Source organism: Saccostrea cucullata, unplaced genomic scaffold, assembly GCF_032062105.1.
Source record: "Saccostrea cucullata isolate Sc308-1 unplaced genomic scaffold, CSIRO_AGI_Scuc_v1 ctg466, whole genome shotgun sequence".
In the NCBI taxonomy this organism is placed as follows: domain Eukaryota; kingdom Metazoa; phylum Mollusca; class Bivalvia; order Ostreida; family Ostreidae; genus Saccostrea; species Saccostrea cuccullata.
Genome location: NW_026921194.1, coordinates 2780 through 63727, shown reverse-complemented (window position 1 = coordinate 63727; position 60948 = coordinate 2780). Strand labels below are relative to the sequence as shown.

Genomic DNA, 60948 nt, shown 5'->3' with positions numbered 1-60948 from the left:
GAGATACTCCAAATACAAACACAACAAAGAGTAACTTGTTACTGTTCACATTTGTCTCCAAATCAAATTCCTCAAAAGAAATTCGGGATGTGATATAGTTCGTATTAGATGTAACGTCATATGACATGCTCAAGCCAGTCATGTTCTTAAAACACCTTGTTGCTGTCATTATGTCTAAGCTATCTATTAACAGAAAAAAGAGTATGAATATTTTCTCCAATTATACACTTTAAGTTTAAAAGATAAAGTAAAATACATGTACCAGTGAAGTAAACAATTAAAGATCAAACTTTAAAGCATGTAAACAACGATATCTTTTTTTCAGAAAATGAATGAACGGAAATAAAAATAATATAGGGAATTAAGAAAATATTTCCGGGATTTTCGAAACAAGAGAGGAAGGCAAAGCTTTGAAAAACAAAATGGTCTTTCCATTCGGGGAAACATTTATATTTTTGTTTAAAGTACAGGAAAAGTATAATAGGTCATGTATCATCCACTCAAAGATAGTTGTTAGTACATGTATTTTATGGCAAAAAATTGTACAATGATTCAATTTTCAATCTAAATGTAATGTTATAAATTTTGTAAATAATACATGATAAATCCTTCACAAGAAAATGAAATTAAAAAAATGATCCAAGTATACGCTTACATGTAGTATTAAAATCAGTGCTAGAAAGAAAATTTACACAACTTACGGAAGCACTGATGAAAATGGATAATCCTTATATCATTAGAATAACCAACATCTTTAACGCAGTATAGAAAGGACAAAGTAAACGCATGAGCATGACTCGGAAATTTTGTGTAATGATCATTTATGTGTACCGACGATCGCGAGTTCAATGGCGATAGCTTTTTATTTCCTCGTACATGTGGTGAACATGCATCTAAGTCCGTGTTTGCAATCACAAATTTGCGAGTTGTATAGAAAATATGCATTGTGCATAGATACATGTAATAAATGTTGGTACATCTCCCTGAAAATCGTATTTAAAAATACTATCCTTTCAGGCTTTTTCAACATGTCATCTTGTTAAATCAGACTGATAATATTTTGTCATCGTAGTAAAACAGAATATTTAAACAAATCATACCACTAAGTACTCCCTGTTTATATTTAAAACACAATATGCTTTGTGATGGCCTTCATATCCGTGTATAGATTATTTTGTTCCAGAACAGCAAAGAAAATGTTAGCATAGTTTGAAATGAAAAAAATGCCTCATTTTTTAAATAGGTTCCGTGTTTTTACAAGTAATAATTTTTTTTTTTCCGATGGGTTACTTAACCTATTCTTATTGATATTGTAGGGTCAACAAAGATATAGAATAAAAACTGAGTTTGATAGGGAAATTATTTTAATTACAGGAAATTTAAACAGAAATATATTTCACACTCTGCATTGTATATCTAATAACTTGCAGCTGATTATATTCATAACGTGATCATGTTTGCTATACGTATATAACATATATTTTTTTGTTGTTTATTGTTCCAGGTAAATGCCTATTATGGCAATGAATCAAAGTATCTTTAATGTAGATTTATTGTATTTCCTCCCTCTCTCTCTCTCTAAAATTAAATATTGAGTACTGTCAATCACTTTTTATCCGCAAGAACTTTATTTTTGCGTAATTACGCGAGACAATGTCCTCGCGAAAATTAAGTTCTTCCGTACAATAGTATTCCATAAGAATATATAGAGCAATTACCACAATTCGCGAATATTTTGTCTCGCTTATCAAGTGTCAATGACTATCTCACGAAAATAAGGTGTCGCGAAAATTTTGTGATCTACAGTAAGCAGAAAATTTAGCATCGTGTTGTATAAATTTTTTGACACCAAAACATCTTCAAATACTTAAAATATTTATTTCATTTTTATTAAATACATAAAACAAAATGATTGATTCCGTTATAACATGACTGCACATGTAACTGTATCACTTTATTACTGTACATATTTTCACGTTACATTTATTGTAAAAGCAAGGACTGTACATGTAATATAGAGAACTTTATACCCTTGAAAACAACACGAGCTATCTTTCTTTCTGTTTCGATATTTTTGGTAGCATATGTCTATAGTGGAACACAAATTAAATGTCAAAAGACAAAGAGACAGCAATATCTAATCTTTATGCATCCTTTCATCTGGCTTTTTCAAAATAAATTAAGTGTAATATCAATTTGTTTGTTTTTGTTTATTTTTTGTGCATTGGCAATTGATAAACAAGGTTCAAATAAAAAAAATGTACCCCCCCCCACGCATGAAAAGCGGGAGGGTAAATAGAAATCGTTAATTCCGTCCGTCCGTCCGTCCGTCTGTTACGCTATAGGGTACCCATCTGTTATTTGCAACTCCTCTTAATCCGCTTTCAAAGAATCTTTATTACATATTGCCATTGTGCACCTCCTATTTTATTTTCTGATCCGACACATATTTTGGGTTTCCCGGCCACAGCAAAACATGGACTTTGTCATCAGTTATAACACTATGGGAGGCGGAAGGGGAGGGGGGTATCATTTAGTGAGCTCATTGCTCACAGTACCTCTAGTTTTAAATAGTGTTCACCCAAGAACGGCAATTCAGAAATGCTTGCCTTTTAGCACATTTCAAGAGTTTATATCTCTTTGCTAGATTTATTAGTCTCAAAACATGTATGAAGGCACCGTGAAATTCATGAAATTGCTATTGACAAATTAAGTCATAATATAATATACATGTAGCAGAATTTATTATTATTATGCAGTAGATAATTGCTGTACAAAAGAAAATCTTATGAAACTAATTTTATACCAAGTTGAACAAAAATCAATACAAAATTGAAAAAAAAAATGATGATACTGGCGTTCCTCCTGAGTGGAAACAGATAAGCTTAAAAGTTCAATGCTTGTATTTATTTTTTTTTCTTGAAAGGAGGGGGGTACGAAAGACATCACGCTGCTCTCTTGCATTAATGCACTTCAATAAATACGGAAATTGTCCTAGAAAAACTTTTTATAGCACTGCAATCACATTTTCAAGGGTATACAGTTTTTGCCGTATCCATCCTTCTGTATATTTGTTTGTTTGTCTGTATGTCCGCAAAAACTTTAACCTTAAGATGGCCCATTACTTTTGACTTATTGGAGCTATGATAATTATATTTTTACATTTTTATTCCTTGTGACAATATCTTTCTCTGGGTACAACAAAATTTGACCTTTATGTTGTCCTTGTCCTTGGAGTATTACCCACGTTTAAAGAAAAATTAAAAACTTGTACTTTGGCCATAACTTTTTGAGCGTTAGATATTAGAGCTCTCATTTTTCAAACATGTATTTTTTTGTGACAAGACCTTTCATTGAATTCCAACATTTTTGTTGCCTTTTGACCTAGACCTTGTATATTCATGTACCTTAAGAAACTTAAACCTTTGTCATAACTCTTGTTGAATATTTATTTAAGGGGTATTAGATGACAGCTAGTTATTTCAACTAGTTATTATAATTCAAGCATTAGACCAAATATAAGTGTATTTATGTATATAAAGGAATTTATGTGATCTAAATACGTAATAAATTGCATATTTTTATTAATTACCAATTTGTTTGAATTCATGGGTCCCGAAGGATTTTCCGGGTTTTATACTTAAGCGTCCTCTAGTAACGGCTATTAGCCTTATCCTTATCAGAATAACATTTCGGCTCCAAAATGTGGTTTACAAATTTTACCCACCACCACCCCTTCAATCCTCCATAATTATTGTTATTGTAGAAAATACATGTACTAGTTTCTTTTATATAAGGTGCCTATTGTTATTGCATGACTTTTGTTATTGTAGAAAATAGATGTACTAGTTTCTTTTGTTTAAGGTACTTATTGTTAATTTTGTAGAAAATATATGTACTAGTTTTCTTTTGTGTAAGGTGTGGGATGTTTTTGGGCCCCACCTTCTGCTGCATTCTGATATTGTAAAATCTGTAATCTCATTTGGCATTTGTAATAAATGCTCTATACACACACACACCCTCTTTATTATTTAACATGCTGCAGAACAGAGCTGCAAATGTGCTTCAGGGTCACATGAACCGAATTGTTCATCAGTTTCAGTATTTAAGAGCACATAAGTATCAAATTATGATCTATTGTTTAATATTATCTTGTTGTGTATATTCGTCGTGGGCAGGATGGGTCTGTGAACCTCCTCTCCTTTCACTCCAAACCTTTATAATATGTTGCCTATAAAACCACTTGCAAATATAAGTACATCATTGAATAGTATAATTTTTTGTAAAGATAAAAAAAGTTTAAAAGGATATACATTTAAAAGAGACCAATGCTAAGATGGGAGATTAAGAAACAATTTCTTTCTTCTTGTACATGCAATGTATCATTTCATTCTAATGAAAAAAAGTATATCTGAAAAATTGTGTTTTGCTTACGTACCTTAGGTCAAAAATGTATTAATTCGCATTACATTGTATATTTTTCATTGACATTTCTACATTAATTTGGTGGCATTATTGAAAGGAAAAATCTCATAAACTTTTTACGATGGAAAACAAAACAAAAAAAAAAAAATACATATCAACTATAAACCGGTTTGCATGTTTTACACGCAAAGTGTAAGTTGAGAAGATTCTTAATTGATTCCTTGCATAAAATTGATCTTGGATTATTGTATCTTAAAATTAATACAATCAACTTACGTACACATATCTAAAAAAACTTACCTTTTGTATATGATAATTGTTACCATGGTGATCAAAACAAGGAAGATAGATATTCCTATCACTGACGGCAGTATCACATTTGTTGGGTTATTTTTGAAAGTCTTTGCAGTCATTTCATCTTAATAAATGTAAATAAAAACACTTCTTTTTGAATGTTCAAACAATTACAGAAGTTTTCTTTTTCCGACAGTTATCAGTTTGTATATGGTATAATATATATTTTCCAAAACTCTGAATTTGTAAATGATAGTTTTACATTTTAAAATAAAGAGCTAAGTTCACGAAGTGCAAAAATCCGCCTAGTCATCAAAATAAGTGAAACCTGCTGAAATTATACTCGAAGATTTGTATGTTGTAAAACATTTTAATCTTTAAGAATATCTTTTCTGGTTTTCTTTTCACAGCCGTTTCAATTTAGCATTGTTTTCTTAATCAATGCTTTCACGTCATTACGTTGACGTTATATGCTTCAACACCGTGACGTTGACGTTTTGTATAAAAATAACACATAAATGTTTACGGAATAAAATTCAACAATATAGGCCATTCTTCAAAATTTTAAAATTTCAGGACAATGTTTCTATGAATTTTTTAAGAAGTTCTGAAAAATGGATTGTTTTTTTTTATTTATCTGTTATTCAAAGAAATGAGAACTATTTGTTATATATTTATAAATATTAAATAATGATTGAGTGGAAAAAACTTGGATACATGCAACACCTTTTAAATGAAAATAAGGGGCAGAATAAGTTGAACACCAACACAAGTGTTAATCTATCATATCTGAGTAAAACTGAATTTTTTGTACTAAAATATATACTATGGTAGTCATGGAGGAAACGGATTTTAATATCCTTAAATAAGTTATTATATGGTCCTACGGCATACAAACTGAAAAAAACAGAGATTTTGACAAAGAATAGACAAGTGTTCTTTAATAACGAAAACATCAAGCTTAAAAAAATGCTTAATTAAAAATGAATATTTTTGTAGTTAAATCATAATTTATTATATATTGTCATTTGATTGTCACTTCCTTAATTTATGACATTTCCTGAATATTTGATATGTACACAGTTTTTACATGTAATACACGAAAAATAGTGACAATATTGAAGGCTACATATGTATCTTACGCACACAGAGCATAATATATATTTAGGAAATAAACCACAATAGTAGACTTTTAAACAAAATTGATGCAAAGCAGGCGCACGTAGCATCGTCTTTGAAAGAGGGGGAGGGGGGGGGGTGGGGCAGAGATTTTTTTTCACTTACCTGTAAATTAAAGTTGACACGCAAAAAAGAAAAGAAAGAAAAAAAAATTACTCAAACTCGAAAATCTTATTTCGAGGGGGAGGGGTGGGGCAACTTTTTTCAATGTCAATTTCCTTTCACTACCAATTGTTTTGCAAACAATACTACATTTCCCTGATATCATTTTACTATGGTAAGAAGTGTGTGTGGGGGGGGGGCACCAACCTTTCAATAAACATTTTCAATAGTAAAGGTAATGTTGGGAAAAAAAGTGCCCCCTCCCTTTGCTACGTGTCTGCAAAGCATCAAATCGGCTGCAAAAATTAGATTTATCGTTAAAAAAAAGAACAAAACGAAAACACAAGATTTCTAAAGTATTAAAATTATGAAAGTTAAAAAGCAAGATAACCACCATATTCGCTAGCTAAGGGCTTGAGAAGATGGCTAAACGGAAATAGCACGTAATCCAATTATTTAATGTAAATTACTTGATTGAAATAAATCCACCAATGAACGATAAAAATGTTATATAATCAAAGTGAAAATTTTTATCAAACTTCTCTCAGTACCACTTTTTATTTTAAAAATCTACACTTCCCCTTCTTTGAATACACTGCAACATGTGCGTGTTGAAATGGGGGGGGGGGGGCTTTAAAAAAAATAATATTCACAGATTATATAACTAATCAATATTCTCATAACTCAATAAAATCAAAATGTATATTTATTGAAAAACTAGAGGATTACGGATAACTGCGACTTAGCATGACTAGCTTTCGACAGAGGGATTAGCTAAAAAAAAAAAAACGCACGAGGATTAGCATGACTAGCTAGTAGCTATCAACGAACATATTAGCTCAAAAACTAATGCACGAGGATTAGCTGATCCACAACGATTTCTATGGAATTGTTCAGATCTAATCACTTAATTTTATATAGGGAAAATTCAGTAGAGGAATAATAAACGAAACTAACTTCACGTGCTAATATCATGAATCTTTGTCATGTGACAACGCCGATGTTCTTTCAAAATATATGCGGGGTGAAAAAAGATCGTTGTGTCTTTTGAAACTAATTTATCTAGGACTTCTTTTCAGAAAACCTATTACAACATATGAGACATTTCGGCACTGTAATTCATATCCTGACAACATGTCAAGCAACATATTACCTTACCATACCACCCCCACCCCCCTCCGGATACCATGTTGAATGAATCAGAGACAAACGCCCTATCTATGATGTTATATTCTATACGTTATTTCAAGAAAACAAAAATGACAGACAGGTAAAATTACCAGTTCAATCCGTTAATTTATGATACATGTAATACAATTGGGACATACCGGTATAATGAATTAATCCATGACCACAAAGTTGCTAAAGTTGCTAAATCTGCATTGTTATTTGTCACACATCAGTAATGATTTGTCATACGTCATTTAATTAAACAATGAAATGCTTTCTTTCTTTGTTATTACTGGAATGAACGGAAGCAGCTGTTGCAGAAAATATACATAACCCGCGTAAGCAGGTTATGTAAATTTTTTCTGCAATAGCTGCGACCGTTCATTCCAGTAATAACAAAGAAAGAAAGACATTTTATTGTTTATATTTATATCTGTTTAAATAATCATTTAAAGTAGGATTAAAAATATTTATAATTGTATTAATGATGCGAACGTCTTTATACGTTTCATTGATGGAACAGCCACTGATCAAGAAACCTGTACTGGCGGCATCCCTACTGTAGTTCATGCAGTGATTAACGCAATGGGTTTTCTTAAGAAATAAAGGAGAAAATATTCAGTGGATGTAAATATTACAGTGATATTGTGGGGATCCGAACACCCCCCCCCCCCCATTACCTTCAGGCTAATTTTTTCGTTAGAAGACCTCACTCTCTCTTAGCTTCTAATGTTATGTCCAGGCTCTATCTCCTATAAGAATGTACTCTACTATAAACTGTCTTAATTGCTAATCTCGGCTGCCCTCTTTCCCTTAGACCTGACGTTGAACAGGTTACATTTGAGAGGAGTAACTCAAAATAAAAAGAGATAAACAAGTAGCCTCCCTTTGACTTTTTTTTCATGTGGCATGAAGGCGAGACTGGAATTACCTGCAACCATAAAGAGCTGTCACTATCTCGGTATCATGTAGTAAGTTATTCGTTTTTACAATGTACATTGTATTAGTCTTATAAAGGCCCATCACAAAAATTACACGCGATCTCGCCAATTGTTTATTTCAATAGATTTTCTAGGTTCAATACTTCGCTAGGCCCACATATGTTATAAACTCTCGGATCAGAAAATATTTTTGATAATAAACTTTTTAAAATTAAGCGGTCTTCTTGAAATGCAAAAAGCAGTTTCTGAAATGCATGTTGGTTTCGGATAGGGCCTGTTGCTTTGTGCGCTTTTATCTTGACTCAGCCAAACGTGAATCATTTTTATCATTTATGAAGCCAGTCGATGCAGACTTCACGACATACACAATTTGTGTTTTGTAAAGGAGTAAAGCAAAAATTTTCAGTTTATATATACTTCCTGGTAGTTGCTACCGATGTAATTGTTTATGTTAAAAATATATTCTAGGACTATAATTCCGAGTTGGTGACAATAAAGTTTCTCGGGTGATCTCCCTTTGATTACATAGTGACCATGGAGACGAGATCGGGAGATAAAACATCAATACATTGTTTGTAAAATAAATAAGATTTGGGGGAAAGAGTATCCATTTTTTAAAAATATTTCAGCATAATCAATGATAATGTAAACCTAGATCAGCTGCGCTTGACTAAAAAGTCTTGGGTTAGGAATGAGTCACCATTATTGCATCTTCATGCAGTCATGCTTTTAGAGACTCCGAGAGACTTTCGTACTTTATTTTGCACCACACCACAAAATAATTTATAATAAATGGTATATTAATATTTGCATTTAAAAACTAATTAGAATTTACAAAAGCAACATATAATCTTGTTTCTCTTTCATTAATTCAGGTAAACTCCCATTATTTCCACTTTGGTGGTCGGTGCGAAGAGATTTGAATCGAATGAAAATTAAATATTTCGATGTGGCCACACCCCTCGAACAAAATAAAATAACACTCTATTTGTTCATTTTTTAATTTTCTTTTTAATGGTGTGAATTTTATTTTGTTCAAAGGGTGTTGCCACAGCAAAAATTTGAATCAAAGACGAAAAAAATGCTAAATTTTGATAAAAAGTAGCAAAGTTCACGTGTTTAGGCGTTTTCTGCACAAATATGACGTCATCAAATGAAAATTTTGACGTTAACTATTCAAGTTTGATACCTAAGGATAATATTTACGTAAATAATTTTCTTCTTCCCCTCACTTTATTTTTCCTAAAATCATTAGGCCGATTTAGCACATTCGTGGATTTAGCTCTCTAATCTAACATTTAATTGGATATACCTGTTTGACATTTCATTCTAACCCACACAAGCTTGCATCCAAGACAAGTTCCTTTGACAATATCACATCGGTTTTCTTGACAATTCTCAGAGCAATTAAAGTGACATCGTTCACCATAGGTTCATTGGTATTTACATCCTTAAATGTAAAATACTATGCATCTAAATACTTGATAAATATGTATATATTGATCATAAAGTTACATAAGAATTTGACGTACACATGTCCGCTAAAATTGAGAATACCCATAAATTTTATTAAAACGAATATGGTTATTTGACAGTTAAAGCAATCTAACCTTGAATAGTTACTTCACACAGTTGAGCGAAGGATGTTGGCTGATACTCATCTGGGTACCTGACACTGTCCAATCTTTCGTTGTAATAGATGATGTATCGGCCATGTTTAATGCATGTTGTTGTAAAGTTAAGTGGCGGTAACTGTGGACCATCTTTATAGCAAAGATAACCGTTTTCTTTATATGATGAGTTTGAAAGATATAGAGAGAAACCTGCAAATCTACCTCTTTGTCTTTGAACTACAGAAAGATTAAATAATAAATTATATTAGAAAAAAATGTTAAACAATAGCTTTTTATACATATAGTCAGTCATCTTCTTTATCCTAATATTATTCATAATATTTTTAGTAATGTGACAATTTTTTTTTCTATGTAAAATAACTAAAATATTTTTATGTAAAAAATCGTTTGTAAAAAGGAAGGAAAAATTTTCAAAAATCTATTGTCAAATTTCTTTATTACCGTAAATATATTTTAACAGAAAATGAAGTCTTTTTTCTTATGAAATATATTCATTTAACATTCCTCTGCTAGGAAATACTTGTAAAGAATAACTACTGTTATCAGCCTATTGTAAATGACAAATATGGTCTGATGCATTTTTTTTTGTTTTGTTAGACTGTATTTGGAGGGATTTTGACCTATTTGAAAAGTTATCTGATCAAATACGTATATGTTTGTAAAGATTGTCTAGAAATAGATTTCAATTTCATTACAGTTACGGCTTTATTTGTCATCAAATCATTGATAAGAATTTCAACAACACAAAGAAAACAAATCTTATCTCACGTAAATTCCATATAAATTTTAAAAGATCTAAAGCACATCTGATTAGTAACAGAAATATTTCCCATAAATTTTAATCGTTATCAAACTTTATTCATCGCTAGCCAGAAAAAATCTGAGCTTCTGATATCATTTTTATTGGCAAAGTGTACAGTGTTTATCCGACTTAAATTAAAAACCAATGTTTCCAAAAATGTTTTCATGTCTTTAACTTTTCTAAAAATGGAGCATCATAATTCATCTGCATTACTGAATATGCCATTATATAATAATATGTGTCATCATGGATGCATATTTGATAATAAATTGCGACAAAGTACATAGATTAAATACATGTACAAAACAAATGCCATAAAATCATTGTCTTTGGGGGAAAAACTTTGTTAAAAGTCTTAGTATTACCACGGTATTAACATGAGAGGAATAAAACCTCCGCTAGAATAATGAAGCTTAATATTTCATATACTCTTTTAAAATTCCTAACACTAATTAATTTTTTCCGTAATTTTTGTAAATAGTCTTTCCATAAAAAAATAATTCAATGTTTGAAACAATACTATGTTGAATATAAGTAATTGCTTTGGTTGCAAAATAAGATGTATTTGTAAATCACTATGCGCCCGGCGGCAACAAAATTTTAAAAACGCTATTTTAGCATATTGGTCACAGTCAATGTCAAAAAGTCATTGTCCTTGATGTTATTGAAAGGACTCGATAAGTTGAGTATGCATACCAGTAATGAAGTCTCTTATGATTCAAAAGTTATAGCGAAATTACGAAAAAAAAAAAAACCCAACTTTTTAGCATATCTCACTGCCAAGGACACAAGGTCATTGACCTTTGTGTGATTTGAAAGAACACAATTAGTGGAATATGCATACCAAATATGAATAATCTATCTCTCATGGTTCAAAAGTTATGAAGGTACATGTAAGCTTTTTTTGCATATAGGTCACAGTCAAGGTCACAAGGTCAATAACCTTGGTATCATTTGAAAGAATTTAATTGATGGATTATGTATAGCAAATATTAAGTTTCTATCATTCGTGGTTCAAAAGTTCAAAAGGTTTGCAGACAAACTGACAAACAAACAGATAAACAGACAAACACACAGACAGACAGGACAAAAAATAATATATGCCTTGGATCTATCGATCCGAGCGCATAAAAAGTATGAGCTAGTTAATTTTATACACATGAAATAAAGAAAGAACAAGCCTTAGTATTGATCATAAAGGTCAAGATGTATGAAGAAAATGCAGCATGGCAAAAAGATACTGATAAATTTATTTGATTTCCCTGATTATATTCCCTAATCAAGCGATTTGGACAATTTATATTATTTGAGAATGATTTTTGCTAGATATTATACATTTATTACATGATAGTAAGGGAAATATGAAGACTTATTCAGACAAGAAAATCATATTCGCTTCGCCCTCGGGGAATATGATACTTCTTGGCTGAATAAGTCTTCACGTTTCCCGAACATTCATGCAATGAATTGTTTATTAAACCGAAACAAGCGAAACCTTTGAAATAAACATAAACTTTCAAATTCGGCACCGCTCTCAAATTCATTTTCATTTTTAACTTAAAATTGCTAAACCCTTTGGTCAACATTTTATCATCAAATTTGTGACGTAAAGCAGGCTTTTGTGACGTCTACTACTCTCGAGAGTTTTCTTTTAATGAACGATAATTATTGCGGGAAAATGCACTAAGTATCCGAAGAGGTGGAATATGATGAAAAGCGTGCCGACGACCGGGAAATGTGAAGTTTTACGGCCCGATCACGTGATGATCTAGAATCAATCAGAAAACGCGTTGTGTAGAATATTTATAATGAGGTATAATAATAAGAAATTGTCAGATGTAACATTCTTTGCTAGAAGATCTGTTTTAACTAGATTTTTCCACTTTGGAGGGAAAAAAATTGAAACATTACCGTAACTAGGACCGTAGTCTTTAAACTGTATGGATATGCTGTAAACACTGTAGATTTCACCAAGATCCACGTACCACATCACTTCCTTATTCGGAGAAGAAAGACCTATCAGCTCTGACCTTGTGCACGTACTCATATTTCTATCTAAAGCGTTAGCAGCTACGTAAAGTCCACACTGGTCAACTTCTTTGATTGAACAGGTCCGAGTCAGTGTTTGAGATGCATTTTTTAAGTAGGACAGGTCATCTGAAGTAAATGAATTTCAAAGAAAAATTACACATCTTGTTAAATTTTTATACAATGTGCTTTATAATTATAAATCTGTTTATGAAAGGAATTTGTGTACCGTCTTCAAATAATATGGACAATAAGAAATTAAGTTATAACAAATTGAAACATAAATGGGTGTAATATAATTTACTCTAAATATTATAACTTACCATCTCCAAAGGAGAATGTTGTTCCTAAAAGCAATAAAAGATTCTTGACAATAACGTTGAGAAAGTGATTCATACTTTGCTGTTTTTGATTGCCGCGTAAAAGTATATTCAAAGAACAAGCCTCCCCGCATTTATCACCTTCTATAAACGCTTTTCTTCTCAATTTTAACTCTTTGATAAAACAAAAATGTATGGTAGAGAGTTCTTTAGTTCTTTAGATATCAAACAAGTATCGGAACAAAATATGCATGTGAGGCACTGAAGCTCCGTATGGCGTAGGTTAAAATGCTAAACGATAACTCCAGGGTCTAAAGATAACAAATGTCTCGAACTCAAAAGAACTTGTCTAAATGAATATGCATGTACCTTTGTAACATGATAGTCAACCAACCATTTTTACTTTATGGACAAGTTATTTTAAATGAAAGGGGTTCAAATTTTAAGATTTTGGTTAAAAGGTCAAAATCAAAAGTACCCAAAGGAGGTTGTCATCACACGAAATAGTGACTATTTAATAATAAAAAAAAAAACAACCTAATCACAAGCTATTCAAATACATTGAACAACATAAAAGTTGTTTTGCTTTTTCATACAGGTTAAATTCCAAGGTCATAAGTTATAATTCATGGTACCCGAAGGAAGGTTTTGTCAAAAAGAATGCTCATATAGTAAACAGATAACGAAATTTCTTCCATAATAGAAATGCAGATGTTACCATTTAAATTCTGGTCCATACTCTCGCTTGGTTATCTTTTCCCAGAGGGTGGTTGAATCTTAAAAACATTATCGATTCGTGTATATCACCAGTGACGTAATATTGATTTTGAAAGTGGGGGGAGGGCAGCCAGATAGTTTATTTTACCTACCTGAAGACGTCCGTGGGTCCTAAGTTTTCAACAATGGAGAATATTTTTGTTATATCAAAGTAATCAAAGTTCTACTGTTCTCAAAACTTTTGTTTACCATTCTCTTTTTTGTTCCTCAGTTATTCTTGGAGAAAAGGGACTCTTCTAGTCTAATAAACTGTTAAAATTACAGATTAAAAATATATATTTTACCGATTATGGGTAAAATATACAGATGAAAGTTAAAAATGAGATAAAAGGTCAAGCTCTTTTAATTGATTGATTGATTGTTTATTGTTTAACCTCCCTCTCGAGAATTTTTCTTTCATATGTAGACGTCACCGTATGCCGATGAAGAGCTTCATATTTTGACCTTTACTCGGCACTCAGGGCCATTGAGCAGTGAGGGATCTTTATCGTGCCAACGCCTGCCGCTGACACGGGGCCTCGATTTTTAAGGTCTCATCCGAAGGACCCGCAACTTTCACTTCCGAGTGCCGAGCGTATGGAGAAGGAACAGTTGCTACCCATTTTAACGACTAGGTCGGTCGCGGCCGAGATACGAACTCACGACCTTCAGATTACGGAGCGAGCGCTCTACCGACTGAGCTCTTTTAATTGAAAAAACCTACAGAAATATAAAATTTAAGGAATAAATGAATTTCCTTAATGATGATTTTTTACTAGAACTTGGTCAAATAAGGTATTTACGGGCATAATTTGTAGATAAAAAATCATATGTAAACTGTCATCTCCAAAAAAAAAAAAATAAATAAAAAAAATATAGAAAAACCGGTCATGAATATCGAACTTTATTTCATATCATACGAAAATGTATCCAGTCTTTCAAAAAAGGTATTTGTATGTTCTTGGACTCTACTTTAAAATAATGTCAATTTTGATATAGGTATCGGGGCTACTTTTCATTTGATTTTAAATTCTATTCCGTGAAAATAATTTATTTTTCTACATAATTCTACTAGATTTGTAAAATAAAGGAAAAAATTGAAAGTGATTATGAAGTCAAAATGCTGCCATCACCACGAAAGTAAGTGAAAAGATATCTACTATATAGATCTTTACCTTAAAGTGTAACAAAATGCATAACAAATTGTTAAAGTACATGTAACACCCATGCACTCCCATCCGTAGTTAAACTTAAGTTATTAATTTTTTTTTCTTACAAATTCACTTGATATAAAAAGATAAATATTTAGAAAGTCAGATTTGCAGCTTGTTAAAACAAACATGTACTTTGATACAATCGTAAAATAACTTGGATAAAAGATGCAACTGTGGCCCTTATACACCCTAGAAACTCTAAGATCTGTTTTGGTTTTCCGACACATTTTAAAATACATAGTATACGGCAGATAAAGTTTTTATCAACCAATGAGCGCGTTTATGACAGACGATCTTGTCTGCTCCAATTTTGCATTGTATTATTGATGTCTGTCTTAAATACTGTTGGTAATCTCCATATGCTTCATTTTTACACGAATAGTATCCAGATATTTAATTGAGTTGATAAAATTCAATGCACCATGTCTTTTTCAATGTATATCCCGATTAGACGCATAGAACTGACACATAGTTTGATTATTATTTAAAAGTAGAAAAATGACATTTTTATCTTGGTTTTGACACCCCCCCCCCAACTTTTCTGTAACATTTCACAGGTGATACAAATTCTACAGATCATTATAATAGATTGGATTGTATTCATTAGCCATAGTTCACGTGTTCTCTGCGATCACTGCTATTTAAGCAAAAAAGTAAATAAGTAGATAAAAAAAAAAATACTTCATCAAGTTTTTATAAGGCAACCCAAAAATTTGTGATATTATATTGCTAATAAATAGTTTCTAATAAAATACTACCACACATCAAGAAAATTTTAGCGTTCAATATCTTGACGTCTTATTAAACGCTGAGTTTGTATTACGTATACGAGCCTTCAAAATCGAATGCCTCGTTGTAAACAAGAAAAAGTCGCTTGATCAAATTCTTTGAGCTAAATTGAAGGAAAGAAGTGGCATCTAGGTAAGATGTGTTTATTTTTTTAACACAAAAATGAAATTATTTATTAAAAATATAGTACCTATTAGACCCATTAAAATCTAAATAAGCAAATCCTGTGGCTCGTTAGGGTCATAGCTAGAATGAAGCAATATCTACATGTAACGCTTACAGGACAGATGTTAGAATTGGAAAAATTATTACAAATTATTAGTAAACGTAGAAATCTTTAAGCTATATGATAAAGGAGTTACTGAACTTATATTGGTTAATATTGGCATTCGTTGGATGTACCACAAGCTCGTGCATTTGTACTGCCAACTTGTGCGAATTTTCACCCAAATAAGTTAATAACCCTACATTATATATTGTTTGTTCATTAAAATTCATTAATCTATATATAACAAAAGAGGAAGTTTCAATCCAGCCTATCATCTCGAAGTTCTCCTTTCACTCTCATACTTCCTCATAAAGCAATTATGATAAATATATGAATAAAACAATAATGTAGAAACTTAAGTTCTAGTAATAGACAACAATGAATTGTTATATTTCTTTCCAAAAAAACTAATAATATGTTACATAGGTTTTAGTGACAGGGTACGGGATGATACCTGGTTAGTAAATCTCATACCTGGCGAAGCGGAGCCGAACCAGGTATGAAATTTATGCTCTATTCACACGGCGAGTTTAATTCGCAGTAAATAAATGCGAGGTTAATTAATACGAATAAATCTAATGCAAATTAAATTGCATTCTCACGACAGCTAAATCGAAGTAAACTAATGCGAAATAAAATTTTACTTCGACAGTAAGGCGTCAGTTAGATTTAATGACGTGAATTGCAAATCACGTCACCTTATGCAGAAGCAGATGCATTTGAGATAATGTTACCGTGTCCGTATAAACTACACATCAATGGTTCACATATTTTTTCTTAGTTTTTCACTCACTCAAAAATAGCACAAGTCCTTAGACTGATCACCAACATGTGGTATTTGACTAAATTTTGCAATTATACATGCCCCAAAATTTAATTCGAATTAGCTTTACTTAGCGTTCGCACTGATGTAATGCAAATTAATTTAATGTACAGTAAATTAATTCGAATTGGCATTAAAGTCCCCGTGTGAACGTGGTTCAAATTTTATACATTCGCAGTAACTTACGAGGGCTGTTCAATAAATAATGTCCTCGGATCGGTGCTCGGAAAGAAGCAAAAGACGCATTTCAATGAATTAGTCTTCATGATTTAACTTATTAATCTCTTATAATTAAAATGCATGTCCGTAACATTTTTCATCCAATTTCTGATTTTTTTAGAACTCATTTTTGGGTATGACCCTTAGTACACTGGAAAACGGCAGATCCAATGATTTCCTGGACTTGTTTCATCCTTCTGAAAAGGCGTTGTTTCAAGTTTGGAAATAGAAACAAGTCAAAAGGTCAAATATCTGGCGATTATTGTTAATGTTAAAAACATTAACTTTCCCAAAAACCCCATTGCTCTTCAGGGCGTGCGGTTTTGGACGCTATCCTGAAGAAATTTAATGGACGCTATCCTGAAGAAATAATGTAGCAGATTCCTGATTCTTGGTCCTTCCTCGAATAAACCTTGCGATGTTTTTGCAAAAATATACTTTCTAGACTTCTCCAGAAGTTAAACAATCTCCCCGAATACTAATTTGAACATGAATACCACTAATATTTAAGAAAATTGCATATAAATCTGTCTTTGTGCTATTGCAATTCTTTGCTCTTTTCAGACCTTCGCTGTTTTTTTTCAAGTTCATCTTATCGTGAATTTTGTTTTGAGGGTTTTAAGTAATAAATTTAAGTTCCATCATCTGCTTGAATATCAAACAAACGTCGATTACTACAATTACTGATATTTTAAGATAATTGTTTAGACATTCGTACACTCTGTCGTTTTCACTCATTTTGTAAAATATAGGATGACCTTTGAGTACTAAGCTTTTTTACCGTCAAACAGTATAAAATACTCCCGAAATTATTACCAAACTTTCAATGTGTCTTAAAGTCAATCATAGATCATCAAATATTATTTGTTGAAATTTGGCAAACAGTACGTAAGTTGATATGATTTTTGTTGGCAAGGACGGTACCCTTTTTTGATACCCATTATATAATTTTTATCATTGAAATTCACCTGCTAATTTTTCTATAAAACAGGCATTGCATTGTTGCTGTTAATGTCATATATTTCAGTGAATATTTCTTTTGGATTTTTAACAAGTTTTACAGCAGCTTAAATGAAGCTGTTATTTTCACTCTAGTTTACTGATTCTTTACCATTCATTTTATACAGTGTCTTGAATAGCCCTTGTTTTCCAGCTTCTCACAATGAAACTATATGATGAAAAGTGGGCACATAAACTACATGTATTAAAAATTCATTAAATATTTTATAACTAGAGAAATTCACGCTTAATGTCATATGATATCTGTATTGTATGTAATACAGTTCAAGAAATTATTTATTGAAGAGCCCTCGTACCTTTAATTTAATTTGACTCTCCGTGTGAACAGAACATTACTAACCAGGTATTATCCAGTACCCTGTCACTAAAACACTATGTAAGGGATATACCCCATCGATGAAACATTCACATCCTCTCTGATGTTTATAAATGTTTTCTTTACTACATGCTTCATCACGCTTATACTATGCTTATTATGATGTCATGTTATGTTAGCTACATATTATGTGGGCCGTATATTAATTAGGGAATAACTATCTTCTAATTTGGTATTTGCGACCGATAATGTTGATTTAACGGTCGCAAACTGAGTTTTACCGGCGACGCATAAGCGGAGCCGGTAAAACGGATGTTTGCAACCGTTAAATCAGCATTAACGGTCGCAAATAACAAATTAGAAGATTAGTTATTCCCATTCTAATGCAATCCATGCATTTTGTTTGTTATTTACGTCTTATTATGATGAATTTTGTTACATGAAATGCGTCACGGAGCATTGTGTTTTTGCCTCGCTCTATTATGACGTCACAATGAAAAAGCTTTCACGCTCGTTAATGCTCGTTTAACTGCTTCAAACATCAGTGCATTAGCCAGTCAAGAAGTGTTTTACAAAACTATTGCATTGCAATTTACAATTGACTGGATTTAAGTAATCCACCTCCTTCATGACAGTCTTGAACCAATCGTAAGCAAGGATTTCGTCGAAAAATCGAAATCAGTGGGGTTTATTGATCTACCCTCATAAAGAACCAGACGAAGGCAGGCAGAAATCCCTTAGCAAAACTCTTTATCTTTTGCACATAGCAATGTGTAGTGAAATCTTATATGACTTATTTTCCCCCCATTAATTCCATTTTATGTAAAAGATTACTAAAATTGAGAGAGGCTTTCTTCATGTTCTTTGAAAAAATAATGCACCATATTACATGTACATGTATATGTTACAGTAAATATGTTAAATTAGGGAATAACTATCTTCTGATTTGGTATTTGCGACCGTTAATGCTGATTTAACGGTCGCAAACTGAGTTTTACCGGCGACGAGTAAAAGGAGCCGGTAAAACGGATGTTTGCGACCGTTAAATATGAAATACATGGTTACTGTCTTGAAATATAAGCGATATTTGGGCGAGGGTAAGAAAACGTGATAGAGGGCGAGGCTTGCCGAGCCCTCTTACGTTTTCGACCCGAGCCCAAATATCGATTATATTTCAAGACAGTTATCATGTATTTTGTTTATCCTGCAACAAAATTTTACATTTGAGCGTCCAAAACAAGCTTATTCCGACAAATTTAGGCACTTCTCTGCAGTTGAAACTATGACCCCACGGCGTAAACATTGCAGTATACGTGACGTCACAATGCTTTTGGAACGTCGGAATACATGCACGAGGCTTTATTAGGGCAGTGACCGGATAAAGCTTTGGTTTATTAGGTTACCTTTATTAGGTCAATGCAAGGGGTCGTTGCAGGATAAATTAGCATTAACGGTCGCAAATACCAGATTAGAAGATAAGTTATTTCCATTCTAATGCAATCCATGCATTTGTTTGTTGTTTACGTCTTATTTTGTTGAATTTTAATACATGAAATACGTCACGGAGCATTTTATTTTTGCGTCGCTCTAGTATGACGTCACAATGAAAAAGCTTTCACGCTCGTTAATGCTCGTTTTATTGCTTCAAACATCAGTGCATTAGCCAATCAAAGAGTGTTTTATAAAACAATTGCATTAGAATCAGGAATTTCATGTATTTCCTAAACCATTCAGTAAATACATTTATTTACTGGCAGATTTAGGAAATATATGTAACTACTGAATAGCTAGGAAATGGGTATTTACGGAATATTTTAGCTACTTTTACACGGTTTTACTGGGCTAAGCATGCTCTAAAACATACCTTACGTAAACAAATACTGAGTATATATGCTTTTGAAGTCGAAAATAATAAAGAATCGTTTTTAGAAAGCCGATGATATACATTAATCTCCAATTCTGGGCAGATTTCTGTGCATTGTATTTTTAACATATTATTTTAGGCATTTATATAAAAGAAAACAGGCTCAGGGAAAATATCGCTGATCTTAACAATGAAAGCCAAATGACTTTACTTTGCCGAAAGTTCCTTTACAAAATGAAATTTAATAAAATACCCCCGAAAGTGAAGTGGATAAAAAAAAATGCAGAAAATTCACATATTGTAACTTTCTTGTTTCTTGTAACCCTAGGAATCATTTTTGAGAAGTGCTCATAAATTAACAGTATCCAAGCACATTCGCTGATTAAGAAGAATTCAAAGAATAATGGTAATGACATTGTAACGAAATTTGGTCATCTTCAGACCTAGTACTTGTACAAGATTGCGTACCATTTTGGTTTAGATGATAAATAATAAAATCATCTGTGACTTTAAAGTTTTAAATTCCTGTAGAATTATGCGTTAACTGCCTTCTGTACATGAGTTGACTTAACTGCTATCTCCTATATCTTCATTGTTACAAAGAACTCTGCTTCAATGGTCCACTGTCACAAATTTCTTTGAACAGCTGATTCCACCGCTGCCAACAATGTAGCGAAACCAAGGGTATAGAGTAAAAACTAACTTTTGGGTCGCTGTTAGTAATCTGGTCACTGTCAAGGTTTGATGGTAAAGTTAATTATGTAATGATGAATAACTAATTTTTGAGCAAATTAAAGGTTGACGAAATTATTTATTTTGGGTTCACTTTAAATATTTGTATAAGAGGTTTTAGGAAAAAATCTTTGTTTAAAGTTTATAGTATTTATTAAGACGAAAAAATGGTTCATTTATAAACACTTAAAAATGTTTAAACACTTTAGTCTGTAATTTGGTTGGTACAACGTTATTTGGGCAATAAAAAGATGAAAAACCAATGATCAATCTAACACGTTTCTACTAACTTGGCTCTAAACGACTGTGCCAATAACGATCACGTATACATAGACTTGATACTGTTTGTACATACGAGGGGCATTTCAAAAGTCCTGAGAACTGTTCAATAAAAAATTAACCGTTTTACGGAAATTATTGAGTTTGGTATCATTGGAAAGAGCAGAAAAAATGCACATGTATTGTGACGTCATTTTATAATTTTTATGACGTAATAACTCCGATAATGACGTCAAACTTCCGCATACTTACAATACTGACCATAAAAATGACGTAACAAAAGACACAATTTCATCAATGTAAAATTTTAAAAACAATTTTTGCTCATTACTCGGGTGCAAGCTATCGGACGTAAATGACAGTTGGTAGAATCTTTACATAGACTAATATCTATCGTATGGTGGTCTATTTCAGAGATCTTCTTGTTCTGAAATGGTTTAAGCGATTGTCAAACATAGCAAGTTTTTATCGAATCTTGCTCAGAATATTGCGTAAAACAGACCCAACTGTGAGAATAAGGCAAAGTTGAAAATCAAAGAAAAATAGACGATCGTGTCACACAATTTCATGGCATCAATTCGTCAGGTGTTTTAACCATATTTGTGGGATCGGTGAAGGCTCAAGAGAAGTAAAGTTTAGTGTGCCCCATATTTTCTCGTAAAATCCAAAATGGCGCGGGCGCAGTTGTAACCCCACCGTACCTCCACATATTCGCAAAAATTAATTCATGGAAATCAAATAAGATTCGACATGTCTGTGTAACTTAAAAACCTTTTTTTGGAGTCAAAAGTCAAAAGCAGTACTGAGTTTTGTGGGCGCCGAAGTTGAATTAATGAGAAAAAAATACGTACAGAAACAAGTCAGGGCAAGACTTTTGTACATATTATTTGTAAACGGTAAGAGTACTGTTACTCAAATATATATTTGTTGAAAATTGCATTAATATACTTTAGTTTTATGCAGAAAATGTTTTATTTTATACAATGGAGAAATATATTAAAGACCGAAAATCCAGTTGTATCATGTAACTTAAAATCTTGGATGAATGTCGATGATAGCATAACCGGGCATAAACCGCGCTAGTAAACGAACAAAACGATGAAATATAGTATTGTTGATAAACAGTACCATAGTCCTACTCAACTTCTTTGCAAATGAAAATTTTCTTTGAAATATATTTTCAAATAAGCCTTTGGCAGCACTTTTAAAATTGTGCCATGTGGATAAAAACGCAAGTTTTCAGTATGCTAAACATTCTATATTCTGACGTCATTTTCGGAGATATATCGTCATAAAAATTATAAAGTGACGTCATAATATTTGTATATTTTTCTTATCTTTCCAATGATACCAAACTCAATAATTTCCGAGAAACGCTTAATTTTTTATCAAACAGTTCTCAGGACTTTTGAAATGCCCCTCGTACCACTGTCTTAAATTACTTAATTTATAAAAAAAAGGTGTGCCCATCTAAATCAATAAAGAATACAACACTTTGTCGTTGTTAGAACTATTCACGTTCAAGGGATTAAGTTCAATTAAGTCAATTATTGTTCATTTCTTTCCTTAATTGTTTATTGACAAATATTTAAGAAATTTATATACATAAGGTTCCGGCTCCGAAAATGCCGAACATGTCAACAACAGTTATTTCAAATTTCAAAAGAAAACTTCGTTAAACGCAACAATATTATCTCAAATCCTGAATTGATGTCTTCACCGAAAAGTTGTCTATCCTGCTTCAAATAATTATTCATCAAACCTATTGAGTAAATTTACAAGAATACTTATTGACCAATTAAGCTATGCACATTCTCTACATCGACAAAACTATGATTGATTTTTAACGTGTTAAATATGATAATAAGGAGGCACCCATTCTATATCCACCTTGAATAAACGACTCTCCCGAAACATAGAATTTGGGGTTTGATGGTCGCCATGCTCAATTTGGGAAATGATATAATTAACCAGTCATTCTGTTGCCTAGATTTTCAAGATCTTACGAAAATTTTTTTCTTCTCATAAGAATTAACTTGTATGGAAGGAAAAATAAAACTTAGAAAAAAAAATGTTCAACGTTTGAAAGAGAACGCTTCGGAGCAGGTACATGACCACATATATCATTATTCCTTAGCAAGAAAATAAACAACCCGGGGCTTATTATATATTTCTTAACAAGTAATATTTATTACACTATAAATATATCATGTATACCAATAAAATCGAGAAGAAAAAAAAACAAGATAATCGATTCACATAAAACATCCAACATCCTCCTGTATGGTATAGTAGGGGAAGTTTGTGCAGAAACGTTTTTTTTTTCGTTTTTTCTACATTTCCTATAGTTAACATATACTAAATAAGAGTAAAATATAATTTGTAAAGAAATACATAACTTGCCAAGGGGATGATTTTTTTTTGAGGGGGGGGGGGTCGGTCCTGTCCCTGAGAATTCCAAATCATCTTATATTTTTAATTGTCTTATTTTATATCGGAGTCTGTCTATCTATGGAATATTTTGGCATGTACTAAACATGAAATACTCGCAGCAGAAGAAAAAAATCTGACCTGTCTTAAAGTTATTTTCATCTTTAATGATGCTATAAAGCAGGTTACTCATGTATACCACGGAACACTCATTTTTTTATTTAGATAAAATATGTTCTTAACTTCCTTGATCAATGACTACATCCAATTATTTTTAAACACAAGCGTATTCCTGGTTCATTGAATGCTTCAAGAAGGATATGGAAATAACGAACAGTATTCAATCTCAACGTCCATTAAACAAATATACAAAATAAGAGCAGAGCAAACACGGACCTCCGAAACATCAGAGGTGGGATCAGGTGCCATGGAGGAGTGAGCATCCCCTGCCGACCGGTCACACCCGCCGTGTGCTCGTTGTCATAATCAGGAAATAACGGAAAAAATCCGTGGTCAATTCAGTGTATAAATAATGGACTAACAATTGGTATGAAAAACGTCAGTCAGCATTTCATTCAATGATAAATTGTTTTTGCTGACAAGGTCATTGTATCGACCATAGAATTTACGAAATGATGACTTTAAACGAGACTGTTGATATTCTTGTTTCATCAACTTGCTTGTCAATAATTTACCTCGTTTAAGAAATTGTTCATACGTAGAGCATGCTCTTGCGTATCGAATCAACTGAGATATAAATACTCCGTATGCAGGTGATGAAGGTATATTGCTGCATAAGTAAGGGAAGTTGACGATAGAAAAGTTAAAGTCATCACGTTTATCATATAGCTTGGTTGTTAGATTACCATTAGTGTCTTTTTCAAGTAAAATATCCAAGTATGAAGCAGAAGTGTCGGACTCTGTGGTATCTTTTAATTTATCTCAAGCTCACCAGGATATATCATGTCGACGTAGGAATGGAAATTATCATTATTAATTGACAATACGTCGTCGATATATCTAAATGTCGAATTGAAGGCCACTGCAAGTGTTTTCTTTTTTTCACGCAAAAGATTTTGCATAAATTCTGCTTCATATGAATATAAAAATAAGTCTGCTAATAACGGAGCGCAAATTGTACCCATGGAAATTCCAATAGATTGTTGGAATACCTGGTCTCCAAAAACCACATAGATATTGTCAATCAGAAACTCAAGCATCTTCTTGATGTCAACTTCAGAGTACTTATGTGTGCAATCAGAATCTGTTTTAACAAAATAATTTTTCAAATGACCAATGACGAGGTAAGTAAACTTACGAGTTCCATTTTTGTTGAAGAAGCAGCTGTCAATGATTTTAAAAAGCCTGGATTTTAATTTGTCCTGGGGAATTGTTGTGTATAAAGTTGAAAAGTCGTAAGTTTTTATGCTGTTGATTTTTGTAAAGTCTTGTGATTTCAAATTGTCCAAAAGTTCTTAAGAATTTTTAAGTATCCACATCTGATTTACACCACTTCTTGAATATATAGTTGTACAGTACTCCTGAAGTTTTTCCTTCACTACTGTCAAAATTTTAGTGAGAAGTAACGAAAGAGGCTTGGTTGAACATTTACTGGAACCTGCAATGTATCTTTGTTTGTAAGGATTCTTATGAAGTTTCGGTATCCAATATATATAAGGTAGTTCAAATTCATTTTGGCTCTGTGGAATATTAAAAGTATTCAAAACTGACAGGTGATTTTGAAGAATTTCTTCCTTAGAAAGAGAAGTATATGTATAAGTAGGATTACCACTTGTAGAATTAAATCCAAGATCTTCTAGAATGCAATTTATATAATGAGCCTTACAAACGAAGACAATGTTGTTACCTGCTTTGTCGGCAGGAACCAGTACGTACTGATCGTGTAATCTATCTAATTCTTTTTTTCACTTCTGGTTTATTGAACACAGAAGGATAGATGGTTTTCATTTTGCCCCTCAATCTTTTAATACGTGACTTTAACATGGATCTGATACATTTAATCCATTCTGACAAGGTGTCAATGTCTTCTTTTTCATATCTAGCCCATCGTCTGGCGTAATTTTCAACAGAATCCATAATATTTATGAAATTCCGACGCCAGTTGAAGGACCGGGGTTCCCTATATTTAGGACCTTTTAAGGTTGTATGAGTGTGAGCATTTTACATAACACAAATTGGAATGAAAGTCGCATTCAAAGTAATGTCAGTAAAAGTGTATATTAACTTTACATAATTAAATAATTCATAATATTGTAAAATCAACTTTATTACTTATTTTTTTCTGTTTAAAAATGGATATTAAAATATCTGCATTGTCATCGAGTACGTCTCGTATTTTTACGACAACAGACCCGTTTCCGATCTCCATAGTAACGACAGCGCTGGATTTCCCGAAATGAGGAACAACGGAAAATGGGACGTGCAAAGGGCAGCTTTGCCGCCCGCAAACGGATTTTTAAGATACAGAAACCAATCAGAAGAAGAAGTTGATGTAGTGTCTATTCAAAAATCGGTAAGGAAAAAAAGAATCGGATATATGTAACACGCCAAACACGGTTACGGGGGCTCAAAATTTCACCTGTTACTGTGTGCCCATATTTCGACAGTCTAATCAATAAGTGCAAGTTTTATATATCCCTGAGGCTAGACAATGTGTTTAATAAACGTTATTGGAATTAGGCTGCACATAATTTAGGTCTAATATCAACGAGAAATCAAATGTATTATGAACGATTCAGTGATTCAAGTTGCTTTGTTGATAACATTTTTTCTTCGAGATTATCTTAGAGTTATTCCCCGTTGTGAAATAGAAAGTACATAACCCGGCATTTTACATGTAAACAAAGTGCTCGAAGATTGCAAGGAAACTAATTTGTAATGTAAGTTGAAGAAAAAGTTTGAAGAAGTTTAGATTCATGTATGAATAGGAGAAATTTTCTGTTGGAAAATATGTCTTTGAAATTGAATGAAAATGATTCATAAAACGAACTCAAATTGTGTTGAAATCTTCAAATAAAAATGTGTGAATGCAGCATCTATATTTACACATTGTGATAATTCAGATAAGGCCATAAGAGATACAAATCTGCATATAAAAAAATAATGCTAGGGTTGTGGTGAAGAAAAATATGTTGGTCTGCATAAATTTAACACATATTTTATGTTATGGGGTTTTATTTCAAGATAAATACATTGCACAATTTCTTGTCATTTATTTACATTTATTTATAAGTACATGTAACCTGGAAAGTCAAGAAAATTCAAAGTCAATTCTTATTGAGTAGTGAGTGTCAAAATCACATTCGAGGTCATATCCATGGGTGTAGGAAGCAAATTGAAACGGGGGAGGCTAAACCAGCTAAACCAACAAAAAAGGTATAAAACCCCAATTTTCAATGCATAGAAATTATCTATATTCGCAAAGAAAGTTGGGAGGGGGGCAAAGCCCCACCCCCTCCCCCCCTATGATATCATTAATATTGGATCAAATTTCTAGAAACCTATAGTCACTGTGTTAAAATTTAATATACTATATTCATAACTGATAATTGTTCACACAGGTATGATTTTTTTCCAGTTAGGGGTATGATATCAGTTACAAGGGAGGGCATACTGCTTTGCAGCTGTCTGTTGGTCAGTCGGTCAGTCTGCATGTCGGTTCACCACTAGTTTTTGTTTATTTTCTTTGCAGAGGTTGCACATATTGAAATGAAATTTGGTATACAGATTTATCATAAGACTATATAAGAGCTCATGCTTTGTTTTGTAAGATCAGAGCATTGTTTTCAGATTTATATCCCCTCAACTTAGAGAAATTCCAATTACTGGTATCTTGGGGAATGGGGAGGGAGCAATAAGTGTTTTACAAACATATCTTGTTCAAGGACTTGTTAATCTTCAAATACATGTATCCTTGTTATTTCACAGGCAGCAGAATACGTCTACAAATGAAGTTAATAGGGAAGGAACTTTGCAGGCTTCAGGATGTGCTGCAGAGGAGTTCTCATGATAAAGACAAAATACCAGCAACGAGAGGTTTTTATGGGTAAATTTTTTTACCTTCATCATGGAATTTGACTAACTTTTGAAAAACTTTAACCCAGGGCATACTAACTGAACTGGGTGTGAAATTTGACCTACTTTTGAAAAAGTCAAGTCTAGTGGATAATTTTTAAATGGTAATGATACATCACTTAAATGTATTCTTTTGTATTGTGTTGTATTTGGTAGAGGAGTATCACATTTATTATACCATATCTTTTCTAGTTAAGTTTACCTTAATAAATGAATATATAATAATTTATTTTATTGTATTTTAGCTAGAGCGTATGCTACACATATACTACAAATTTCGGCCATCAATGGAGAAAACCACTTCAACCAGTACATATTTACATGTACATGTACAACCAAAGACTCCAATTTGTCCAAAAGTAAGAGAAATAACTGTAACTAGGACTGAGAGGAAGGAAATGTACCACAATGACAGAGGTGAAAGCAGTAAACATAAGGACAGGTCCTACAAGCTTTTTGGATTATTTGTCTACCAATGACAATGTGGTGGTACTTGGTCATAATATAAAAAATTAATATGTTTCTGTACTTTTTCAAGTATTATACTGTTTTGTGAAATTATGGAAAGAATTGTCACACAGGTTCATGGTTTTCCAGACACTCTTCCATTATTTAAACTAGTAAAGTCATGTCTGAACTCATAATACATGAAATTATTGTTTTATATACTTGAAATGAAAGTTCAGATATAATATTATTTCATAAAATTCGTACAATATTCATTTTAATACATACGAGGGCCGTTCAAAAATTACGCGGACTCGGCAATTATTTACTCTTACAGGCGTCATATAGTTATGAAATTTCACAGATATATGTATCTTAAAGATTCCAATAAATTTTTGGCAAAAATTCTGTATTTTAAAAAAATTCTACTAAAGTTATCGGTATGTTGATATCGCTGATGGAGAGGTACGGCGCACGACAAAAAATCTGAAGCAAAAGCATGCGGAATCCAAAATTTAACTCAATAATTTTCTATAATTCGCGATATTTTTCGACAATTTTCTCAAATTTATCTTTGAATTGATTTATTATTATGTATTTAGATTTCTGACATGATATTTAAAGTACTAACAGAAATATAGTGGGTTTTCTCCGATGCGATTCCCGTGTAAACGACTGTGAAAATGACGTCTCGTTAATTGACGGCGCACCACACTTTTGTTAAATTATGTGTTATACTCGAGATATCGCCAACATAGATCCAAAATATGCATAATAAAACATGTCGTAAACTAGGGTATTCGTGACATTCGTCCACAAATAGCAAATTGAAATTTTAGACCGTTGGACCTCTGTATAAAGTCTATACGAGAGGACGGGAAGAAGATTATCGACGAAAACTTTGTCCGGACTGTAAAGAACATGATTAGGAGTCACCGATATCACACTATATATCTCACAAATACCTGCAGTTTTTGGTTTTAAAACAAAAAAAGAATATTCTTTTCCTGTTTAATAGATTTTAAGCTTGACAAGAAATGGTGTTTGGATGTTGAGTAGATAAGGTAGCTCAAACTGTACATAAACTCTTGGGAAAATGTTGAAAAAATGAATCTCAAACACATATTTTTTTTGAAATGCCTGTGACGTCGAAGATTTTGCTGCGCCGTGACTGAATGATATGTCCTGATAAATCAGTCAAAATTGATACCAATTTACAACATTTTGATGTGAAATTTTGAAGACCATATAAGTAAAGATTCTTTTATATTATGTGTGACATTTTGCCCGATTATGTCGTCAAATATTTTTTCTCTGCAACAAGTCCGCGTAATTTTTGAACGGCCCTCGTATTGTATAATTTGGAAATGTTATTGGAATAATGTTGTCATAAACATGAAAAATTTGCAGAGAAAAGATGTTCAGAGGAAATTTGGGCTGAATATTTTCAAAATGGCTCCACTCTTTTTTCTGAATATTGGACTCATTGATTGATTGTTGTCATATTTCATGTAAAATCTATGCATTTTTTGTTTCCATTACTCTGCATGTAGTAACATATGTGACAAGGATTCATATTTCTCATATCTCATTGTTATAGCCAATGGACAATATCTAGGTGGCATAGTAAGGATGTACATTGTGAAACATTAACTTTTTTTTATTTTTATTTTACAAATGAAAGTTGTTCAGGTAATATATAGATCATAAAAATTGTGACATGTTCATTTTTATTTAGATTGTTTTTTATTGAAATGTAAATGAGGATCAATTAATACTTTTAGAGAAGTCGTAAACATGAAAATATTGCAAAAAAAAAGCTGATCAGAGGAATTTCGGGCTAAATATTTTCAAAATGGCTCCACTCTTTTTTCTGAAACTTGCACACAATAATTGATTGTTGTTTTAGTTCATGTAAAACCTATGCATTTTTTATTTCCATTACTCTGCATATTGTAAAATTTGTGATAAAAATTCATATTCCTCAAATTTCATTGTGTCGATTAATTGGACAATATAGATGGCTATGGAGGACATTTAATGAAAAATTGACTTTTTTTATTTAACAAATGAATATTGTTCAGGTAATATATAGTTTATAAAATATTGTACCATGTTCATTTTCCATTTAAGTTGTTTTTTTATTGTATCATAAATGAAGACAAATTTAGAGCAGTTGAATTATGAGAATTTTGCAGAGAAAAGCTGATCAGAGGAAATTCGGGTTAAATATTTTCAAAATGGCTCCACTCTTTTTTTCTGAAATTTGGACAAATTGATTGATTGTTATTATATTTTTAGAAAATAAATTGTTTTTTATGATTCCATTACTCTGTCTATGTTTTATAATTTGATGAAGATCCACAACTTTAGTATTTTGGTGAAAAAAATTACGCGTCATAGGTGGCGCCGCAAGCACAGTTTATAATTTGTTAATTTTTTTTATTGTTTTAAGTTTTAGAACAGATGTTCCATGTTTAATAAAAATTAACATTTCAAAATTTTACATAATATTTGACATATTTTTTGAAGTTGGTGTGAGGACTATATTTTTAAGGAAAATATCACACAGAGTTACCTGCCTTAGTTTGGCAACCACTAGGGGGCAAACGGCTACACTCTTTTTCTTTATATTATAATCATGTATTGCTTATACATATGTGTATCCATTAATACCAAAATCATTTGTTTTCCATTACTTTGATTTCACACTCGTACTACCTTAAGATAAGTGATCTAAGGTCCTCATTACGAACTATTTTTACGTCACCTGTAATAACGTGTCCAGCAGGACTATAGTTATAGGGCGAAGAAGAACATGAACACGAAGGGGGATTATTTTTCAGATAGTCGATATCCAGGCCATGTAAAGTGTTTTTGTAATTGAAATGTTTGGAAGCAATGGTCGATGTTTATTTGTAGGAAATACAAGGCGTAGTCTTTAACTTGAAATATGGTGGAATACAAGACTGGACCCTTTTGTGATTAAGAATATTACTTATATTAACCGCGTCAATTCCTTTATTGGCATATTGAAGTTTAAGGAAAAGACGGACTGTTTTAGCTGCATTTTCTTCCGTGAAACGTGCGGGTTAAAAAAGCCTATGATGTGCAATATCCATAATCACAGAACCGAGCCTATATTCAGGTGTCGAGGAATCTTAATTTGGATGTTTCTTGGTCTTTTCAAGAAGACTATTTAAAAGTTTCAAAGGGACAGAGTAAAGTTTGGTTCGAATATGATGTAGACCGAACTGTTGATTTACATAAGGTAGTAATGAATCAAAAGAGACGTCGTGTATTGCAGGTTTATTGTACGAACGATGTCCATGACTACGCTTACGTCTCTGAGTATTGTTAAAAAGTCCCATCACATTTACATTATTACACTGCGGGCTTGTAAGATTTCCAACACTATCGACATTGTCATTACATCCATAGGGAAAGGCTGTCCCTAGTTTCCTAATCCAAAATTCTTCACGTTGTCTACGGAAAGGTGTACTCAACGACGGACTATTTGTGTGGTGATAAATCTTTTCCAGAATTCTAACTTTCATTGATAAAATAGAATGATCAGGTGAATTAAAATGTTTATATAAAAGCTGCTGACCACCATGATTTATTTGAAATCGATGACCTGATATTCTTTTGTTAAGCGATCCCTTGGTTTCACCGACATAAATAAGTCCACACAGATTACATTCTATTCCATAGACAACATTAGAAGATTTGCAGTTCAGATTTTCCCAAGTTTTTGTACAGAAGCTCTGTCCAGTAAGATTACTCTCTCCTGTCAGTTATGTCAGTTATATTTTAAAACAAGAGGCTCATGGGCCCAACTCTCACCTTAAAGATATGGCTAGGAAAAAAGCAGAAATAAGTTGAGTATGTAAATTTTAGATCCATAAATGGTCCAAACATACCCTTAAAGGGGAAAGGTATGACTTGAGCAAATTATGACTATATGTGCTTTTTTATTATTTATGGTTGGACAACTATAGATACCCCACCTTAACCCACATCCCTCTCACTTCCACAGGGGTTCATGAATTGTACAAATAGAAATCAACACTTCCAGATACACGTAAATATGTCCAATCATGGCACTCCTGTTTTTGAGATAAAAGTATCAAAAATCTTATTCATATATTCCTATGCACCACTTTGCTCGTCCCATGTGGCCACGTCAAACTCTGAGGGTCGTAAGGTGAACAAATTTTAATCTACATTATCTGAGGTTGCTTCCCTATAAGTATAACCACTCATGGCTTCTGTTCTTGAGAAGTTTTTTTTTATTATTTTTTTTTAATCTTCTCAATTTCAATATAAAACTTTGATTGTCCTTGATTGTTCCGCCCTACCGCCAGGGGTCATAATTTGAACAAACTTGAATTAACACTACCTTTGAATATTTCCAAATTAGTTTCCCACTTCATGACATAGAAGTTCTTGAGAAAAACATTTTTGAAACATGCCTCCAAATTTTTATTAATTCTAATTTATTTCCCCTTGAGCTAGGCGTAGCCCTTCATTTGAACGACCTTGAATCCCCTTTAACCAAGAATGCATCTGGCAAGTTTTTTTTTTTTTAAATGGCTCAACTGTTCTTGATAATTATCAAAATTGTATTTAAAAAATTACAGACAGACGGACTGCAAATAAAAAAAACTCACTTGGGCTTTTGCTCAGATGAGATAAAAGGCTGCAACATGATACTTGGAGGAACTTTATGTTCACAAAGTTTGTTTACATTCAATCAAGAACATTAAATAACAAATAGGAATAAAATTAATTGATGAATAAAATATAGAGATACAGCACAGTAGTCAAGCACAAAATCTATTGAACAAAAGATCAGGAACAGAGTAAGCACGGACTTCCAAAAACATCAGAGGTGAGATCAGGTGCCATTGATGACTGATGAAATTGAATATTTTATAATTAATATCATATCTATATAAAAGTTAATTATTCTTACATGAAAAAATGTTTTTTTTTTCTTTATTGAAACGAAGGAAAAATCAATCCCTCATTTCATTTTCATTAATATGAGCGATTTCAGCAGGTGATGAATAATGTGGATCGGTCTCGTCTATATTTGTATTATCATTCACAATGTACTTGTTAGCTATGGTGACTGCTATATATGCGACGAAAATTGCAACCAGGGTTATGCCAAAAATCAGCATGTATACATGAATGTCATTTAAATTCTCTCCCTCTACAATAGAAACAATGTCAAAAACATACTACACCTTAAGATTTACATAATATGACAAATGAAATTAGATATTCATGTGCTCCGTTCTATACTGGCTAAACGTTTTAGTCGAAAATAAAACGGAAACAAATGACTTACCCCCGGCATCGCATCCTGTAGCAAAATCACAAAGACTCCTGTCACATCGACATACTTCCTTACAACCTTTACCAAAGTTTGGGTACTTACAAGTCTGACTGCACTTTATACCAATGTATCCAAAAGGGCATTCTGTCAGTTAAGATATACATAACAATACATGTTAAATATAAAATACATGGTTATTGTCTTGAAATATAAGCGATATTTGGGCGAGGGTAAGAAAACGTGATAGAGGGCGAGGCTTGCCGATCCCTCTTACGTTTTCGACCCGAGCCTAAATATCGTTTATATTTCAAGACAATAATTATCATGTATTTTGTTTATCCTGCAACAAAATTTTACATTAGAGCGTCCAAAACAAGCTAATTCCGACAGATTTAGGCACATCTCTGCAGTTGAAACTATGACGCCATGGCGTAAACATTGCAGTATACGTGACGTCACAATGCTTTTGGAACGTCGGAATACATGCACGAGGCTTTATTAGGGCAGTGACCGGATAAAGCTTTGCTTTATTAGGTTACCTCTATTAGGTCAATGCAAGGGGTAGTTGCAGAATAAAATTAAATCGAGAGGCAAACATGAAGAAAAACTACTTAAATGCACTTTGATTTTTTTCTTATTTACCATTGTCAAGGCAGCCATCTATATTGTCGCATGATTGATTACCACAGTTACATTTATCTTTGCAGTATTTCCCATAAAAGGGATAATGACAAGACTCATTACAAAATTCACCAAAAAATCCCGAAGGACAATCTATAAATAAAACGTCCCAGATTATAAACAGAACATGTTAGTTTAATTAAGGAGAACATGCATGACATAATTTAATTAAATCTTTAAGGATGAAATGTATAACAAGATTCTCAAAATTATTACTGAATATAGTTATCTACTCTCACAAAAAATATGATTTCATGTTAATTATAAAATTATAATTACTCAATTGAAAAAAAGAAAAAGAAAAATTTGTACATCTATGAAATGAATTTTGAATCATCCATACATTTAATATGCATAACATCTTAACTTAAAAAATAATTAATACGTGTCTTTGGTATAAATATTTTAAAAATTCATTTCATTTAGAACAATATATTAATCTGACTTGGAATACTTTATTGTCTTTTGTAGGTGTAGGCGAATAGAATGATAAGATGAATATTATACATACCAACACATTGTCCTTTAGACTGATCCCATATGGTATCAGGACAACATCCTTTGAATGTCCTTTATAACACAAGTCGTAAGCAAAGTTAGTACATACATGTATATTATAATAAGTACAGATTGCTGAATGCATAATAGATACGTTGTAAAATGAATGAAAAAAAGATCTTAATCAAAATGAATAGAAAGACGAATAAACCTTCTCCTTGCCATTAAAAAAATGTCTTTTCAAACACATATGTTTTTCATAAAGAGATGTACCATGTTTTATTTTTTTCACGGATATTCTGTTTTTCTGCAGATTTTTTTCCAAAAAAAAAAATTAAAAATTAATCCCTTTACTTTGCTTTCAGGCGTTCCTTATATACGTAGTTTTAATAAATATTAACCCTTAAAAACCACGTCTTATTCTTCTTTTATTTATTTATTAAAAAAATTAATTTATTAGGACTTTTAAATAGTCCTGATTCAATACCTTTTTTGACCAAAGTCACAATAGACGTTGACACGATAAAATCCCATACTGCTAAATGACCCTAGAAGCCGGGAAAATCTAAATTTGAAGCTTTTCCTTGGTATGTATTCAATATTTGTGAGTAAATCTCAAGAATAAATCAATAATATCTTCTCAAAAACTTTAAATAAATAAAATTTCTAAAATGTCACTTTTAATGTTCTGAAAAAAGAATAAATAATTCCCCAATTATATGTTAGACTTCTTGCAGCATACATTCATGTATCTCTTAAATGTGTTTCTGTGTGTATCTGTGTTTCTATCTAAATATGGTTGAACTATCAATATAGAATATATCATTCAATTGTTTTAACACATGCAATCTACCGGTTGTCTTACATACTGTTGAAAAAAAGTTTTTTTTAACGAAAATAATATCATAAATTTATACATGTAATATTCATAAATCAATTTTTGAACTTATTCTAAATGCTCGATTTTAATTTCATTTCTTTCTTTTTACATTGTTTTTGAAAGAATATAGATAAAAACTGTATTTTTGTACCTTTGGAAAAACACAGAGGTAAAAATGAAGCATAATTTGACATACCTGTTGTGTACAACATGTACCTTAGTTTAAAGATATTACAACCAGAAAAAGGACTTTATTTTTTGCTCCAATATCAAACATTTCAAGGAGATATATGAAATTATTTTCCAAGTCAGCACATTATACTATGCATATTTTGAACATTTACTATTTTGATCAGCTGCTTAGCAAAAGGTTAAAAATGACTTCAAAGGCAACCTTAACAAACATCATAATGATTTTGAGAGAAAAAAAGTATACGTCTATAACTGGAAAATATTGATTGGAAGTCAACTGAAACACGCTATTGAGAGCAAATCATTTAAAATGCAATTCAAAATTAAACAAATGTGCATTTTCTCTGCTTTTCGGCGAACCCCCCCCCCCTCTTGATCTTTTCCCATTTTTGAACGCATGAGTAATGCGCAGGCGCGGATCCAGAAATTTTTTCAAAGGGGGGGTTGAAGTATTTTTCAAAACGAAGGCGAAAACAGTTAAAACGTACGTTGCACACATACATATAGTTAAATAACTCAAGAGAATATCGATACAGGGTGGAGTATGGTTTTTGAAAGTGGGACTTTGATCAATCTGGGAAAAAGTACTTGTATACATTACCAGAAAATTTTTGAAAAAGAAAGGAAAATAAATCTCCGAACCTGAAAATCCTATTTTGTAAAGGGTGCGGTTTTATTTTGTTTTTACAACCGAATTTCTTTATATATTACAACATTAGCCTTTCACCTTACATTTTCTATAGTAGAAACACGACAAAAAGTTGGAACTTTCTTATTTCTCTTTCTTTTCTGCAAATCCAAAGGGGGGGGGGGGTTGCAACCCCCGCAACCCCCCCTCTGGATCCGCCACTGATGCGTTTTGTAAATTAAGAATGATTTTATAAAATACACATTAGAATGTACATTTCACGAAATAATAAAATTTTGACTTGCAATAGGGCATATTTCTTAACCCTTTAACGTTCTTTGAGTTAATTGTTTCTTTAAATGCTGCAGAGGATACATCATAGTCATGTATATACGTGTAAACAATAATCACTTTATTGGCGCGTTGGGAATCGTTATGTTGACATGATATTATTTGCAGAGCTTCGAATATTATAGGGATCGGGATAAACATGCAACAAGGTACGAAAACGTCATTATACTTACCCAATGCAATCACCTTCCTCGCAGTATTGGAATTTAATTTGTGTCATTAACACTAATGCAAAAAAGAAATACTTCATGGAAACACTTTTACTTCGAAATTATTTTGCAGTCTGCAAACATTCTTCCTTATTATTGAGTTCTTATAAATATAATACTAGTGTCAAATCATTTCCGCAGCACTTTTATATATATCCGCCTCGATTATACATGTAACGTCCAAAATACATAGAATTTAAGGCATGGCAGCAATGAGCCAACTTATTTCATTATTGCATGTTTGTAGGTAGTTGCGTAGATGTAATTAATGAATATGAAATTTTATTTTCTATGGAAAAATATATTTATTAATTCCACTTATTAAATTCTTTAAAACATGTTGTATATGTACCATAATCCTAAAAATGTACAGCATCGAGGCGTCCTGTCATCCATTTCTATTTTTATTCACTCGCCCGAATGAATGAAATGAATTAATTCGAACAAATTACTTATTTGTACGCACCGATATTAATTTGTCTGAGCTCACTACAAATTTCTACTTTTTCCCAACAATATTTTTTTCTGAAGTAACGTATCAATGGAGTCAGTAAAGAAAAAAAAATTATCTTCATAAATTTCATCTCCAGCGTGCGTTTGATCCATTTACATGTACCATCTTTGATTTTCTATAGGTTTTCTCTTTTATCAGAGAAATAAAGATTAATTGATTGATTGTTAATTGCTTAAAACTGATTTGTCAATATTTCGAAAGAGAGAAATGAGGAACTTTTTTACCCCTATGAAAAACAAAGATCAAATCTTTTCGAACAAATGCATAAATTATTCAAAGGAAGAACAATTATTATACACAGCATATTTTCCCCTTTTACCTGTTTTAAATTTTGTATCACTTTGAATGGGGTCATTTTTCAATGGGGATAGATATTTTATAGGACTAACATATAAAATAATGACCCCTAGGACTCTTTTTCTACAAAAAATGATTTTTTTTTCTACGGGTAGGGTGTCATTTTTGGACGTTGAAAAATGACCCCCGGTCATTATTCGATGGGGGTAATTATTCGTCTTTACACCGGCCGAGAAATGTATCGACTTGATGCGTATTCCTCAACCTGTCGCATCTGGGGTTTGAATGGAGCGTAGCGAAGTTAGGCAAGGATTGTCGTTATTTTCAGTGTAATTTCCCCGTCAAGGAGTACACATCAAGGAGTACATGTAATATTGAAATCAGGCACGCGATTCTGTTTGAAGTTCGTCGTAATGTAAATAACAATGGCAGCTAAGAAACAGTTTGGGTAAGTAAATTTCTTGTCACCTGTTATGATATTATAATTTTTATCTCTATTGTGACTGGATAAAAACTTGATATATTCATAATAGGCTCATATATTCTTTGATATAGTTTAAAAAGTCCTCAGCTTGGTAAATTAGTACCACAGTCATTTAGGAACCTAATACGGAGTCGTACAGACCTCGCCCAGTATGGATTACCATATCACACCCTGTATGACTCCGTATTAGGTCCCTAACTGACTGTGTCACTAATTATGCCCCCTGACCCATCCCCCATGTCTGCACCAAAATGAAAATTATGTTCATGTTTTGTTTGTTTGTTTTTTTTAAGTATTAAAAACAATATTTATTCAGTACATAGTCATTGTATAAACTGAATAGATTTGGCAACAGGCTTAAAGCCTATAAATACAATATGTTCATTTTTTTGTGCAGTGTATTTGTAAAATATTTTATTACATGTACAAATTTAAATTAGACTACTACGTAATTCTAAAGCATTTTTTTACAACAAGAATAAAATTTATCCGTTTACCCATTCGAAAGCTAGTTAGCAATATTCTAAACTGATAACTGAGCATCATCAATAAAACCCTTTTAGCCGGAGATGATACCTATACATGTACGTGTAACTGTAGTGTACGTGTAACTGTAGAGATTTACACTGTGTAGATATTATGAATGACAAATATCACACTGACTACCGCCAAAAAAAAAAACAAACAAACAAACAAAAACAGATGCACATACTTAAATTTTTAACCTTCATTCAAACAAATTAAACATTAAATTTTAGTTTGTATAAATCTAATAAATAAAAAAGACTAAACAAACAAACAAACAAGAAATAATTGCTGAAATTAATGAACAGTGTGTAATAAACATTTTTTTTCTTCAATTCAAGCTATTTCCTTTTCTTCCTGTCCACCTATTTGACAAATTAATATAGATAAATTAAAAAAGAAAAAAATAAACATCGAGAAGGTTAGTTCAACTTTATTTTTTTTTAAAAGGCTCGCTCCAGAAAAGTACAAAAAATATTTATCTAAAAACCCTGATAAAAAAAAAAAAAGTTCTTTATTTGTTTCTAAAAATATATTTTTTTAATATAATCCGTGAGCTAACCCATGCGATTTGAAAAAAAAAAATTAACTTTTGCAGCGAAAATTCCCTCTCTTGTACCTCTTTTGTGTCTGGAGTTATCTTTCTTGCTTTTATTTATAGATAGTTTTATTTTTATGTTTATCTTTCTAGATTAATGAAGACTTTAAAAGAACTATATTTTTTTCTTTTCTGTAAAATGAAACTAGCAGAGCTTCAATTTTTGACCAAATGCATCGCATAAAAACATGAAAACAATTTACAACGTAAGTATATATATATGCAATATGCATCGAAGATTCAATGAATGGTGGAGCGGATCAAAATGCTTCGTGATATTATAATAACACTAATGTCCATGGCTGCCATGTATCCTCTAACAAGTCCAAATACACGTATATCAAAATTGCATTCATTCTTTACAAGCCAGTAGATCATCTTGTCTGAAAGCTTCAAGCTTCTGAAATAAAGATCCGATACTGTTCATGTACGTATGTTTGTCCGAAATATCACTTGCGTTTTCCAGGCTCTCTTCAGGATACGTACAATATCAAAATGGTTATAAAAAAACCCTGGAAAACCTAAGATATTCCTGACTTTACCTACGTATACAATAGCGACGTCTGTACTATAGCATTTAGAATAGCCTCAATCGGATCACTTCTTCCTTTTCTGTCGTACGCTGGAAATGGTCATTGTTGTGCAACCATTCGGCTCACCTCGGCTGACTACAGTACCCCGTTTGATGTAATCAGCCGAGGTGTGCCGAATGTTGTGCAACAGGAAGAGAGGTGGATAAACAATGCAGATTTCAAAATCTTGAAGCCAAGAAAAAAACCTGTGTGAGTAAGTTAATTGTCGATTATCATTAATTATATGGTTCAAAATATATTATTAAGGTCTTCCGTTTCCAACGGAAGACCTTCTACTGATTCTGATGATTAAGATTATTCTTATTATTCTTTTTTTTTTTTTCTTCCTAGACGCCAACTTTGAGGCCTCATATCTCACTCATTTTTCAATGGATTTTGCTCAAATTTTCAGACATTATAGACGATAATAAACTCTATCAGCATGCTGTCTAAAATTTCAAAAAGTCACTTCCGGTTTTGAGTTATTTCCCTTTAAACGAAAATTTATAGGCTTTCATTTCCAGACAAAGGCTCAGAGACCACAAAAGCTGGAGCAGAAATTTTACTGGTTTTAGATAACAGAAGGATTGAAGTTGTGCACATCGGTTTTTGTTTTTCGATTTCTGTATTCAAAATGGCGCTATACAGGGGTCAAAAATTAGAACGCATAAAAGAGCGAAAATTAACACATATTTTCCTTTTTATCTTGAAAACTAAAAATATTTTGTTAAGACATGTAGAATAAAAGTTGTGCATAATTGCACGAGCTTTCATTTAATATCATTTAAAAGGGGCTGGCCCCTAAAATTAGGGATCTAGGGCCCTTGAAAATTTTTGCTTTATAACTCAAAAAAGGTAAATATTTCGGAATGATTGTCGATTATGAAGGTTTACTTTAACATCTTATTATCTCATGAAATTGTTTTGTTCGAGTCTTGTTTTAAATGAGCTAGATACATGACCCATATATGTACAGGTAATTCTTTTCACTCAGCACGTAAACGCGAGCTCCTCAAGCGTGTAAACCAAAACAAACTTACTATAAATGATAAACATGGCTACATTGGATGCTAATATTTTTTAGAATAAGGTTCTTGAAGTGTTTTGTGTTTTTCCCCCAAATTATCATGATTATTCACTGACAATTTTCCCTTTTATTTCATTTTTTTTTAAATCGTATAAATTAAGTCTACTAAAAATGGAAGAAAAGATAATCTTTTCTTCTTATCATATAAAAACAAACAATATAGTTAGAAAATAAAACATAACTGTAAAGCATATACTATTCACAGCCATTAAGTGCACGCCTTTTACATTCACCTTGTTTGTTTACGATTATATAACGCGCCTCCCTCGATAACGCGGGGCAAAGTCGGTCACCGGGAATCAATCGGCGTGTTATCCAGCGACCCCAGTCATATACACAAAAGAAACCACAGAATGGATAAGTTTGATTAATATATTGAATCTTAAAGATTATTTCATAGTATCTTTGACTGATTATGTCGCTAGTGCATTTCATTCAATAATTTATTTGCTGAATTAAATGAAAGTTGCATATAATTATTTTTTTTATAGCAAATGTTTTTCTCGATATCGAGGTCATGATCTGTTTCATTTCAAATACCATCGAAAATATGCTCCTTTGATTAATTTCTACTAGTGATAGATTTTTTGTATCTTAAGTTAAATGTACATGTATGTAAGTCAATATACGTTTTTTTGTCGGCGTCCTTAAAATGTACAACTGTATACGTCCCAAATATACAAATATCGAGCGTTTTATCAGAATACATCAATACAAAATCCCACATTCACACGCGCGTCCAAAGTATGTAGATTGAGACACACATGCGTAACTTATTCCATTGGACAACTAATTAACCTTGAACAAATAATTATTTTCTATTTAACTTGTAATTTTTTGCGAGCAGGTTTCCGTTTATTTTTTCTTATCAGCTCTCGTAATGCTTCATTAAGGTTTTACGGAGACATATAATGTACATGCATGCAAGTACAGAACATGCACGTTTTATAATTAAAGTATAATGCATATGTAAGAGTGCCCAAATATACGCATGTAGAGCCTAATCTGCGTTTGAAATACAGACATTAGAGTGAACTAATTATAGGTCCGCAGAGTTGATTATGAGTTGTTTTTATAACGGGTAGCCCATCCTGTCCAGTCATCGTCACGGTTTGTAACCTCGTAATTACACAGGTAAATACTAAGGTATCAATCTATATATTTTCACCTGTATTTTCCCCCTAAAAAAATAAATTACCGAGAGATGTATCATTTTCTCCTATCATATATTAATTGACAGTATTTATGAACAGCTGTTAAAACACAGGCCTGTGTAAACGGTAAATCAAAAGAAAGGAAATCTGGGGTATGAAAAACAGAAAATATATATAATGCCTCATTCTCTGAAGATTACGTTGTCTTCAGATAACTAAAATACATGTACCAGTAAATTAATGTCTGTCGAATTTTATTTTAATGATAACATTTACTGGTGTGTACCTGTACACGCAGTGTGTCACTTTTTCTAAGCCTTCGCCCAAACGAACAATTTAGCAAATCTTGAATGAATTAATTTACACTATCCCTTCTACATATCCACACACATTCGCCTATACCTAAAATCTAATAAAAATCAGATTTGTGACCATTTCTTTATTTTATCAAGATCGGTTGTAATTAAGAGATCATGTAGGAGTATTAATATTAGTGTCCACTATTGCAAACAGTGATGTATCGTCCACGAATCGAATTTCATTATGTATGCCCTGTTACGACGCACTTTGAAAAATTACACACTTTGAAAAATATTTTCAAAGTGCGTTAAATTTGGGACCAAATCGACGCACTTTAAAAAAATAAAATTTCTTTTCAAAGTGCGTTAATATCGACCATATAAATGCACTTTGAAAAATGTGTATGGCTTGGTCAATATTCTTGCAAATCTTAGATATGATAGAAATAATTGAACCTGTTTGATAACTCTTCGGTATGGTCACTTTACGATATGAAAGTGAGCGATTTTGATTTTTCCATATATGTACTTTGAAAATTCTTTCTCCCTTAATTATTTTACTGAACTAATTTTTTTTTCTTACAGTTTTCATGCATTTTATGTAAACTAAAATTTATTGAAAAATTTTAACGTCATACCAGTTATATTGTTGTGAAGCATAAGCATCTGTAGGGGGGGGGGTTCACACAAATGTTTTGCAAATACATTATATAGGCATTAAAAATTGGGACTTACCTTGGGGGTGTATCCTATTTCAATTTAAATTATTAAAATCTATAAGTCTAGAATTTGTTTTATGCATTTTGTGCGATGCCACAATGCCCTCAGTTATGTCAGTACAGTTTACATCCACCTCTGTTGCCTTGTGTCAAAAGTTCAAAACGTTTTGCACCCTAGTCCTCGTTCACACGTGCGTGGCCGCAGAGAGCCGCGGGCATGTCGGTGTTAAAAATACATCGTGTACTCCTATAGTTATAAATGGAAATAATTGTAAGTGTACCAGTAAGTGACGTTTCCAACTCAAGGGAAAAACCCGAAAAGAATATTTCAATTGCAGAATTTTACGGGAATATGCTTGTACATGCAAGTTTAATTATATACATGTATTCATTTTTACATGTACAAAAGTGGCCAAAATATATGCACACTTTTGAGAGATATATCCAAACCTTGGTCTAGAACAGATGATCTAACCCCTGTGCCACACGGGCGGTGCTCAGATTTGAAGAATTAATTCATGACATTTTTATCAAACTTTAGTATGCTGATACACTTTAACCTTGCACTTTCCTGTGACCTTTACCTCACTTGTCTTTAATTTGCTTTTTTCTTAGTATTAAAGAAACCATTTGAGATATTTTTATGTAAGCTTATGCATTATTTGAAGGGGATTTTATAATCTATATCACTTTTTTAAGATTTCAATTTTTAAGAAACTATTCAAGATATTCTCAACAAACGTCATACATTAATACAGATTTTAATGTTGCATTATGTACTAATATACACTTGGCGATGCAGTCATGTCCTATAGACATATTTCTAGTTAAATCCTTAGCTAAATCATAGTGTTGAACCTAATAAATTCTTCCGATTTGATACTGTATAGAAAAAATAAGGCTGAACATATCCATTCATTCAGACAAGTCAAGGTTACTGACAGAGAAACTGTAAATTCGCAACAGTATTTGTACCTGTGAAACATTGTTGATACATGTATAATGCAGGGTGGGACATGATCTTGACTCAAGTTCAAGGTCACTAAATATAAGATGTTTTGGCTGGATTCATGGACTAAAAGAATATATAAAAAACATGTGTGTACTTTTCCAGTCGGTAATACACATACCGTATGATCCCTATTAACCACCCATGCCCCCATAAGCGCCCCATAGGTCTTTTTTCAATTATTAGAAAACAAGGGCCCCCTCTACAATGAATAAAATCATCTAGAATCGTATCAAAAGTCTGACAAAATTTGAACAAAGTGAAAATGTAACTTGTCTATTATCCAATTTCTCAGTGGAAAATGAATCATATCGCAAAAATTGGGTGGATTATCCTCACTTAAAGTAAAGTTCGACATTATTTTAGCTGTTCTTTAAAATTTTTGAAGTATAAGAATGACATTAAATATTAATATGAAGAGAATACCAAAATAACCGCCTCCTTTTCGAAATTTTCTAAGCGCCCGGGGCGGTTAATAGGGATTATACGGTATTAGATTTTTATAACAGAGTTTGTCATTGCATGACGCAAGGTCATTTAGAAAGTTCAAGTTCACATACATTCCTTTACAGCATTTTTCATGGCGAAACATTGCTTGACGCAAGGTCATTTAGAAAGTTCAAGGTCACATACATTCCTTTACAGTGTTTTTCATGATGAAACATTGTAAGTTTCTTCCTTTACAAGCCTTTAGGTTGCTTACTTGAATAACTTTATAATGTGGCTTGACCTAGACTCAAGGTTACGTCTTCCTATCCGTAGCTCCAACGGAAGACCTATTCGTTGCTTTGCAACGAGCTCGGCTCTAGTTCGATTTCATTTTTATTATATTTTAGCATAAAGAGGTTAAATGTTGTATAATTATACATAAACAGCAATTTAAGTTGCATTTTAAATGGGTTAACAGTAGTGAATTATACAGTTCAAAGCTTGATTTCTCTCAAATGATATGTCCTCGTTCAAACTGTTCATTACACGTGCACTTAATCAAGAGTTCCTTTCATTAGTTTAAAAGGAACAAGTACATGTGTTAACATGAAGTTTACTGTGAATCAACTTGTCAATGTGTGGATCTATAGAGGAGGGGGTTATCAGAATTGATGAATTTCTATTTGACCTTGGACACCCCTTAAAATAGTAAGTTAAAAAAAACATGACTTATACATGTATCTGAAGAAATGGACTTGACAACTATTTCCCTCAAACATTCAGACAAACACCCATGAAGTAATTTTATCAGATTCTAGCAAGTTACTGTTAACTTTGTACAGGTTTGAACAAATTATTTCTTAACCCGCCTTTTTTCGTTTCGATTATAGCAATGATTTTTTGTGTAACCCAACCCACAACCCCTAGCCCACAATAGCGTGCCATGACTTTGTTTCTTTGTTTTCTTATATTTATAACATGTAAAGGGTGTTAAGAAAGTTCGTTCCACATTTTTCTTTTATTTTCGAAGAGAAATCCGATGAGAAGATATTTACAATTTGTGATATTTCATGTTTACAGAGTCCATTCTTGCTACTGATAAGGTTTTAACTGTCTTTTGTTGAATCAATGAGGGGAGGGCAGGTATATTAAAACTCTGTTCTGAAGAAATAGGGATGACGCATATTTTTGACATATATTAAGCAGACAGGTCAAAACTTCCTTTCAAATATTATGCAAAAATTATGAAATCTTTGGAGACGCAGCACAGTTAAGGTTACAGTAAGGAGGCGGGGCCTAATTTGTACGGCAAATGTTTACTATGACGTCACAAATAATATAAGGTCTTCAAAATACCACAAAATGAAATTATTTGCTATTTCAAACAGCTGAATATCTCTGTTCTACATACAAACATACTATTACATGCAGATCTGTCGTTTGTTAAATCCCACACAACAGTATATAAACGATGCATCGATCGCAATGCACTTGTGAATGTGACGTCATCTCGCAAAAATGACGCAGTTTGTACACAGTGAGAGGCTGATCAAGTGACATTTTGTACAATGAAAAATGTCCTTTGTTCTCAAATAAAATATTATTTGCTGTAAAATAAAAAGCCGTTAACTTGGATGCGATGTCTATTTTAGTATTTTATTTATAAACTGTACGTGCATTTTCCAGATAAGCGATACTGTCGTGTGTTTGTATGCAGATTCATTGAAAAAGTAATGGAAGGGCCCTAATAAATCGATTTATTGCAAGGGCATACCCTCAAAGTATCTTGTCAAAATTTTACACATAATCTAAAGAAGCATTAAGATATTTGAAAAGTGCTGCGAACCTCTTGAAATCTTGCAAATAAACTAATTATAGCTATATTTAATGTAGTTGACCAGCAAAATATTCAACCTGCCGCCCAACATATTAAATTTTACCAATTAAAAAAGGAAATCTATACAGGTTCGCAGCACTTTTCACAAGCTACATATAGTGTTGAAAAGAATTATAAAATAAACTATTATTTTTAACTTGGTTATGCCCTTGCAATATTGACATTTATAGATGACCTCTAAACTGCAAGCATTATTGTCAAAGTCATGTGACGTCGACATCAAATGACAAGTCTAAATAAAAAATCTAAATTTCCCCAACATGTAGATTTAAACCACATTACATTTTTTTATATTAGTGAATTCCTAAAAAGAATCGCCCATCCTATAATAAAATATGTATTTTTTATCTTAAAAAATCGCAGATATTTCCATTTGTTACCTTAACTGTGCTGCGGAATTACAAAATGACAAACCTATTCTATTGAAAAGTGATCTATCGTTCTTATACCTATATTCGTCAGATTTTCTGATGCAAGATAAGCTATGAAGAAACAACAGGAAATTATCCTTTATTTTCGCTCAAAATTACCAGCATTTCTATAATTCAGGTGCTCTACAGATGTTATATATATTTTGATATGGAAGAAAAATCCTATAAGTTCCTGCCAGAAATGACTTGCTATTAATCTAAAGCGCACTCTAGTGATTTTTTCAAACTTGAAAATTCATCTCTTTAGTTAAGCACTACTTTGAAATTTTTGAAAATATTTCATCCTGGAACGAACTTTTTTAACACCCCTTATATTGATAAAATTAAGTTTCCATTCCTAGTGTATATAGGTTATAATCTTTCAAATATTACTCCACAGGGTAAAGGGTCCTCTGAAGACATTTCAACAATATCCTCCGTGAAGCCAGAGAATTTTCCAAGTTATGGCGACTGTATTTAAAAATACAAGTACCATTTTCAACCAGATAATTATCTTCTTAGTGGTAATTGCCATGTTAGTGGAAACAAAATCCCTCCGTCTTAAACGTTGGATAAAAGTATATATGCTCAACTTTTCACACGTTTATAAAGTCACGTATTTAGCTGATATATTTTAAAGGGGCATGCATGGACAAAATTTCAACTGATTTTTATTTTATCAATTTTAAATTTTTACTAAGTCTAGCTATGGCAATTCTAATGGTCAGCAAAAATTTTCAACATATTTTTTTTTTATTTACAAAGGAGATACAGGACTGAGAATTCTTCATGATGTAAACAAGGCTCGAGCTCGTTCCTTTGTTTTTGTTTACATTTAGAAAATATCATGTTTATAACAAAACGAGATTCAGCAAATCATTCAAAATTGTCTAATTGTATTAAAATTAACTTCTTTATTGAAAAAATCTGCTTTGACTATATAGCTTTTTATCTTTATAGAAAACAAAGGAAATGACTTTTTCTAAATTTAGTTAGTCTGAACTTACCAAAAATCCGACATTCATGACGTTAAAATGTGTTTTATTTCGTTTGTCAGTTATTCATCCCTGAATTATACACAGTATATTCTGTGGTGTTAATATGCTATTAAATATAATTAAATGCGCTCAGCAGAATAAAATCTAAGTAGAGACCAATACGAACCCCCAACCACCCCCCGCCCGGGGTGAACAAAAATTTCCGCGGCCCTAGACGGGGAGCCATACAATTTTGTTGCACTGGGTGTCTTTTCAATGATAACATCTATGTTTAGGTATTGGGATAGAAAAAGAAAGATAACCTTGAAATGTAGATGTAAATATTTATTACATTTAGAAAACAAAGAAGTTGCGTCTTGCGACCATTAAGATTCATTCCCTGCTAGTTATATGATTTTGCTTACCTCATCCCAAGTACTTAACGCCACGAAATGACTTGTGGGCGTCAAATCGCGAAAAAAATCGCTAGTGGACATTTGATTAAGAGATTTTGCATTGATTTTAGCACCATAAGAATAAAAGCGTGATTTATTGATTGATTGATTACTGTTTAACATCCCTCTCCAGATTATTTCACTGATATGGAGACGTCACAATTGCCGGTGAAGGGCTGCAAATTTAGGCCTATGCCCGGCACTCAGGGCCATTGAGCAGGGAGGGATCTTTATCGTGCCACACCTGCTGTGACACGGGGCCTCGGTTTTTATGGTCGCGTTCGAATGACCGCCCCATTTAGTCGCGTTTTACGACAAGCAAGGGGGTACTGAGGACCTATTCTAACCCGAATCCCCACGGGGAAATAAAAGCGTGTAATTGCGTGGACCCTGAGGTCCACGCAGTAAATATATAAGCGAGGTTAAACCGGATGCCCTGGGCAAACGTAAGGATACGCATGCACGAGAATGCTGGAGAGTTTCCTCCTAAGACAACTTGCTCGTAGAATAATTCGCTTTAGTCGAATTAGAATATGCAATTTCATTGGCAAATCATGCTTTTACATTTGCATTATTCATCGTATATATTTATTGATGGATCTTATTATACAAATCAAACATATTGATTCTATGGCACAAGCATTTTAAAATGTAGGAAGAACTTGCAGTATAGAGTATACATGTATACTATATTAGATAACTCAATAACTTGATTTTAAAACTTCATTCAACAAATTCTAGCTTTAAAAAAAATCGGCATTAGTTTTGTGCATCAAGGCTCGCAAAATAATTTGATACACAGCAATCCAAATACAGCTTAATAGATGCCTGTAGAAACGGGGTTCCATTGTGGGGGGGGGGTAGAAAATTTAAAAATCTGCGTACTATAGAGCTATGCTAAATTGTACCATCAGATCTATTTTCTAATGATAGATTTCTTCCGTATAAGTCCAGAACAGAAATTATGTCCCAATCAATATGGTTTACATGTATCAAAATAGCCCGACCTTTTTTAAATTAGAAAACTATAGGCTAATCGGATATAAAATTTAATAATTTAGATATGAATGTACTAATCAGTCAAAGTAAGCAGGTCATTGTGGAAATGTAAATGAACCTATGTAAATTTACTAAACCTAAAAAAATTCTCTAGTTGAATTTCGGTTCGAAACACATGCATATGGTCCACGTATTGCAGTCCTTTTTTTAAAGGACAGCAACTTGTTTCATTTTGCGAGTAGTGCTTCTCGCAAATATATGCGATAATTAATTACTCGCGTATATTTAAGAATCTTAAGTAATTTTTCTGCTGTCTGTTCTTGACATTGCAAACTTTCCACGTTTTCTTTCGCTTCTCATTAGTCAATGGACCATTTTCAGCCAAATATGACACAACATTAGCCCTGTATAATGGGGATTCAAGTTTGTTCAAATCCTATCTTCTAAGGGAATATTATCCAGAAATAAAGAAAAAATGGGTGAGGTATTACCGTAATTTAAAAATCGTCAAAACTAGACAGATTCAAGAAATCGAAGGAAAAAAAACTCTCCAAATTCTCATTTCTTCATAAAATATGGAAATATTTAGGAAAAATGCAATACACAAAAAATAATAAGACATGAATGCACTATTTCAGATCTATTATTTTTATTCGCAATTGAGGTTTTAAACGAAAACATACATAGTTCAACATATTTGTGTGGTGATACAGTGCTGCTATCCTATAAGTTGACAATTCTATCCTATCCTATTGTGAATCCTGCATCCACAATCCTATCCTATGATTTCAGTTTAATCCTATCCTATCCTATCCTGCAACTCTCAGTTTTTTTAATATTTAGGAATTAATTTGACAAAACGAAAAAAGGGAATAACCAGGAAAAAAAATCAGACATAGTTATAGTATTCATTTAAATGTTATAAATTTTAATGGAAAAAAAAAATAATCGAGATCGGCATTCCATAATTCCCGACTCGCCGCACAAATTGAAATTACGATTATCATTGCCATGTTAAAAATAAATGTTAACAAACAGGTCGTAATTACACTTGGACAAGTACTGATTTTGCGAACATATGTAAAGAAATTGGGCAACCAGAAGATTAAAGAAAAAAATATACTTAGTGTTTTAATTTTCCTACAAACAATGATCGGGAGACCCGGGATCGCGAGTACTTGCTTCCGACGCATTATAATTTATTATTTTGAAAAATCATAGGCCTATACGGTAAAAATGTTTAAGTATATATATCATGTAAAATTTTATTTTTTCCTAAACTGAGCACCATGAAAATAACATGCATGTACATGTATCTATAATCTAACTGTGCCTGCATAACAGGTTTTTCTGTATGCAATTCTCAAAAAGATCTGACTAGACCATAAATCAAACAGACAAAGTCAAAATGTAGATCTAGAATATTTTGACTTTCACATATTAAACAATTTCAATGTGAAAATGTCTTATAATATCAAATATTAAATGTATGATTTTTTTATTTAAATTCATAATTTATTCTTTTTTAAAATTTCAGTTCATCATCTGTCGTGTGATATTTTTCAAACATGCAAAATATATAGCTGCTAAATAAAATTCAAGATGATCGAAATGTTTTTTTTTTTTTATTAAACTTCAGTTTCTTCTCAGTTATTGGTCAGCTCAGTGCCGTACAAATGTATTTCAATTTCCTATTTTGTTTCTTGTATGAAAATTTAATAATTTATGTTTAATAGAATATATTTTCTAAATTTGATATTGGTTGACAGATTGACAGTATATAAACATGATAAATATTGCATGTAGTTGAGTGTAACATTGAAAATTTTCACCCCGAGAAAACCATTGTCAACCGAGGCGCAACTGAGGTTGACAATGGTTTTCGAGGGGTGAAAATCTTAATGTTACACTCAACTACATGCAATATTTATTATATTATACTGAATGTTTTATACAAATACATATTAGAGTGAACCGTGCATGCATAAATTCCGCGCAGTCACTATTTTTTTGTAATACCACCCGTCGTCAAGCAATGTTGACTGTTGCTACGCAGGAGGGCATGGCTTCATTATTCAGCGGGTAGTAGTGTTTTTTATCAAATGTTTCTCGACGAATCAGATTCAAGTAATTTACATGAAAGTATAATATTAATAAATATTGTAGTGAGGTCACACATGTTCCTAAGATCTTATAAACATGTAAGAAAAATTCAGAATTCACAGTATTTACAGTATTTATAACTCATTCTTGAGTAAAGCAAGTTTGTATCTGACCTTGGCATTGGACTTTGAATCTTAATCAGTGTCTGATTGAAAAATATTAAAATGCTCCACACATGTTCCTTTAATCTTATAAACATGCACAAGAATTCACAGTATGTATAACACATTCTTGAGAAAACCTTTCATTTGTCCTTGACATTTGATCTTAAAATTATCAGTGTTTAAATGAGAAAAAAAAACTTTATCAAGGACACAATATTTTTATTCAAGGTGATTCCTCAACAATGTTTAACAATTGAATATTCCATTACCATGAGACAAAGTCATTAAAAGTATCCATGTACAGAATTTATGAATTTTAATTCAAAGATCACAGATACATGTACATGAACTTTGTTTAAATTTAAGTTTATCAATGTTTTTATTACCGTAGTATAATGTTTTACATGCATTTAATTTGACTTTCTTATTCGACGCTCAAATTGAAATTCAAATGTCAGAGTTTTTGTCAGAGAGATGGTCATAAACTGAACATTTCCACAAATGTCAACAACGCACAGAAAACATACACTGATCTCCTTAATAAAAGCACTATGATTTCAGTCTTAGGAATCTTTGACACTGGTTTGAACATCTTTCATCATTTACTCTAACAGCATATGGCATGAACTGCATTGTGCACAGCTGCAAATCTGCAGGGTTTCCTAAAAAAAATCACATAATTATAGGCCTGTAGATTGTAAATTTTGTCATACACATTTCATACACATTTAAAATGTTTTTGATTGTGATTATCTTTCATATTTCATGTACAATTGGCTTTAATTTCACCTTTTTCTCTAAAAAAAATTATGCATTTAGAAATCATGAAAAATAAAATCTTATACTGCAACCTCAGTCATATAAAATTAAGAAAAAAAATCTTATTTAAGATAATTTACTTGTACATTATAATTCATTTTATCTTGTCAACTTGCTAACAAGTATGAATACATTTGTTTTAGTGACTTTTCTCTATTTTCTCTTTGTATTTATCTATTTCATGTTTTTTCTTGGTTTTCTTTGGTCTTGAAATTTGAATATGTAAAAGAAGAAGAAAATATCTATGCAACAGCAACATGATGACCAGAAAAATTCAACATTTCTTTCAGTTTAACTCTCAAGATTTTTTAAAGAAGAAAATCACTTGTTCTGAGAAACTGCAGACATGTCACCTCAACACAGATAATGATGTTTATATAGTTGAATGACCATAAAAAAATACATGATAAAAATAAAATCATACATACTTTTTAGATTAAAATCCTTTATACTGTGATGACGCATGAGTGCAGGCCAATCCATCACTGTAATGATGAATATTGAAAGATTAACTTATGTTTCATAACTCACAATACATCATACATACATGTACAATATGTAAGTGCACTGCTGAGTGAGCTTATTAAACATTTCAGCAGTAGCATTAGAAATGGTCATGATGATTTTACATTAATTTATCTTTTAAGTTACACTGAAATGAAAGAATTACGGAAATAATAAGATTAATAAACTGATTAAGACATAATACATATGATTGTTTTAGTCTTAGAGCTCATTGATAGCTAATTGAATCATATGGCAGAGTAACGGGGGTATTTGTAAATATTTTATCCCCCCTTCTGTCTACACTACTTATTTTTCCGCACCTAATTTTTGTTTATATTAAATAGAATAAAATGTTTATATTTTAAGACAAAAGAACATTGTTTTGAGGGATAAATAAGTATAAAAATGCAAACATGTACAGTGTACAGTGTGTAGTATACTTACATGAACTCGCACATCATCTATTCAAGTCCGCTGTTGACGGTTCCTGTGGAATTATCCAAACAAACAGAGCATATTTAACAGAAAACATGTTAGAACACTTTTACACAAGTAAGAATCGGTTAAATCATCCAAACAAGCTGAAGAAATACGGTCTTTCGATGTCTGGACTCTTCGTTGTTTACATTCTCAAATGTCAACTTGTGGGATAGCAGCACTGTAAATCTTTTCCAGAATTCTAACTTTCATTGATAAAATAGAATGATCAGGTGAATTAAAATGTTTATATAAAAGCTGCTGACCACCATGATTTATTTGAAATCGATGACCTGATATTCTTTTGTTAAGCGATCCCTTGGTTTCACCGACATAAATAGGTCCACACAGATTACATTCTATTCCATAGACAACATTAGAAGATTTGCAGTTCAGATTTTCCCAAGTTTTGGTATAGAAGCTCTGTCCAGTAAGATTACTCTCTCCTGTCAGTTATGTCAGTTATATTTTAAAACAAGAGGCTCATGGGCCCAACTCTCACCTTAAAGATATGGCTAGGAAAAAAGCAGAAATAAGTTGAGTATGTAAATTTTAGATCCATAAATGGTCCAAACATACCCTTAAAGGGGACAGGTATGACTTGAGCAAATTATGACTATATGTGCTTTTTTATTATTTATGGTTGGACAACTATAGATACCCCACCTTAACCCACATCCCTCTCACTTCCACAGGGGTTCATGAATTGTACAAATAGAAATCAACACTTCCTAAGGTGCTTCCAGATACACGTAAATATGTCCAATCATGGCACTCCTGTTTTTGAGATAAAAGTATCAAAAATCTTATTCATATATTCCTATGCACCACTTTGCTCGTCCCATGTGGCCACGTCAAACTCTGAGGGTCGTAAGGTGAACAAATTTTAATCTACATTATCTGAGGTTGCTTCCCTATAAGTATGACCACTCATGGCTTCTGTTCTTGAGAAGTTTTTTTTTATTATTTTTTTTAATCTTCTCAATTTCAATATAAAACTTTGATTGTCCTTGATTGTTCCGCCCTACCGCCAGGGGTCATAATTTGAACAAACTTGAATTAACACTACCTCTGAATATTTCCAAATTAGTTTCGCACTTCATGACATAGAGGTTCTTGAGAAAAACATTTTTGAAACATGCCTCCAAATTCTTATCAATTCTAATTTATTTCCCCTTGAGCTAGGCGTAGCCCTTCATTTGAACGACCTTGAATCCCCTTTAACCAAGAATGCATCTGGCAAGTTTTTTTTTTTTTTTTTTAAATGGCTCAACTGTTCTTGATAATTATCAAAATTGTATTTTAAAAATTACAGACAGACGGACTGCAAATAAAAAAAACTCACTTGAGCTTTTGCTCAGATGAGATAAAAGGCTGCAACATGATACTTGGAGGAACTTTATGTTCACAAAGTTTGTTTACATTCAATCAAGAACATTACATAACAAATAGGAATGAAATTAATTGATGAATAAAATATAGAGATACAGCACAGTAGTCAAGCACAAAATCTATTGAACAAAAGATCAGGAACAGAGTAAGCACGGACTTCCAAAAACATCAGAGGTGAGATCAGGTGCCATTGATGACTGATGAAATTAAATATTTTATAATTAATATCATATCTATATAAAAGTTAATTATTCTTACATGAAAAAATGTTTTTTTTTTTTTCTTTATTGAAACGAGGGAAAAATCAATCCCTTATTTCATTTTCATTAATATGAGCGATTTCAGCAGGTGATGAATAATGTGGATCGGTCTCCTCTATATTTGTATTATTATTCACAATGTACTTGTTAGCTATGGTGACTGCTATATATGCGATGAAAATTGCAACCAGGGTTATACCAAAAATCAGCATGTATACATGAATGTCTTTTAAATTCTCTCCCTCTACAATAGAAACAATGTCAAAAACATACTATACCGTAAGATTTACATAATATGACAAATGAAATTAGATATTCATGTGCTCCGTTCTATACTGGCTAAACGTTTTAGTCGAAAATAAAACGGTAAAAAATGACTTACCTCCGGCATGGCATCCTGTAGCAAAATCACAAAGACTCCTGTCACATCGACAGACTTCCTTACAACCTTTACCAAAGTTTGGGTACTGACAAGTCTGACTGCAGTTTATACCAATGTATCCAAAAGGGCATTCTGTCATTTAAGATATATACAGAACAATACATGTTAAAATTAAATCGAGAGGCAAACACGAAGAAAAACTACTTAAATGCACTTTGACTTTTTTAAATTTACCATTGTCAATGCAGCCATCTATATTGTCGCATGATTGATTACCACAGTTACATTTATCTTTGCAGTATTTCCCATAAAAAGGATAATGACAAGACTCATTACAAAATTCACCAAAAAATCCCAAAGGACAATCTATAAATAAAACATCCCAGATTATAAACTGAACAAGTTAGTTCGATTAAGGAGAACATGCAGGACATAATTTAATTAAGGATGAAATGTATAACAAGAATCTCAAAATTATTACTTAATATAGTTACCTACTTCTGCAGAAACGTTATGATTTTAACTTAATTATCATTACTCTATTTAAGAAAAATTAGAAAAAAATGGTACATATGTAAAGTGAACTTTAAACAAAGAAGTATTAAATGCATATATGTAGTATAAATAACACCTTTTCTTGTAAAAATGATTATGTGCCGTTGGTATAAAATAACTAAAAAAAATCATTTTTAAGAACACATTTATAACCCTGACTTGAAATAGTTTGTTTCGTACTAACCAACACATTCTCCTTTAGATTGATCCCATATGGTATCAGGACAGCATCCTTTGAATGATCTTAACACAAGTCGAAAGCAAGGTTATTACACATATATGTATATATATATAAGTACATAAGTACATAAGTACCGAAAGCTAAATACATAATAAATAAAGATGGGTTAAATTCTTTGTAAATAAACATATTCAAAATGAATAGAAAGACAAATAGACTTTCTCCATGCATTTAAAAAAATGCCTTTTCAAACGTGTTTTTCATATAGAGAGGTCATTTGTTTTGTTCATTTTTTTTTTTACTGATTTTCTGTTTTCCTGCAGATTGTTTTTTTTTAATGTAATTCACTTTACTTTGCTTTCAGGTGTTTCTTACAAGCGTATTTTTAATATTTTACCCTTAAAAATAACGTTTTCTCAAATCACGTTGCTTATTTATTCATTTTATTTTATTTTATTTTATTTTGAAATCGTCCTAATTCAAAACCTTTTTTGACTCAAGTGACAATAGATGTCGACACGATAAAAGCCCTCTTTGCTGAATGACCCTAGATGCCGGGTAAAGATCTAAATTTTAAGCTTTTCATCGGTATGTAGTCAATATTAGTGAAAATTTTCAACAATAAATCGTTAATATCGTCTCAAAAACTTCAAATAAAAAAAGAATTCTAAAATGTCAGTATTAACGCTCTGAACAAAAAAAGGTATAAACAAGATGTGTTTATGAAACATTATGCACCCGACTTGTTAGATACTATACAATTATTGCTGTTTTTTGAGGTCAATACAATGATTTAGCCATCTGAGGAGTACAATATTCACCGAGCCTGGAGGGCGAGGTGAATATTGTACTTCGAAGATGGCTAAATCATTGTATTGACCAAAAAACAGCAATAATTGTTTTATTATATGATTCACTGAAAAAATGATAGAGCCCATTACTTGTTTGCATTAAATTAAGTCCTAGCCAAATACAAAAGAGAAGCAGAATTAAAATATAAATAAGCATTTCCAGTCGTATCAATTTGAAGTTTTTTTTATCAATTTTAGTTGCCATGAAAAAAAATATAATGTCAGTCTCTTTTATAGGATAAATTTTCAAAGGAAGGAGTATTATCAGGGAAAACTGACTGCCAAAAAGTAAAAATTGTTGTTCAGTAGAAGTGTGTTGGAGGAGTGCCCCTGCATCCCCTCTTACCACCTCACCTGAAAAATATTATCTCTTATGTTTTGTTCACATGAAAAAAAGTCATAGTCGTTTGAATAGCCTTCAAAAACAATTTGTATCAATTTGGAATTTCCCAATCTATTTTTAGATCAATGTAGACGAAATAAATCATTGTATTGACCTGGAACGTCACGTGCAGGTCAATACAACGTAGTATTTTTCTAACATAGTTGGCCAATTAGAGAGAGGGAAATTATTCAATCATATAATAAACGTTTTTAACAATATACATAAAAAACTGTGCAGTAAAATTTCTTTCGAAACATCCTGTTATATATCTTGTTTCTTGGGAACAAACACAGAAGTAAATTTGAAGGATAATTTGACATACATGTTATGTACAACATGTACCTTAGTCTAAAGTATTATAACGAGAAAAAAAAGACTTTATTTAATTTATCATTGACAAATATTTGCTCCAATATCAAAAATTTCAAGGGGAAATAATAAATTATGTTCTAAGTCAACAGATAATACAATGTATATTTTGAATATTTATCATTTTTATCAGCTGTTACGCCAAAGGTTAAAGATGAATTCAACAGTGACGTACATTAACATCACAATGTTTTTGAAAAAAAAATTACGGCAATAACTGGAAATATTGAGTGGAGGTCAGCTGAAACTCGCTATTTCGATTAAATGTTGAGAATGATAATATCAAAGAAATATTTGAAAATTGATTCTAAGGAAAATATTCAAAACGGGAGTCAAACACAAACAAAAGGGCATTTACTCCACTTCTCGGAGACAAAACCCGATCTTTTCCCTTTCAAGAACACATCGGTAATTAATGCGTTTTGTAAATTAAGAATAACTTAAAATATACGCATAATTATGGACATTTCAAGAGATTATAAAATGTTCACTTGCCGTATAAAGTTGAGTTTGAATTAATTGTTTGTTTTTTTTTATTTTGCAGAGGATACACCACAGTCATGAACATACTAAGTACGCGTAAACAATATTATTACAAATCACTAAACTGGCGTTTTGGGAGTCGTTATCTTGAAAAAATATGATTTGCAGAACGTCGAATATTATAGGGATTTATTAAACGTGCAACAAGGTACCAAAATGTAATTATACTTACACAATACATTTGCCTTCCTTGCAGCATTGAAAGTTAATTTGTGTCACTAGCACTAATGCAAAAAAGAAATGCTTCATGGAAAACTTTGACCTCGAAATAATTTTGCAGTCTGCAAATATTCTTCCTTATTGAGTTCTTATAAATATGATACTAGTCTCAAATCATTTCCGTAGCACTTTAATATATATCTGCCTCGATTATATATGAAACGTTTAAAATACATAGAATTTATGGAGATTTGTAGGCATGCCAACAATGAGTCACCTACTCCATCACTGTTTGTAGCTGGTTGCTTAGATGTAAGTAATGAATATATCTACACGAAGCGTAATACTTTAAAACTGTCAAGAGTTCCATGCACCAAACGATTTGATCCAAATTTTAAATAAACTGTGAAATCCATTTGTCAATCTGTTTATTTATTTACATAAAAAATCAAATAAATAAATTTAAAGCAATTATAGCTGGAGTGTATAATTACCGCAATGTATTTTAAATATTCTTTACCGCTACATGAAACTACACTGTATATACACTGTAAGTGTGCTTTCCAATTTATTTCAACTTTTACTATAAATCATTCCCAGATGCAATGAATAGAGGCAATTTATTAACTTTAATCACATTTAATGTAAAACAATGATTACATTTTGCAGCAAATATTTGTAACACTTATAGATGTTAATACCCCGGCGAAATCCAGGGAATCACTACCTGCCTACTGACCTGGCGCGATAGCACACCCATAGGTGACTCTGGTGGGAACAGACCTATTGGTACCAACAAGAGTGAATGCCACATGAATTGAATGAATTCAAGTTCTGACTCAAGCCCTAACTCTATACCTACCCCCCCCCCCGGATTACAACAACAACATAGGGATAACACCCCAGGGGTAGAGGGTAGACCCCTAAAACCTGCCCTTGGTACTACAAGGATCAAGCTGCTCCATCAGGTACCACTGAGAAAACCCCCACATCTTCCGCAGTAATGAGAATAGATTACCCAGAGTTTTGAGCTATGCAGACAAGGTAGAAATCCTCATACGTGGTATTCCCCAACTACGCCAAATGAACTTGTCTATACAAGTTCACCCACCACTAACGCGTAAGGTGTATATGTGAAAGTTTTAATTCAGAATTTCATTGAATTTGGACTAATAACTTGCAGGACAAGCAGACACTTTCTATAGTATGAAACCATGAAGATCAAGGCGAGATACCCGGGTCATTAAAACTAACATGTACCATCCAAGTGCATTTAATTTATTGTGCAACAAAGAGTCAATTAAATTGTATTGATTTTATTTTCCCTGTCTCCAAACCTTTTTTCTCTTTTTCAATTTTTTTTTAAAATTGAAGGCTTTCCCTCATGAACAAATGGTCACACTTTGGGTATCTCAGTATCCTATGAATGCATCCTATGAATGCCATATCCAAGACTACACACAATCTATGGATACCTGCTACTGGCCAGAAGTTAAACAATCTGTTCAGGAATGATCTATAATGCTGCTGAAAAGAGTGTGATCTGACACGGTATTTTTTCATGTTACAAAAATTAAAAGCAGAGTTTGTCAACGGGAAGTACATGGTCAAAATTCATTTGCTCTTCCTGAATTTGGCTTGCCCTACCATACGCTAATACTGTATTTATATAAAAGTGGAAGACAAATACTGAGTAGATCATGCAAGACCCTATGGCTAGCTTCAAATCTGTCTTACGTATTGTTTTTAACACCACGGGCAAATGGTTGATAAAATTCCTTGCCCAGCCCTTACATTTACTAGCAATGGGTGTCAGGCAAAGGGATATGTCATCAGCCAAATAATGTATTATGAATTAGGAGATTACCATTGAAAAGTACCTAAAATTGGCCATGGCTAGGTGTACCAAGTTCACACTCTACTTCTTAATGACTTGTCCATCCATCTATCCTAATGATGCCAACGTGACATTGTTCGAAAAGTGGGGACCAATTATTTAAACATGTTTCTGCTATTGATCTATGATGCACGAGGACCCCCAAAGCCCAAAATTAAGCCACTGTCAGAATAGAATCTGCAAATTAATTTGATGAAACTACAAATGAGCACTAAAATAGCTTAAACAGAATAGTGAGATATTTGATATAAAATACAAGTTTCTAACCAAGTTTCTGCCTGACTTGAACAGAATTGAGAATTTGCGCACAGATTGCTTGTCAGTATGAAAGGTGCCTACATGTAAATACATCGCATAAATGTTGACTCAAAAATCAAGTGTGTCGTTCTAATCTATTCGAACATGATATCACTCATTGTGAAAAGAAAAAAAAATGTCCCGAAAACCCAAGATATACCACCTGTATATATCTACATACATATTTGTAAATAACTAAATTAATGTATTGTTGAAAGCGAATGACCTCTTCTTTGGAAGGAGAGTAAA

General features: G+C 32.2%; 2 protein-coding genes and 3 long non-coding RNA genes across 5 annotated transcripts; 2 read left to right on the top strand and 3 right to left on the bottom strand.

Annotated features, from left to right (window-relative positions):
- The first annotated feature begins 3519 nt into the window (after nucleotides 1-3519).
- Nucleotides 3520-4016, top strand: LOC134259427 (uncharacterized). The gene is made up of 2 exons (XR_009990352.1): nucleotides 3520-3823; nucleotides 3865-4016. It is a non-coding gene; the product is annotated as an uncharacterized LOC134259427 (long non-coding RNA).
- Nucleotides 4017-9435: 5419 nt separating this feature from the next.
- LOC134259424 (uncharacterized) lies at nucleotides 9436-12971 on the bottom strand. Its single transcript, XM_062742008.1, has 4 exons — nucleotides 12899-12971; nucleotides 12459-12704; nucleotides 9735-9961; nucleotides 9436-9561 (listed from the first exon to the last, which is right to left on the bottom strand). The coding sequence occupies exons 1-4, from the start codon at nucleotides 12969-12971 to the stop codon at nucleotides 9436-9438; spliced, it is 672 nt and encodes a 223-aa protein (XP_062597992.1).
- Nucleotides 12972-25764: 12793 nt separating this feature from the next.
- On the top strand, nucleotides 25765-28240 carry LOC134259432 (uncharacterized). The gene is made up of 3 exons (XR_009990355.1): nucleotides 25765-26138; nucleotides 27554-27671; nucleotides 27946-28240. It is a non-coding gene; the product is annotated as an uncharacterized LOC134259432 (long non-coding RNA).
- Nucleotides 28241-51294: 23054 nt separating this feature from the next.
- Nucleotides 51295-53581, bottom strand: LOC134259426 (uncharacterized). Its single transcript, XR_009990351.1, has 4 exons — nucleotides 53396-53581; nucleotides 52873-52929; nucleotides 51763-52287; nucleotides 51295-51548 (listed from the first exon to the last, which is right to left on the bottom strand). It is a non-coding gene; the product is annotated as an uncharacterized LOC134259426 (long non-coding RNA).
- Nucleotides 53582-55117: 1536 nt separating this feature from the next.
- LOC134259425 (cell death abnormality protein 1-like) lies at nucleotides 55118-58595 on the bottom strand. Its single transcript, XM_062742009.1, has 5 exons — nucleotides 58519-58595; nucleotides 56202-56260; nucleotides 55697-55828; nucleotides 55463-55594; nucleotides 55118-55324 (listed from the first exon to the last, which is right to left on the bottom strand). Exons 1-5 carry the CDS (start codon nucleotides 58593-58595, stop codon nucleotides 55125-55127), a joined length of 600 nt encoding a protein of 199 aa, XP_062597993.1. The 3' UTR covers nucleotides 55118-55124.
- Nucleotides 58596-60948: the final 2353 nt, after the last annotated feature.

Excerpts from the sequence above, each read along its gene's own strand:
- LOC134259424 (XM_062742008.1), bottom strand. The coding sequence starts at position 12,971 with ATGAATCACTTTCTCAACGTTATTGTCAAGAATCTTTTATTGCTTTTA. Across the intron at positions 12,705-12,898 it reads AACATTCTCCTTTGGAGATG|ATGACCTGTCCTACTTAAAA; the intron begins GTAAGTTATAAT and ends CATTTACTTCAG. Across the intron at positions 9,562-9,734 it reads CCTTCGCTCAACTGTGTGAA|GATGTAAATACCAATGAACC; the intron begins GTAACTATTCAA and ends TTTACATTTAAG.
- LOC134259425 (XM_062742009.1), bottom strand. The coding sequence starts at position 58,595 with ATGAAGCATTTCTTTTTTGCATTAGTGCTAGTGACACAAATTAACTTT. Across the intron at positions 56,261-58,518 it reads AAGGAAGGCAAATGTATTGT|ATCATTCAAAGGATGCTGTC; the intron begins GTAAGTATAATT and ends ACTTGTGTTAAG. Across the intron at positions 55,595-55,696 it reads AGATGGCTGCATTGACAATG|AATGCCCTTTTGGATACATT; the intron begins GTAAATTTAAAA and ends CTTAAATGACAG.